The following is a 60948-nucleotide window of genomic DNA, read 5'->3' as shown; positions in this document are numbered from 1 at the left end:
GTTCCTGGGGTCCTCCCATACACACGTACACACTAGACCTGCTGGTATGAGGATGTACACAGCTGCTGCGTTTTTTCACCTGAAGAGTCAGTAAACTGTGTTTGTCCTGTGTTTGATATCTTCCATGTGCACTTCCACAGCATGGGCTTGACACCACCCTGAAGTCTGTCCATCAGTCAGACCCACGAGTAACCCTTCTCCTGCCAATACTTAAAAGCTCCTACATCTTACAAAAATGTCAGTCTTAAAACACTCAAGTCTAAAATTAAAGTTTATTTCAGTTTTAAAAAGAAACAGGGAAATACATACATGAGTATCTCAAGAGTTAGACAAGTGATAATGTGCTGTTTCTTTTCCGTGTGTAGCTCCCACTGCCCGGCACTTTGAAGTAACTTGATATGTCACTTTTTTAGATGTTTTACCATACATACAGAAATACAGCTTCCAGTGGAAACACAGACCTTTTAATCCACTTCAGAAAGTCAATTTTTAAATTTTGGTCAGTATTTGGTATAGAAAGGACACCTCAAACGTGACGTGGGCCAGCAGTGAGCAATGTAACACTGGTGAGCGATACACTCCCAAAGCAGGCAGCTGCTGCTGAACCTCTGACCCAGCACTGCTCCAGAGCAGAGCTGCTGGGCAGCGTCCTCTGCCACTCCCAGGGACAATACAGGACTACAGTATTCTAAGCTTTTTCTTTCACCTAAATGGTTTAACCAGCAATTCTTTGCAGCTACAGCTCCAGTTGCAGCTAGAGGGAACTTTGCCTGGTCAAGGAAAAAAGGGCTGCATTTTGCTTTACACACTACCAAAAAGGATGGACCACAGATTGACAAAGGGTACACACAGATTATACATTATCTGTATTGAATACAGCTTGTCATATATATTAATACAAGTCTTTGTATTAGTATATTTTTTTAAGTAATGGTCATATTGATTTACCTGTGTCAATTTGAAAGATAAAGCTCTTTGTCACTATTCACCATCTTTTGCACCTAAAGGACTTTTATTTCTCACACAAAGGACAGCATTTTAAATACAAATGACTGTGCCTGATGTACAGCCAACACTGGAGTGCTTTGCTGGACCGGGACTATAGCCGTCAGCTCCTTGCAAAACAGAGCACTGGAGACATGAAAAGAAAAGCAACAACAACAAAATCAACTCACCACACCTAACTATGAACTCTGAATTTAAGTTCTCACATTCATCCTTTTCTTCTTAACCAGTTACATGTGGTAGGTAGAGAAACTAGTTCCCCTGCTTGAGCATTACACTCTGATTCCTCTCATCAGGATGTAAAGAGTTCAACTTATGTTCAGCAGGAAAATGTGTTAGATGGAGGAATTATCCTGTACTAGATCTAGCTAACCAGTGTTTGCTCTTAATAAAAATACTGGTTAATTAGGAAAATAAATACCTTCAACAGAAATGGTGGTTAAAATATTTTATTTTTTATATAATAGAACATACTGCTGTTTACTTTAAATCACTTTAAAGGCACACATTGTTAAAAATACTTCAAATTTACATCACATGTACAAATGCATAAAACAGATGTACATGTCACCAAAAAAATACAATATGGCTTCATAAGGTTGAGGCGGGGCTGGGACAATTCAACATATATTTAAATTTTACAGGATGCTGCTAACACTGAAAGGACTGACTAGAACAGAAAAGAATGGACCTAAAACACAGATTATGTTTATAAACAGTACAACACATTGAATACACAACATCAAGAATCTGTGTATGGATTCATAGAATTGTTAGGTCTGCAAATTCATCACTTTCCAGTGCCACTGAATAAACAGTGCATGCATATGATCTGCCAATCTGTAACAGTGGGAAGATAAATTGCAAATTCTCCAAGAGGCTCTCTGAAGAACCTGCTGATATGCTTTGTAAAAAAAAAAAAAAATTGAAATAACAGACTTAAGGTAGTGACTGGAGGGAATAACTGAATAACAAATGGACACCTTAGATGGTAATCACTTTTGACCAAAAAGCATAAAGCATCAAGTCTGCAAGAATGCTCCATGACAATCATTTAGCATTAGTCCCACCCAAGATTAAGGCTCCTATCTACAATTTACCTTAGATTTGTTTTCCTTTGTGTAAAATTACCTGAGCATAGATATCAAAGATCTACAGAGCTTTTAAAATACCTGCAGATACTTTAAAAATCTGTAGATAACTTAAAGCAAAATATCCATATATTTAATTCTACCAGCTAAATATTCTCAAGAAAACAACCAACAGAACAACATTTTGGTATGTCAGTAAAGACAGGAGAAGAGTGAAATTAAGCTTTTGCTTTCATCTTTTAAAAATGTACATAAAATGTAATAGAATTATTCAAATAGGACTGCTTAATTGTAAACAACACATTAAATGTTTTTAAAAAACAGGAATCAAAATTTAGGCAGTCACTCTTCTATAAATTGTTTACAAATGCGGCTTCTCCTCTTGCTAGAGATGGCTGGTGGTTTCTTAATGACTAATAAATAGAAAATAAAAGGACCTGCCCCCACTGTTTTCTGTATTATCATTTACACTTTGTGACCTAGAAGCATTAATTGCTGTCATTCTCATTTGCTAAGGTTTATTCCCTGGACACCTGTAAGGCCCAGCCCAAGAAGAGCACCTAGCATCATCTTAAGACCTCTGCAGAATCAGGTTAGATTCAGTAAGGTTTAAGATAAACATGCAGTTTAATAATTTGCTGCACTGGAACTCATACAATTTTCAAAGAGCAAGGCAGAAAAGCATCAGGTTGCATGGACAGACCAGCTCCCAGCAAAGTCAGTGTCATCAAAGAGAGGAGCATCAGAACCTTAATTTTAAAAGCTCAAAAAAGACTACACTGTACAGAAGATAGATGTACATAGTTTTAGCAAATAAAAGACTGTATGGAACTATTTCCAACACAAGCCTTTGGAAATATACCCTATTAAAAGTGGTTTCAGGATTTTATTGAACCAACTGAAAAACCACAAAGAAACACAAAACACATCATCACCTTTTCCTCCTCCTGCCTCACATACTGGTTCCCATCTTTCATTCCCAAAATAAATACAGATAAAAATCTCACTTTAAGCAATAAGCAACTGTATATGAGCCTGAGGAGCAAATAGGACTTCCCCATTCAAATACATCGGGTTAACTTCGATATGACAGTGTTATCTGTGTTGTTGAACTAGGACTAGCTGATTGCCAAGGGCATTTTACAATCACTGACAATCCTGTAAAAAGGGAAGATACCAAAAAACTCCAATGAAATATGAACCTTGGATTAAAAAAAAAACCCAAACAAACAAAAAAAGAAATAAATAGATTGAAGATGGATGAGTGTTCCAGATAATTAAAAAAAAAAAGTAACAGCAGTCTGTAGTACCCCTAATTCTATGTATAAATATCAGGTAATCCAAATAAAATGCTACATTTGGTTGAAAAACTAAATTAAACACTGCTTTCCTATTAAATAGATTAAAATATTCATCCACCGAGAAATTACATTGATAAATAAAATATTTTCATGTAGCAAAAACAAGGGGCAGGTTAATTCCAGGCTTTTTATGCCAAATATGAAAGGTCTGAAAAACAAAAGTAAATTGTACAGTAGTTCTAGTCTCTTAAATTTACAATACTGGAACCAGCAGAATTTGGCTAATTAGTATAGTTTAAATAAGCTAATCTAAAGGAACAGAGTGTCCTGTAAACATCTGACACAAACCACATTGCATTCTGATGGGGTGGCTATACCTTCTCTATGCAGGAGAAAAACAATTCAACTGATGGTGGTAACAAGGGATGCAATCTAAAGGCAACATTCCTGTTCTTCTGTAAGGCTTGTAAAAAATTTGAGCCATGTACGTATGACAGCCTGTACAATTCTGAAATTTCTGGAAAGCTCTTAAGTTTAAAAAAAGCCTAAATGTTTTAGGTATAAAACATACATTGACAAGATGTCCTTTTAAATTATGTGTAAAAGTGTCTGGCACCAGAAACAAACACTTGGTATTATTATACCTAAGAAAGAAAGCAAAGAATCACTCAAGTGTCCCTGAACTTCAGAGGAGATGTAGTCAATTAGGTTACTTTGTGTTGTTCTTTTCTCTGGAAAAGGAGCCATGAACAAACAGTCTTTAAACTGCCTGTACTACATCATCAATTTTATATATATGTGTATATATATATATTATATATAATGCATATATATAGTATACATGTATATAGTATGCATATATAATATATATATATTTGCATACACATTTCTTTTACCTCAAACTGGAATCATCTGGTTTCATGCAACACACCTGTCAAGAATCAAAACTATTACTTAGATCATAGCTGGTGTAACTTTAGTATCAAATCCTTTATTATAGAGTGATTGAGTGTTGCTCAGCATCGATCAGCTCTGACTAGAATCCTCATTCTTCAGCTCAGTTCATGCGCTGCCTCCATCACCTTTTCCTCTGCCACCTTCTTCACACAGAGCCTCTACTTGTTGTTCACTGCTGAGGCACCTCTGTCAGCCTCTGAAGATAGCTCTGTGTTGCTGGCATTGAGAGAACAAACTGAACTGTCCTGTGACCTATTCGGTAGCAGCCATATCCCAACAGTCCAAAAAATGTTGCTTTTAAAACAAATTTGAAAATCTTACTTGAAGCTGATGGAGGAGGCACACTGAAACAAAACATAGAAAACAATATTAATATTTGTATTGCTGGAAACAGTAGGAATTTTCCAATTAAAAAAAAAAATCAAATCTTTTCTCCCCTTCGTCCCCATAGTGCAGGAAATTTTCAGGTAACAGATGCATCATGAATGAACAATATATTCTTTCATGTTCAAGGGTTACATACAATTAAATAACAAAAATTAATAAACACTAACAAAGCCTTTTCTACTTATGCCACTCTTAACAGCTAGGAACTTTTACTTGTCCATCACCCTGACAAAATAACTAAGTCAATATTCAGACTTTTTTGAAGAATACTAAAATAGAATATTGAGCTTTTCACAGAGCTGCTTGGAAGTCTCTGCACTGGCCACCTGAACCAGGACAGCAGAAGACAACAGGCACACCAGGTCTACTGCCCAACATTCAAGCAGTCTCACTGTGGGCATATCAAGCAAGCAGTAAATATTACCTTCCCAATAAAGCTGACTTTGAGAGCACAGCCACATCCACGTGCAGCCCTACACCCTCACTAACAGGCTCTGCAGCAGCTCAGCTGGCTCTACACCCACAGCACCTCATAATCCTCTCATAAGCAACTCGGAAGTTTCCATACACTGTTTCAAAGGAGCTTCAACTTATCATTTATTTATATCCAGAAAAAGTCTCTAATGTATTCAGAAGTAATCAGTTACAATAGTGCAAAACCACTGGGTGCTCTCAAGCAGGTTAAATGTGCTGAAATTAGGATACAACTAGACTGAGTTTAAATCCATGTGTTCAAACTAGGGAAAAGTTATTACTAGTAAGACTTTGCACATTACAGCCATATACAGGAGAGTTTTAAAAAAGCATATGTATTGATCCAAGAATGGTATAAAGGCATCTCTTTACATGTTCTTACACCTTTCTCCACCTACTCTTACTCAACTCTAATATTTCACCACAATTAAAAAAAAAAAATTAATAACAGTTGATCAGAGCACAGTGCTAATAATGCCCAGGTCATGGGCTCAATCCCTGTATGGGCCATTCACTTAGGAGTTGGACTCGATCCTTCTACATCCTTTCCAACTCAAAATATTCTGTGGCAGACAGTAAGGTCTGCTTGCAGTCAAGTTCAATGCATGAACTTAAAAATTAGAAACATATGTATGTTTTTATCCAGAAAATTTTCAAGTTCACGTTGCAACTTCTAAAATTTAATTAAATACTTGTGAAAGTCTTAAAAACTTGCCACCTTAGAGTGGTGATGAACACTAAACACACAAAAGAAAGCCCTAACTCTGCTCTGCAACTGCAGTGTAACAGCAGGAAGGGCAAAAAATTTTAAAGAAAAATAAGTTGCAAATATAGCACTCTTATGAGTGCCACTTGCTTAATATTATTTCAGAAAATCAAGTCAATGCAATATTAATGTCTTGTGAAAGATACTAGTAACTCTTCTGCTCAGTTATGGCACTGGCATGGGAAAGACAATCAAGTCAAATCAGCCTTCCATGCAGGCTTGAAGACATGCACTTGGTGCTTGGGCTATTCAGTTCTGTGCTGCCAATGATGTGACCAACAGCCACCATACAACTACACAGGTTATCTGCAAGGGTGCAGAGGAAAATGGACATCTAGTTTGTGATGCCAGGTGACGCTTAGCCTTAAAAGATAGTTACAAATGGCTAGGCAGAGCTTCTATACTTTGCATTCTTGAATCCAGACAACAAAAGTCTCTCTAAATCATATTTTTGATGTCTAAATATACCATTTATGTGGACGTTAGTCTTTTCTGGTTTTCATAGCCTCTGAAAAGATGGGTGAGGTGGTTACATAAGCACAATAAACAGATGTGATAGGAAAGTGTGAATATTTGAAAGACTCCATAATCCTAAAGTATCGCAGACCAATACTACTAGACTGTATTATAATCTCTCCTGTATTTCTGAAGTCCTGACCTTTTTGGCTTTATGGGATACACATAGTCTAAATGCTTTGGTTCTTTAGTTCTGTCTTTTACAAAGCATATACATCTATTTCAATAGGTACTTCAAAGCAAGAGTTCACAAGGTAAATGGCTTAAACCAGTTCATAATTTGTCAGATATACACATTTTAAAAAGTCATTACTTAGATATACACTTAAAATAGCATATAAGCAACTGTGACACTAAGCTTGACAGAGCCAGCAGTGTCCTGACAAAACAAAAGCTTTACATCAAATTATTTATATTTACCTAAGTTAGACTAAAAGCCTTGTTCTGTTTTTACCTTCTTCAACAGCCCTCATTTGAGTTTTCATTTTAGAAGACTTAAATGAGGACCAATTAATTTTCTTTCTAGACAAGGGCATATTTTCATCTCTACTTCCCTCCATATTCAACCATTTATTTTTTCCTTTGATTTTTTTCTTTGCAGTCAGCACTATCTGCAAGCACTGCACAGCAAGTCAGCGAGCTGACAGGGCAGGATGACAGCAGAGATGCTTCTTCAAGCTGCGACAATCAACCAAGAAAACTCCAAAGATACTGCTGTTTTTTAGCAAAAGAAGCTGTTACAGCAACATGTAGTAAAGCACAACTGTTACCTCATTATTTCCTGGATCTTTAAGTCAGAATTCCAGTTCTTTTCAATCCCAGGTACGTGACCCATGCCAACAACACCAACTACAACAGATGGGATATATTTTCTAGGTTCATCTAAGAAAAGAGAATGAAGAGAAAGGAACATATCTGTAAAAGAACTAATTTCAAGCTATAAATAATAGCCAATCTGTGAGACTACAAAATTGATTTTTCCAAGATACAGGGGCTTTTACTACCACATACTGAAACCCTGTTGTTGCATACTGATCTCACCTACTGCCTCTTTCATTGAAAGTCAGAAAAAATCAGCATGGTTTCCAGATTTTCAGGAATCATTTATTTAATAAATAGACCTGGCGGTGCTAATACTTCAGCCTCAGGATGACAGGCTCAGCAAGCTAAATTAACTTCTTTTCTGTGTAGGTCATGTTTCTGTGCTGCTTATGAGGAACACTCCTGCTCTTTGCCAGCTCCTGAACAGAGAACTTTCTCCACCACTTTGCACAGTGGCACCTGGCACACAAAGTGTACCAAGATTTGGGCTCACAATCTGAGAACAATGCTTGAGATCACACCTGCTCTCTAAAGCTCACTGTTAGAGACCTGGCCTCAGCAACAGCAAACCCAGGCCAGTTAGCCAGCAACCATCAGACCAATGCAACATGTGCCAGCTCTCACCCTCACCTCCCATCTACCACCCGTATTTCACAACATCCAAAATGTGGTTTCTGGAAGTTTTCCCCACTGAAAAATACAGCACCATGCCATAGTAAAACTAACTCAGAAAAATTTTCTAAGGAATAATAATCAGGCTGCCTTCCTATGTGGAAGATTCTACATGATACATAAATATAAAATACAATTTACACTGTTTTGCTTTAAATATTCACCCTTGATTTTTCCAGAAAAAAAGTAAACATGTGAAGAGCAGCCTACTTCAAAATGGAATAAAATTGTATTGAAAACACTTGAATTATCATACATATTTACCAAACAGTTTTTTTCTAAATTTTCTTTTTCTCAGTCTGTTCTAGAATTACTCTAAAGCAGAACTGCAACTACAACAGATCTGCACTACAGTGATGACAAACACTATCTTCTTAAGATATTAAGTAAGAGGTAACATACTTCAGTATGCTTATCTATAGGAAGGGCATGTTGATTACATATGGCAGCAGAATACTTCAAAGATTAGACAAATACTATTTTTCTATATGCCTATACCTTGCTGAAACAGCAGTCACATATGATTATTACTGCCAGATCAAAGTTCCTAGCAGCCCAATTTGTAATTATAAAAAAAGTCTATGAAGAGTACTGAAATCAGAGAATTAACTTATCAAGAAATGAATCCTTCAGCAGCCAGTGACAACAATGAATTTGGTGGGACAACAGGGCAAGCAAGATAGATGACTGTCCCATACTGTGCTGTCATACCAGATCCCTGCCTTTTGAAATAGCTTTCTGGCTAATTAGTACTTAACAGTTCTGAACAACACAATGAGAAAAGAAACATAATTTAGAGTTTACTGCTCTAGGTTGTTTTAACAGAGGAGTAATATCCCTTCTTAATTTCTTTAAGCATTGTATCTTATGTGACATGTAGCATTCATGAACAGAACATCCCAGATTTCCTGAGAACTGAACTTTGGACCAGTACACAAAGAACATCTTGCTGGTTATAGTCTCTGCTTTAAAACAATTACTTTCTGAAGCTCGAGGTAGTTCTATCTGCTTTGCTGCTTGCTTCAGCATGTAGGTCAAGTAAATATCTCGTTCAGAGACAATCGTTCGATGAAGATCAGGGAATTCTCCAATCATTTCTGCCATCATCTGTTCCAGTAAATCCTTCTGTTTGCATTTCTCCACATCATCTTTACTGAAAGAAAGGTAGGTTTTCTCAGTAACTGTTACACTTTTAAAGGTCAACACAAACAAACTAATGGCTCAAAACAATTGGGCATTACACCTGAACAGTCTACAGTTCTCTTCCCCAGTTTTCCTCTCCAGAAGGAAAATAATCTCCATAAACCTGTTGAACTTGATACCTAACAATGCCTCTGCAGTGAAGGAAAGGGAAAGAAAAGAGGTCACTTGCCTTTAGCCAGTTCAACTAGATTTTCTCCTTTCCCACTGTAAAAGCTGACAACTCAACTCAGCAAAAGCACTAGGGCTTCAAAGGCAGGAGTTACCATGGTGCCCCATTTTCAGTGTGCATTAATAAGCTTAGAAGAGCCTACACATAGCTCTTCTGAGGAAGCAGATCTGAACACACAGAGACTCTGCTTAAGGAACCAAAAAGGCACACTGTAATGCACAGTCTGAGGGCATGGACAAAGACTTGCAGGTTCCTAGTGTCAATCACAGGTCTTTAGCAGGGATGTCAAAGTTATAAACCAATTTGCAGAACAGAAAAATAGAAAATGGGCAGGAAATGCCAAATAAGAACTGCAGAAGTAAGTTTAATGAGCTTTTACTCTTTTCATAGGTGCTATAAACCCTTCTGTTAGCACCCCTAGTTGTGGGTTGTAGCCTGTCACAATGAAATTATCTGTGTGACATCACTGTCTATTAAAGAATGGTGTCAAACAGGCTTCCTTTAGTTTCCAAGATGAAAAGAAGACTACAAACATCAGGGCAAGCTAAAAGAGAAATGCTAGCTTTCAACACAGACACAGAAACATCAACAGACTGACAATTTTGATGTTGAATTTTTACTCCATTCTCCATGGAATCTCATGTTGATGGCTGGATATGGAACTCAAGAATATACAAATTATTGTACTGAGGCCTTTACCCTCTTGTATTTACAATATCCACACACAGTAGTGGGAAAGATATTCTGCACAAAAATAATGAAATAATAATTTAAAGACATTTTTAAAGTATACCAGGAATTCTTCAACACCAAATCTTACACTTCATCTGGAAGGAATGCACTGAAAGACAAAGGAAGGCCTGACACAAGATCAGAAAGACAGCTTTCACTTCAAAAATACGTATTATTGCAGGATAGTTGTATATTCATCCTTCATTCATATTTCATTGTATCAGGCTGGGTACCCTCATACTAAAGTCAAACTGAAGAATTGAATAATCCATCCCAAACATAAAATATGTGGTGTGCTGATTCATACCTGATGGGGTCAGATAAGAAGCAAAGGCCCCAAGCAAGCTTGACTTTTTGCCAGAAGGAAAGTGCAGCAATTGCTCTCTTAAATGTAACAGGGATGGGCCGGTCACCGAGGTGGAATTTACAGAAAGGTACTTTACTGGCCTGAAAAAGAAGATACAAATAACTACTCAACATTTCATACTGCAGCACAGCACATTCTTATTAAGGAACGTTAAGGATTTACTGTGTTATACAAGGTATCTTAAAGAAGAGCAAGTAGTGTCATACTTCAACAAAAAAAATATTTTGGCTTTGCAGTAAATAGAATTTACAATATACTACTGGATTACTTCATAAAGGAATAAATCCACTATAAAATGCAGTAGATATTACAGTAAAACCATTAAATTGCAATGCCACACCCTCGAGGTTACTTGTACAGAAGCACAAAGCTTCTGATTATTACTACGTAAGGTGACAATGGGGCTCAGCGTCTATGTGGGCCTGAATAAAGTCTGAGGTGAACCAACTGCCATCATTTTGCTTTCACCTAGGATTTGACAGGATCATCAACCTTACAGTTGGTCATGGTAAAATATATTAAAGAAAGAGCTTATGAGACAATAACTGATGCCAGATATCATGTGATAATGTCAGACTTGGCTGTAGCTCACACTGACAAATTTTAGCACAGTACAGAATTTCTAGAAAATTCTTTTCTGTGCTTAGTTGTTTAAAAATTTCCAGTAATTGCTTTAGAACAGGACAGAGCTAGTAGTTTTTCTTTCCCACTTAAAATGGGAAACACTTAAAATGTTTCATTCTGGTCAAGAATGCTCAAGAAAATAAACCTTGAAGAAGTTTTCTTTTTATTAAGGATAAATATAGCCAAATTATTCCAGATTGTTTATCAGCAATGTGTCTTGGATTTCTTTACTAGTACATAATTTACATAAAAATAGCAAGATACATTCTGCAAGATGGATGCTTACACAGAAAATAGTGTCCCAGTATTCCCAGACAAAAAAGAGTAGTGCAAAACACAGCCACTATTTAATTCAGTATCACTACTGGCAGTAGTACAAAAGGTGACATTAAAAGACTATATAGGACTAACAGACCAGTCAGATATTTCACTTCCCCAGTCTTTGTAGATGAATGGAAGGTGTCAGATCTCCTTAATCCTTTAGAGCTGGTTTTCACAACCTGAAATCCTGATGCCACCAACAGTGGGACCAAGATCAATATTCAGAATTCAAAAACAATTATTTAAAAGAAGCGAAATTATTAATGAAAACAAATGTCTTCACAAATATCATCAGGAAAAAGCCTTATTTAAAGCCTTTTTTTGAATTGCTTTCCAACCACTTATGTCTACAAATGTTTGTACCTTAAGGTACAGTCTGAAGTCAAACATGATTTTTACTATTCATTGGCTTCAGCAGAGGTATGGCCAGAGTGCTCTTTTCTAGGCAATAACTAAAGGGTTTTATTGAGTTCAACTCTGGAAGCAAAAGGCCAGTAATCTGACCTCAGAAAAGCCATTTCAAGTTCGCACCTCTTTGAAAGCCTCCCTGAATTCTCCTCCTGGGGCCATTCCCAGCTGTTCTGTGATATGAGCAGAAACCTTCAGAAGCAGCATTTGCATCAGTCCAGACATGACTCCGTTCTGGCAGAAGAGGGAGAAAACATGTAAAAAAAACAGGCTGAAAAATGTGCTGTTCACAGAAGTGAAAAAAAAAAACATTAATTATTTTAATGAAGAAGCAACAGCACTGAAACTACATTTTGGAGCCAATTCACTGATCAACACAGCCTATATTTCAGTTTTTATTAGTTTACCTTACTGTGTGGCCAAAGTATTCTGCCCTTCAACAAAAATGTATAGCAGGTTAAGAAAATAAAGGATAGCCAGACTTATTTCAGTCTGTATTTACTCTGTCTGCTTGACAAAAGTGTCTGAATAATTCAATGGTTAAACAGTTCATAGTGTGCATTTAATTTTTCTTGACCTATTTGGATACAAATAAAATAAAGGTACCACAGGAACATATTCCATTAAATGTACAGTGAATGCCACGTCCTAGAAATACTGAAGTGAATAGCCAGTGGTATAATCCCAGACATGTATGCAATAGTGAAAAACACCAGGTTGAGGACTGGTTAGATGCAGAAACACAGAGAAACTAACATTGCACAAGAAATTGCAGTGTATGACTTCAGCACACAAGATCTTAAAAGAGACCTCACAGTCCGGAGTATGAGTCAGGCCCACAAGAAGACTGAAGGCTGTCTACTGCTTTTATGAAGCATGACCACTATGCTCAAAATCAATACTCTTCTCTTGAAAAAGAAAAGAATTCTCCTATATGTACTTAAGCAAAATTTTCCTTATCTGACCTTTTAAAAAAGAACTAAAAGAACATCTCAAATCCGACCCTTCTGTCCAGCTCTGGCTGTCCTCAGCAAGTTATTTTTACAATTAGGACTCAATGAATCAACATTACCTGTCCCAAAGCATAACCTGCACCTTGGTGCAGTATCTCCTTCAATTTGCCATCAGTCCATAATTCTGCCAAAAGGGGCACTGCCCCTTCCCTCAACAAAGTCTAATTTCCTGCTATATCATCCTCTTCATACAACTGAAGATGAGGCTTTGTAAGCCTGACTTAATACTGGAAGTTACCAGGGAAAGGTCCTGGTCTCCATTCCTTGTTCAAATGACCCACCCTGTGCCAGTCCAATGTTTGTGTGACCTCTCCAAAGGCTGTGGGTGGGTTTGTGCCATTAAATGGATTCAACAGTCACTGAGGACCAGAACTGACAAAAGAGAGGGGTTATTTTCAAAGCCAATTCATTATCTGCCTTGTCATACTACAAAGTAGCAAGCAAGGAAGAAAGTCAAGTGCTGGGCTTCTGGGGAGAGCCAAGGAAGAAACATGAGAAAAAGTGTGCATCCTTGAGATCCAGTTAAAGTGACTGAGCAACAAATGTTTCCAGAAGTTCAGAAAACAGAGTCACAACCCCCAGCCAAAAAAACAGGATAATGCAGTCTGAAGTTATTTGCTGGCAGATCTCTCTTTCAGGATTGATGCACCTGAAGTTGTATTTTTACACTGTGACAGGAAGATTCATCCTGTTGGCTAACAGAAGGATGCATCTTTGAAGTCTTTCCAAGTTGTCTGTGCTCTTAACCTGCAAGAAACTTAGTGCCTTGCATATTCTTTTAGCATGAAAGAGATAAAGGGTGACAAGCAGCTGCATGTAGCAGCAATCAGCAACAACTGGCCAGCCAGATACTGTCAGGGGATAAAGAGAAAAATGTACAAAAAATGATGAGAGCAAAACAGTAAAGGAGGTTATTATCTATGCTAGATTATTCAGTGTCGTATAAAGGAAAGCTGACCACAAAAGGACATTAAATCCTGAGTGGATGGCAATAATTGTGTAGGTTAGATGCAACAGCCATAAGTAAACATAGCAATGCACAAGTATAAAGAAATTTAACTGCGCAGGAAGAGGGATGCAAAGCTGTTGGCACATAGGAAAGAGAAAGCAAACCACCAATTTTATCAGCTTAGTGTTCAATAGCAGTCAGAAAGCAAGAAGAATAAGAGAGATTACTGGGAAAGGAACAATAGCAAAACATAAAAGCACTGCTGTACAATCTTTAGCAGACTCCTGCCTTGAAAATAAGATACTTTGACTAGAAAGTGTGCAAAGAAATACCAGACATATGAGAAAAGATTAAACATACTAAATACTCATAAAGCTTGGGACAGGACGACTGAGGGAACATACACTATTGGACACATAGCTAGTACAGAGACAGTGAAAATGGCAGGAAGAGAGCAATATCCAGGCAAAGAACACTTATACTATGTATGGGAACACAGCCTATGCAGGAGGCCTTGGAGCTACTCTTTGACTGTGTAACAAGTCACTGAACCAGCACCAAGTGCAGAAACAAGCCATGTGTAGTTTCAGTCACAATTCTTTTAAAAACCCAAATTCCCATTAAGGAAGGCAGCAGAACCTTGACACCTGGAGCCTGGAACTGGTTTTTCTATGGCTGCAAGATCGCTGGAGGGTAGACTTCAAAACACAAGTGAAGGTAGCAAGTGAACAGCAGCCTTCTCCTATCCATATGGATGTACCTATCATCCATCAATTAATTTTATATCCATTTTATTGAAGACGACTATCCCTGTGGGTTACCTAAACATGGAGGGCTGCATTACACAGTGCAAAAGGTGAGCTTTTTTCACTAGCCAGAACCAACAGTACAACATAATCCTCCACAGGTAACTTTAGACAAAAAGAGGTTAAGGCACGATTCTGCTGTCTCTAGCTCACTTTCTCTTCTGTCCCCACAGCAAGGTTTCTCAACTGCCCATCTGTGCCAAGAGAAGCAATCTAACAACCCTGGGAGATGATGTAGCATAAAACCAAGCCCTACTCAAACTATCACAGGGCCATGGTATGGACACAGAAGAGAGAGTGGAAGCAGGAAGACAGGGAGGAGATAAGAAAAAACCTGTCTTATCAGTTTGGTTTAAGGCAAGTTTTACTGTACATCTCCAGGTTATCCACATTTGAGCCAGATACCAGTCTGCACCATGTTGCTTTGCTTAATGGAAAGCAAACAGGTACTTCTCTGCAACCAGCTGTAAGGGTTTTGAAATTCAAGGAGGAGCTAAAGGAAGTCTGGTTTTAACCTGCAGCAGTTACTTGATAAGCTGTGAGTGCCAGTAAATATGTGTTTCATGTTAACATTCTGCTCAATTTCTAGCTTCAATTAAGAGCAATGAAATAAAATTTTAGTGCTTAGTATTTATGTAAGTGATTATAAAAAGATACCATTTGGGCTTTTTTCTCCTCATTTCCAATCTTAAGGATGAAAGTTGAAAGCAGCTTTGACTTTTAGTGTAGCTTTTGGGCCTGTCTCATTTCAATGAGAGGATGCAACTAAGACATAACTGAGCAACTTACCAACTGGCCTGATTTTTATCAGAGAAAAACAAAGACACTATAATTTGGCATGAGACAGTTGGACTGTTCTTCTTGTTTTTTTCTATATAATCCATACTGCTAGTGATTCAAAGGGAAAGGTTGGGGTATTTTTTGGTTGAGACCATATATAAAGAAATACATTATTTAAAAGGCCCAATGTTCAAATTTTATTATTTGCATTATTCCTGCAAATAAAGTAAAGGAGACTAATACTGAGCTATAAGAATAGAAAGGATCCTTGCAGCATTCTCTGGCTTTGGAGCCAATAGAGTCTGTGTTTTTTACTGTCTGCGCGCAAGATCAATTCAAGCCCTGGTAGGAAGTGGTAACTGCAAAGCTGCCAATGTGACTTTACACCACAGAGAAAAAACGTCTGCTATTTTGCTTTCATTGTCTTTTTCCTCTTAATACAACATAAACTGTTTGATTTAGCTTTGATATAAAGAAAAAAAGTTTCTGTGCCTGTTCACAAGATCAGAAGACCCCCAGCTATGCTGTTCCAGTTGTTGTGAACATTCATTTTGGCTACATGCATCAGAATAATCCACCTTACCTAAGATAAACAGATAGATGCAGCAATTCATGCAATATGCAAGTGTTTTGCAGTGTCTTTTCCTTTGATAGGGCGTAAATAAAGAAAACAGGAAAGATGCATTATTGCCTAAGTCTGTGAGTCAGAAAGCCAGCTCTGAGACCATGTGTGTGAGCATACACACTGCAAAGCCCCGAGCAAGTGCTTCTCATGCATGCAGACTATATTCCTATGGTGGGGGGTACAGTCCTGGAAATTCCCCAATTACATCAATAAAGCAAATCCAATATACAGATAGCACACAATCAAAATAACCATCTACGAACTTCTTCATCCAGCTGGACACTGACTGCCATTGTAATCAAGTGTCCTGTCATTTTTAAGTCAACTTTGTGTCATTGCACTGTGCCTAGCTTAAAATCACCCAAGTGCAAGCTAGCTAGGTGGAACTGAAAAAATACAGGGCTTTTTTTCTGCACACACATCCAGACATGTCCACATCAGAGTAGTTATAATTTGAATATATTTTGTAGCTCAAATTTCTCGAATCCCCCTTCAGGGCCTATTGTCAAGTAGAAACTACTCCACAGATAAGTGGATAGGTAGGAATTAAAGAGCAACACACTAAGATGAAGAAGAAATGCAGTTAAACGGAAAACACCAAAAATAAGTGCTCTTTAAATAGCTGTGATACAGATGCAGATTGCAGGAATAATAATCACATTTAAATATATTAGCAGATCATTACAATTGCAAAGTTAGACTTGTGTCTTGCAAATGGAGCAGCTGTTAAATGCAGGAGGATTCCTGTCAAGGTCAACAATTTGCCCAACCAATCCCACTGTGAAAAGAAAGTCCTCAATGCTCCATCTGAAATTAGAAAAAACACCCAAACCTAGCTTTGCCACTGTAGTAGCACTCTCACCTACATCAACAGTATTAGATTCCCAGCTGGGGGGAACACTAGTTCTGATTGCAACTTGACAAACTGCTCAACATAAACCTTTAATTCTCACTGTAGGAATCATACCTGCTTTATAGCTTGTTGAAGTTTTTCCAGATTTATTTCTTTGGCTTCTTTTAGTAATGTCTTTTCATCCATCTTTAACATAGAAACTCTGTACTGGCACAGTTCAACTACAACTACATCAGGCTGCACCTCTTGTATTGTCTGAAAAAGATTAATTTATTTATACTGTTTTAGAAATGAATAAACAGAAATGCAGCCAATATCAACATTTTAAAGAGAAAAAAAGACCTTAAGATCACATTCCAATAGTAATTTTCAATTAAAAAAACCAGTAGAATAGTAAATAAGAGTTCTCCAGATAACTGTGCATTGGCAAAAATATTAAGGAAAGTGACAGCAAAATGTCTTAGTTACTGGATGCTTTGGGACAGGATAATAGTGAACATATTGTGCTGGGAGGGGATCAGGGAAGAAACACTTCATGTTGAAGTTTTCACATTCACAAAATTAATTTGAGTGTACTCTGTGGTATTTTGCCATCTGAGTTAGAATATGCTTTGTGTCAGAACTGTCAACCTGCAACCCTGGTTCTTACAAGATTCCTCCCCCTCTAGCTCCTGAATAAAGGTGTTCTAAACTGCAGAGTTTGCAGGAGGTATAATATGAAATAGTTCCTACTTGCACTAGGGCTTCAGATCTATTTGCAACTCGAGAATGGAATCCAAGTTTTGTGCAGTATGGTTTTACAGCCCAATACTATTCAGGCAATGTGAGTTTCACTAGTGAGATTTCTACTTTCAACACTGATGCTGTATCTGCCTTTTTTATTGAAGGGCAAATAAAAATACTTGACCTGGGAGAGCAATATATTGCATCAAAAATTATTACTGCAACATGTCAGATTCTTATCATGCAGTTAGCCCTCCAACAGCCAATTAGAAAAAACAGAGCCTGAAGGTTACAGCACAAAACCAAGTCAGAGAGCTGGACTTCATTCTACTTAGTGCCAAGTTGAAATATTACAAAGATACTGCTGAAGGGCTCACACTGAGTATTTACCTTTACTACATCCTTTTTGCTGCTGTCACTGAAGTGGGCTGTTCCAACCACATATACTTTAGAACCATCCTCAGTATCAAGCTCAGTCACAGTGCTTGGTAAAGCAGGCCTTTTCTGCCTCTTCTGCAACTTCATCTCCAGGAGAATTTTAAATGCATCTGCATCAGCTACAAATGTAAAGAAAAACAGAAAAGAAAAGCACACATGATATAAAGTGCAGGTAAGTAAGTCAGAAAATAAAAATGTCGCCACTAAACAGCAGAGCAGAGCTAAAAGGCCATGGATTTACCACTGTAATCTTACATTCATTTCTGAAGCTACATCATTGAGAGTGCCATCACTGGAGAGGCTGCCTCCAAGCATGGGTCTCAGTCCAGGTTTCCTACCCTGTGGACACTGGGACAGGTTGTCCACGCAGTTCAGTAAGGGAAAGAGAGAAGCTGTGTGGCAGGTGAGGTGGACAGAGAAGCAAAGAATACTTAGAAAAGGTATACACTAAATTAGAGAAAAAGAAAAAAAAAAAAGCATTTTTAAAATTCTAAACCCAAAGTGTTCCATTTTGGGGTTTTTTATCTATGTAAATGACAGCAATACATGGACACTGGTGTGACTATGATGGCAGTCACCTCCACATATTGGCACATATAGGATACCTACAGTACCAACCCTAGCCTTTTCTGTGATTAACACACCAGGAATCAGTACACAAAGGAAAATTAAACCTTAAGAGGTATTTAGGTCAGGAATCCAGTCGTTCTTCCCTAGATTCAACAACTATTTAAGATCAAAATGGTACAAAGTGAGTTTAGCTCCTCTATGTCAAGCTTACTGTATGGAAAACAGGAGGATCTATCAGCTCTGTTAGAGATGCTCATTGCCAGATAGCCTCATTGACTGAGACACAGAAGCTTTAACTCTACATCAATGGGAAATTAAAGTCACTTTGAACAAGTAATCTTAAAGCTGTAATGCATCTTAGGGAAAAAAAGTATCAAGCAGGAAAGCAGAGTTTTGTTTCCAACCAACTCTCTTTCTCTGGCAAGCTGCTGCACAAGTTAGCAGAGGTCTCAAGTGGTCTCCAGAAGCCTGGAATAGGATCATAAGCCCAGGGGAACAAAAAAAAAAAAAAAAAAAGATTAGTGAACAGTTTGTAGGCAGGATGTCAAAGATGCAGATAAATTACAGCCTCCTACCAGACATTCATTTTATGAATCTGGTTTTACTGTGTGGCAAAACAACCCCAAACCAAAAACAAATAAACAAAACCCCAACAAATTAGAAGAGAACCAACCAAACAAAAGAGAAAACTCAAACTAAAAGCAACCTTTCAACATCCTTTTTAGCAACCTACTACTTCATGGTCAATACCCAAAAACATGGTGTGCTGCAACCAGCACTGTTTGAGCTATGACAATGTTGCTGCCAAAACAGATGGTGATGCTGAGGAGGAGGTAAGAAAAACATGACTGAAAAAGGAAGTAGAGGTAAGGCTGTTGCATTTGTAGCACTCTCAGTCACATAATTATAAAAGCAGCCATAGAAGATGAACAAAAACCCACCTAAGCAAATATCTCAGCTCTCACTATGGTCAAAAGTGGACACCTAATAGAGAGCATAACACATGGGGAAGCATGTGTAATACCTATCGCAAATACTTTCTTAGCCTAAAGCCATTTATGGTTCAGATTCCCCCAATTAGAAGTGGTTTCTACATATTTGGTAACCCTTAAAGGGTGTAATTTCTATTTATTTTTCAAGCTCTCACCTCACACATATACTCAGTACTGGACTGAATAATGTCTGACATGAAGGAAAAAATGTGATAGTGGTACAGCACCAGATGCTATAATTTAAGGACACAATTAAGGAAAACAGTCTCAGGAGCAGCTCTGGTTTTTATTGAACCAACTTCTAAGTCTGGAGGAAAAAAAAAAAAGCAACATAAAAAATTAATCTGCTTCTTTAGGTCTGCAAACACCTCCCCCCATAGCTTTAGTCAAGGCTCTGTTTGCTCCCATGAAAGATGAGATCCCTAGGAATTATTCAGCAGTGTTACTGTTACACACTAATTTGCCCTGAGGTAGTTCAGAGCCTATTATTTGCCAGAAAGCACAATCTGAATGTTCCTATTGTTATAAATGAGCACTGGATATATTAATATCATAACAGTGTATCAATATAGATAAAGCAAATCCTAAGAAGCCTTTGTTTTTTCCTCTTGAAAAAGAAATGCCTATCATAACCTGATCTTGCCAAGAACAGGTAAGAAAAGATATTCTTCCTGGACTTCACAAGACAGTTTTGGTTGGAATACTTCTATTGCCACATCTTGCAGGCTTGCCAAATCATTATCATGCTAGCATGGGCAAAGCATTCCACTTGGGACAACTCATCACCATCATATCACTAGATGCCAGAATGTCAAAGCAAACATATACTCATGCATCACTGGCTTAGAAAGCAATAGCTAAGCTTAAAACAATAGCTGAGTGTATCTATTAAATCTAAAAATATTTACTTTTGAAAGTATGGGATCAGCAAACTGACAATCAATATGTCATTACTCTTTCTAAATTTGATTTACACAACTGGGCCTTGAGACAAATCAAGATTATATCTCCCTTTTTTGCCAACAGCCCTGTCCTTTTCAGGTAAGGAAAAGGCAAGGATATTTAGTTGAATATCCCTTCCATTATGATACACCCTCCCCAGTCAAACCAGAAACATACAGATATTCTGCGAAATACTTGACGTTTCTTTTGGGCCATCTTCTGGTGCATCAGAGGACGACATTGGATCTGCAGCAGCCTGTATGAAACAAATTCAAAAGGAGGCTGGGAATTATAATGAAATGTTTCAATACATCTTTCCCTTTGTGAGTTTACTCAATTTGAACCTACCAATAATATTCAAGCAAGTAAATAATCTAAGCAGTGTCACAGTTCAAAACATCTGTGATTTTACAACTATTTTTTCCTAGTTGCCTGCGTATGAGAAAGAACATGTTAAAAACTGTCTACTTCATGCCAATTTTAAGAGATAATATTTATACCTTACATGGAGTTTTAAAATAAATGGGATAAAAAGATAAAAAGATAAAAAGATAGATAAAAGATAAAAAGAACAAATTTATCTCTATTACTACTACAGTACTACAGCAACTACAGCACTCTGTGTTGAAAACTAAAATGTGCACTGATTATTTTATACCATTTGACTCAACTACCAGTCAGCATTAGTCTGTCAGGAGTCTGACAAAGTTAATCAGTACCCACACGACTAAACACATCCATTCTAGAAGAGTCAGGCCAAGTATTTGATGGAATAAGGCAATTACACAATATGCACATGAAATCTTAAAAAGTTCATGTGCATGTTGACTTTATACATATCAGAAATCAATTCAAAAAGATACAAGGCATCTGCAGAGTTTTGCTCTCTAAAGGAAAAGAAGGCAATTCAAAAGCTTCATGAAGACTGAGTCTTCAATATTATCCCTAGAAGTATATGATACAGGTCTTTGGCTAACAAAAATCTTTCTTATTTTTAATTAACCAGCAAGTTTTAAAACCTGTGCATAGAATTCAAACAGTTCCAGTCATTCAGCCAGTGTCATTTAAGCCAGAGAGGCAGAGTTAGTGCAGAAAAGACTCAGGAATAAGGGAAAGCTAAATTATAAACTACCTATAGGCAACTACCTTAATTCAAAGTTTAATCAGGATGATTATTGGAAGAATTTGGAATTTCTGAATAACATTAAGTCAAAAAGTTAGAGTCAGGAAATAACCCATCATCATTTAAGTACTTTCCAAAGACAATACTAATGAGTCAGCAAGCAGGCAGCCAAGCTCTCCTGATGGATGTCAGTTTTTTAGCTAAAATGACTGGTTTATGTACTTTGTACTTAACCTGGTAAAGTTTAAAGCAAGGCTGTACCAAATGTCCACACCCAAATGTTAAGAGCTTTCTATAAGAGTAATTATTTTCTTCTTGCATTCCATTATGCCAAACAGGAATTTTGAGAAAATAAATCCTGAGTGTCACACCGTGGCCCTACTGAAGGCAAGGAAAAATTTATGATACATTTCATGGACTAAACTCAAAAAGTACAACAGCTTTACAGTGCAAAGTTTAAAACAGTCACAGCAACACATCATCCTTTCAGTACAAAGCAGAAGTCTGTTAATTGACAACTGCAAACTGCAATTACACTGCAAATTGCAATTACATTCACAAATCTAATTTAACACCAGCTCAGTTTTTGATCACAACATATGGCTTGACTACTGCTTGCATACGTTAAGTCTAGACACAATATTTTGGAAAAATTTATCCATCTGTAACATTTGGAATTAATCCTATCACTTATGCTGGCTTTGTCATCACAACATCACAACACTGCAATGAGCACAGCACTAAGCCACCACATTAGGAATCTGTTGTTCTTTTATTTTTTATTAACAGGACAAAAGAACCGACATTCTTATGCTTCACAGAATAAACATTTCCTGAGCTTCACCTGTTATACCAGAAAAAGGTTTTGAGATACATGGATATGAAAGAAGAAAAGGAACAGAAAGGACAGAAAAAGCATCTCAGTTTAATTTGGCAAGGAACTTCAGCCATGTACAATGAGATTATTTGTATATAATCAATTTCTGTAATTTAATCACAAAACCTTTTTCCTCCTAAAGGTTTAATCTCATAGGTTAGGCAATTTCATGCAATTCCTCACTTGCAAGTAGAATAATAGAAAAGACCCATTTTAAGCTTTTGCAACTGGAGGGAAAGAGAATCTGAAAAGAACATAAATGTATCAAGAACAATAGCACTCAGCTCTCCGTCTCCATTTTAAAAGGGGTCTCACACTGGCATTCTCAGTCATAAGACTTTGAAGAACTTGCCCAAAAATTAGGGGAAGAACCTGGCTGATTCAGTCTTGACCTTCCCTGCAATTGTACTCAGATACAAACTTTATTTCCATGCCCTACCTCAGGCTGTTGCTCCTCTTGCATTCCTGCAGCGTAGACTTATTTTCACCAACCACACAAGAACTGCAAGAAGTAAAAAGAGATGGAAGAGAATTAAAAATTATTGGCATAACCCAGAACACTTTCTCAAGAACTGTCTAGGGAAAAAAAAAAAAGTGCCTCTGCAGTCTCTAATAAAGGCTGAAGTAATAAAAGCAGCAAACTGAAGAGGCACAAATGTCACCTCTTCTCTACTGCCATTAAGAAAACCAGAACAAGCCAACGGCAACTCCCCCAGTGGTACATAAAACCAGCCTGTTTCAATATGGTTCTTGAGGTGGCTCAAGCCAGAGAACAGTTTCTGCAATAGCAAAAACCTTGCTCAATTTAGTCAGTAGTTCTGTCTAGTTCATATCGACTACATCAAGCCAGTTTTTAGGCAGATTTTAGGAATCCTCTATATTTCTAGGACTTTACTGCCGCACAGAATAGGAGAGCAGTCACAATCTTAATATTCAACTATAGCCATTTTATCATGTAACCACATATATTTATAAATATGCCAGGGTTAGAAGATCAGTCAGCCAGTATCTGTGTGACAAACCCATGAAACTTCGTTTTCAATCCCTTGCTGAATGGTTTCTGAGTTTTAGTTTCACAATAGTGATGACGGAATCATAAAAATCCAAAGTTCTCCCTGAAGCTGGCAGAGTGCTGTGATTGGACTTAAGTGGTACTCTGAGGCAATTACACAAGACTCTGCATGTATGACTAGTGCTTGTTCTGCTTATTCTCACTGCCATCCCACTAATATTGAAGTACTCAAAGTGCTGCTTCTTTACTACAGCATTTTGGGCTAACTCCACTTGAGCTATATCCCAGTACATGTGATCAGTGTTTTATTTTATTAAATAGAGAGCAATCCTGAACAACTTATTCATAGAATACATTTGCAGTCCCGCTCTGAGGAGTGGACATACAAGTCTGGCTCCTGCCCTATGGTCAGATGAGGCTGGAGAAAAGCTGGCTGGCATCTGGCTGACAGCATATTTCAGCACACAAATGTGATGGCAATGGCAAGCCTCCCCCTTCCCCAAATAGAAAAGTCTCCTGCAGTCGGATTAGCGCTCTGCATTCCCGTTTCTAGAAAGTCATTTTGCTTTCTATCTTTGCTTAAAATACATTTCTTTAAAAGAGCATTTGCCTGGGCAGTATGAAGCAAGTGAGTGTAATTCTGTCCATTGTCATATCTCCCACCATGCAAAAGGGATTTCAGGAATTTGTGCCTTTTTGCTGTCCACTGCTCATGGTCAGCCAGCAAACCCAAGATCACAGCTGCAGGCTGGGCAAGAAAAAAAGCAGAGTGGCCAAAATCCTGGCTTCTGCACGGCCTCTGGAGCAGAATCCCCATGAAATCCAACAGATTCCCATAGCTTGAGCAGGCAACACCTACAGACACAACTCCTGAGCTGTGAGGCAAATACCTCATTAAAACAAAAAAAATACACACTGCACACAGTCCAAGAGGTTCATTAAAACAAACTATTCAAAAACATGCAAGAAGTCTGCACAGGCAACATAAGCACTCCAGTAGTTGTGCTACAAGGCACAATATAATTTTAAAACTAGGACCCTCCTGCCTTCCAAGGAGTCAAGTCAAGGAAACCTGGATATCAGAGTAAACTGAAATGGCAGGGGAAGCTGAACTGCTCTTTTGTTTCAGTATTTCCACAATTTACGAGTGGTGCGGACAGATCTAAAGCAGTACAGCAGAAGGAAAGCCCTGCCTTGAGACCTGCAACCTGAATGGGACACACCAGCCCACAGACACCCCACTCCAGAAAGTCTGTCCGTTTTGTGGAGTTAAGTAAACTCTGTATCTCTTTTTGTGCTGTCCTGTCTCTGGTAGACTGGCTGAACTACTTGTTGAGTTAGGCAGTAAACCACACTGGAAAGCAGGCTCAGTTTAAAAAAAAAAAAAAAAATCACTTTCCCTGCCCCCCCACTATACCACAGCATTTTTAGTTCAGCGGATCAAACAGCTGCAGGAAGAACTGCAGCACCACAACTTGAGGAACAGCATGAAGCAGAGATGTTGAAACCAACTGTCCTCTGAGAAAATACTTGTTCAACTACAGCATCACTGTGAGTGTACCAATACTCTGATGCTCAGCCAGGGGCCTGGTTCTCAATTGGTTTGTGTGCAATATACCACAGTTTTTCTGTCAGTGAATCAGATGGCCCTAAATACAACCTAAAGCTCTAAGCTTTATTAAGGTCTGCTGGCATTTGAAAATATGTCTCTTATCTACAGAGTACTCTACAAACTAATGAACTGCAAGTTTTGTTTTAAAAACAGATTCATATAAAGAACACTACATGGTATTTTTTTCCACTAAGTGACATTTTAAAAACATCATCGCATTCTCACCACTAACTAAATAATATGTCTGATACTGGTGGGGGTGTGGGAGAGATTTCTGAAGTTTACTCAAGCTAACTAGCACCGGTTTTTAACAGACCTATACCTTTGTTTCCAGCTCACTGTTTCACTGCAGATTCCAGCTCCAGCCTCTGCAGGGAATCCACGGAATAATATTTCCATGGCCAGATGAGAGAATGTGCAGCCACAATGACAGGCAAGTCTGCCCACTTCTAGGACAAGTGGGCCCGTGGGCATCTCATGAGGTTTAATAAGTGCAAGATACTACACCTGAGCTGGGGTAACCCCCCATTGTCCATACAGGCTGGGGATGAAGGGACTGAGAACAGCCCTGCTGAGAACTTGTGTAGCATCCCATGATCTCTCTGCTCTCAGCCAATTCACAAGTCCTCTGCCCTGTCCACGCCAGTGACTACCATGGAATAGTCCTCCTAAGGGGAAAAGACAGACTCCCACGTGGACTTCCTCTGGTTTTTCTTTCCCTGTTCCTTATCCCTGGATACCCCTGCCGGCTGCGCCCTGCCCAGCCCTTAGCTCCGCCCCCCAGCCCTTCCCCTCCTTAAGCTGCCTGCAGTAGGTGGTGCTTCCCTTTCTTGCTGGGTTTCCTTCATGTGACCTCGCTGGAATAAAACCTTGCAAAAAGAGCCTTTCTTGCCTCTCTCGCTGACACAGGTGCAGTGAGCATGGTGTGTGGATCTGATTGTGTTCCCCGAATGTTTACCCAACTTGCTTTTCTACAAGAGAGGCTTTTTGGGAACAGACACAAGGCAGCAGCACCCACCATCCATCTCCCGCATTTTTAAACTTGAGGGCGCTAATGGATGAGACGCTGGACACAACCTGGCCATGTTCACTTACAGCACGGAAAGCCAACTGTGTCCTGGGCTGCATCAAAAGCAGCATGGCCAGCAGGGCAAGGGAAGTGATTCTGTTCCTCTGCTCTGGTGACACCCCACCTGCAGTGCTGCATCCAGCTCTGGGGTCCCCAGCAAGGGAAGGACACTGACCTGTTGGAGCAAGTCCAGAGGAGGCCACCAAGATGGTTAGATGGCTAGAGCACCTCTCCTGCAAGGAAAGGCTAAGACAATTGTGGTTGTTCAGTCCGGAAAAGAGAAGGCTTTGGGGTGACCTAATTACAGCCTTCCAGTACCTGAAGGGAGCCTACAAAAACCACAGAAAGGGACATTTTACAAGACCTGTAGTAATAGAACAAGGGGGAATGGCTTCAAACTGAAAGAGAGTAGATTCAGATATCAGGAAAAAATTCTTTACTGTGAGGGTGTTGAGGCACTGGAAGAGGTTGCCCAAAGAGGCTGTGGACACCCTACCCCTGTGAGAGTTCAAGGCCAGTCTGAATGGAGCTTGGAGCAACCTGGCCTAGTTACAGGTGCTTCTGTCAACTGCAGGAAGGAACTAGATGATCTTGGAGATCCTTTCCAACCCAGGATTTTATACTCTTGTTTTCAGGTGCTTAGATCTGCACCAGTTACTCTGGAGCTGAAATTTTCCAAGCAGAAGACCTGTTTCTAGACTCACCAGAGTACAGCCAAGGCTGGGTACTCAGCTAGCAGCATCCTCCTCAGCAGCACTGGGCAAAGTCCATGTATTTTGGGAATTAGTCAAATACCTTGGACTTCAGGCTGACTTAGCTCATCCATGTGAAAGACACCATCCTAGTACATCTATGTATTCACAGAAGGTATTGAGTGTTATGATATTTGAAATATAATTTGAAGCCCATGAGAGAAGACTGAGCAGACCTTGCTGTTACACAGATAAACAACTGAAGCGCACAAATCTGTATGCACTTCCTTTCACCATGTCCAATAGCAAGAAAAGGGGTCAATTCAGATAAAATTCTGGCATAATTCGAACAACGTACACATCCATGCATTTCAAAATTTCTTGGAGTTTAATTTTCCAACCTGTGTTTTGGTCTTTTTTTTTACCTTCTTATTTTTTTTTTTTAAGTTTACTTACGTAAAGAAATGACACAAGGTAACAAGACATCTTATTTGTTTGTGTTTGTTCAACCATAGGTGAATTTTAAACTATTTTGGCAAGCAGGGAAAAGTCTCAGTCATTTAAAGGTGTAACACACAGCACTACTCCTCCAGGAGAAAAAGATCACTGAAGATTAGATGAGGTGCATGTAAAAAAGTGGTGGTCAGAAGAACTTGCCATAAAGAAAATTCAATCCCAAATTGAAAAGCCACAGGCAAAAAAATGTTCAGATAATCATTTACAGTGTTCCATAATATGTATACTGCAATATCTCATAACCTCAAGTTCTACTTACCATGAGATTTGGCATGAACATGTGAAACCAATCAAATTCCCCTGCTCCAGCTACTTCAAAGGCCTGTAAGAGCCCCTTGTGAGATATATCATACACTGAAAATCTCAGACATGACAGTGCACTTCTTTCAGATGCCCTGGGAGACACAGCTTTTAGGCACTCATAAAGGTCAGAGATTAGGAAGTATTTCTGTTCTCTATCTTCCAGGAGACTGTCTTAATCAGGGATTCATTCTCCTGCTTCAAGTACTACCAAGAAAATTCCTGGAGTTAGAAGAAACAAAGAGAGGCAACTGATGATTGAATATGATTGAATCTCCACCTCAAACACCTTTTTTCCAGGCAAATGGAATTCTTGTGGTTATTGCATCTTTGTTAGTCCAAGAAGACCTACAGTTCATTGGGCCATTTAAAATTGCTGTTTATGTATACATATGTGAAGAAATGAAGAATGAAGCCCTTTTGCCAGCTCTTAAGATACCTAGGCAACCAAACAGGCATTTTTGAGACGACCAAATAAACCACAAACCTAGAATTTAGCCATTACTTGCCTTTATTGATAGGCACCTATTTCCTCCCAAGCTCTTCTTGTTCCTACAGCACACACAGGACAGACATTGCTACTGAGAAAAGTACTGCCAAAGAGGGACTGTATTTTTCCCATGCACATGGGCATTATTCTCTTTCTCCCAAAATAGCAAGTTCAGAAAGGAACACACAGAAAAGTTCAACATCTTCTAGAAATGCTTACTTACTCTGCACAGATGCTGGCAAAGCAGAAGCAGAAAGAACTCCCTGCCATGCTATTTCACATCAGCCCTCCGGTTTTCCTAATATAAATCAGCTTCAGCAGCACTTCTTTGCACAAAATCTTCCCAGGAACTCATTTTTCATACTTGATAGCCCTAGTCAACCAAAGTGTTTCGGTTCCAGCTTCATATTTAGGCATCTGAAACTTTCTTAGCTTGCGGTCTCAGGAACACAAGAGGCTCACATGCACACACACTCACAAATTACAGCTTCTAGCAACACAAGTTAAAAGAACAAAAGGCCCTTTCCTGTTTAATTTCAGCAAGGTAGTTCAGTGAGAAAATTCAAACACCACAGATAATTCATTACAGTATCTTCCTACAGTAGGGTTAAACTTGTTCCTTTACTGTCTTGTCTAAATTTGCTTCCTTCAGACAGTGATTCAACTGAATCGATAAAAAAGCTCTCAAAAAATCTCTCATGCTCCTACCCACAAAACAACATATTCAGCTACTTTTTAACAAGATTTTTATTGGATGTTTTCCTCCTTCTGAGCTATACAGAAATTCAGAAGCAGCACTTCGTTTCCTCAACATGCTGGCACTACAAGACGGAAATAAAAGTTGTCCATAGTCTTATAATTACTCTATAATTTCTATGTGCTGCAGACACATCAGCATAGCTAGTAAAGAAACTAGGAAAGGAGTCACCAAACTACAGCTTGTTCTACCTTTTATTGAAAAGAACAGGCAAAAATTTCTGTGTTTGATCCCCTCAACAAACAAATCTAAATTTATCTATTAGAGTTTTTGATAGGTACAGTACTCGCTAACATTGCAGGAGGTACCCACATCTCTTGTGTTAATCTCAAAGTGTTAATCCTGTAACCTTCCTGCTCACAAATACATAACTGAGGTATATGAACGCTTAAATACAGCTACAAATCTGACCTCTGGTAGCTAAACAAGTTGTTAGAAGGCTCATGGAACTTTCAAAGCATTTCAATTTTGCAATCTGAATTTTCCTTTGCTTTTAATCACTGGTCCTTAGAGGATCCCCATACACCCCACAGGACACTTCTTCCTCCTAGTAAAAAAGCACCACCACTCATCCTTGCTCCTCTAAAGTTGCTGTGGGAAAGACAAGAGATAAGCTAAGGGACTCAATTTGAGTGTAAGGTGTCAAACAATAAAGTGGGAGTCCTCCAGTGAGAATATAGCACACTTCACACAGGTCATGCTACAACTGAGCCAAAACTGGACATAAGCCACAGACACACACAAACATTTGACAATGTCACAAACAGACTCATGTGTGAGCCCTCTAACACCAGTATCCCCAGCCAGAACACAGCTTCCATCAGCTTAGCGTAAGATGCAGCCCTATAAATTTATTGTATCTATGTGCATTGAGTGCTGTGTTCCTTTCATCCTCTAAACCTGCAATGGATATTTGATTTAGCTGGTATAGCCTATAGTTTACATTCATATTATACTCTGCATAAGCTCATCTCATTTGAATACTGCTACCGTTTAACGGGATCACTTATTTTATGTAAACAGAAGAGGCATATCAGTACTTCAGAAGAAACAGACTAAACTTTCCTCCCACTGAGAAACTGTTGCACTCTTTACTCACTGTCTGAAATACCTAACAAAGCACCTTCCATGCTTAACATTTAACCTACTAAGAAGGCAAAACCAAAATAAGATGCCCTTTTAAGTCTCAGCACCATACTCTGCAACATAAAGAGAGTATTTAAGATTGATGAGGCTTTTTCCATACTTATGCACAGAAATCTTACAAATGTTTACAATCAATCATCTACTCCAAAAGGTGTCTACTCTGTTGATAGCCTGTTCATACTCAGAAGGATGCCTCTGTGGTAACCTATCTGCTGATTATTTTAACAGTCACAAATTCAGAAATTAGAATGTATTTCAAAATTATCACCAAGGTGACCTACTCCACATATTGCATGTTATCTCTTTGACACAAACCCACGCCTTTGAAACTCAACTGAGCAAGTGGTTCTGTAATCACAGATGGTTGTAGAGCATGGCTGTGGTTTCTCATGATTCAGAAGTTCACAAATTTCAAAATGCTTATTTTTATCCTCTGAGCATCAATGAGGTGTTCCTGCAAAATGAACTGTGCAGACATACACAGCCTAAACTCAGGTACCTACACACTAGAGTAAATGTCCATTTGCATGCTTTAGAAGTTAAAACATAAAAGTCAAAGACAATTACATTCATTTTGCTTGAAAGGAGGTGTTGAAACATGAGAATATGTGGCCTGGGACACTGAAAACACGTTTATTGGTGAAAGACAAGACGGCATTCTCATATGCTCTGTGGTTTTACAAGTTATTGTCATTACACTGGCTGGGGCTACTTGATGAAAAGAGTAAGTATGAAGTGAATCAGGATGCTAATGCACTGCACTGCAGATTTATGAACAAACATTAGCCTAAATCCTTACTCTTTTAAGAAGTTGCTGAGGTTGTGTAGATACTGCTAAACTTAGAAACATGAGACAGAAAGACCACAGTGATGTGGCTCAAATCTGGGCAGGCACTCAGAAACTGATAGTTTTTTAGAACCGATATATCTATCCAAGTCACTTTCCTATTACATTCTAATGTGAATTATGTGAATTCAGCAAAGATCTAGAACCAAAATAATTTTATTAGACTTTCCTGTATCCAGAAGCTTGGAGAAGACATCAGTACATCTTCCCTCCAGGCCGTGTAAAGCTATGAGCCGAGTGATACTTCTGGTTTTGGAAAATCCTCTGCAAAACACTCCCAAGCAGAATAGAAGGGAAATAGCACAGCTGCTGCATGTGTATGGAGTTCTACAAGAACATGCAAGATATGCATCCTCGCAAAGCAAGACCAGGATCTCCAGATGCAGTACACTGGTGATTGAACACTTTCTTCAATTTCACTAGCAGTCATGGTGTTGTTCAGCTGTGGTGTAGGCTTTTGCTCTCTCTCAGAAGCGTGCATACCCTTCCTGAGATGGACAGACTTCTCAACATAAGACCGTGATGTTGCACTACCAATAGAGACAGTTATTTAGCAGACAGCCTGAGGGGCTTACCCACTGGAAGACAGACTCCTGGAGCTCCAGCATAGTGCTTGATATGCAGGGTCATCAGGACATTCAAATTCTTGCAAGTGGACATGCTAAGATCCTGCATCCCTCAGTGATTTCAATTAAAACTGCAAAGCAGGTCAATTAAAGGTAAGGGAAGGAAGAAGGCAGGAGTAGAAAAGAGCTCTTCTACTTTTTTTTTATTATTATTAGAAAAAGAAGTGTACAGAAAGAGAACTTGTCACTGAGTGCATGCACGTTTTCATACAAATCTATAAACTGTGGTTTAATATTAAAGTTATGTTCCCAAGTCCTTTCTTACAAAGGGAAAAAATACTCACTGCAAAAATTTAAAGTTCAAATACAGAACCACAGTATTAACTAACATGTTCAAACCACGTGAAATCTGAACAGCCTTTTAAAAAAGCATTCAATAACTGAAGGTGTCTGACCTCAGATTCAAATCACATAAGTATTTGCAAATATGTTACAATCTAATAACAATCATCACCAGAAAATATATTGGTCCAATTTTGTACTAAATAATCTACGAAAGACAGCCAGGGTCCTGTCTCCTGACAGGACAAGGAGAGCTACAGAATCCTTCTTTCCTACCGGCACTGGCTGGCAAAGCACATGCTGTGATATCACTTCAGACAGACATAGTTACACACCACTCCCATTAAATCTGGAGCACACTTATCTCTGGCCTGCTCTCATTTCTACATTTTCAAAGACTGCCCCAAATCTCTGTCTGCAATTTTCCTGAATATCAAATAAGGAAAAGAAGATGCTTTCCAAAAAGTATTATTTTAGAAAAGCACTCGTATGACTCCCACAAGTAGACGGCAGCACCACGTGGCTCATTCACAGCTGTAGTGGCAGCAGTGTTTCATCATTTTTACCATATGGAAGAATGATTTTTCAGTATATTCTATCTTAACTCTTCTAGCACCAAGCTACACAATATCCCGGTCTACAGTTAAGATGCCGGAGTGTCAGACACTGTGAGGACTAAAATTTACAATAAGCAAGTTAAAATTGAAATTTACAATACAACGGTCAATTCAAGTTACTGAATCTTGAAAGTCTACTGCCACCGACAGCAGGGCACAAACCAGTGCCATAGCCCCAACCCAGATTTTTTAATTAATAAACTCATTTAGCTTAGGATAATTAAATGGACACGTTTTTCCCCTACTGTGTAAGGTCTATCCCCTACTAAAATACAGAAGAAAAACCCCTGGAATCTGTTTGGGTTTTTAAATTCTTTTTTGCTTTACTCTGTTAACTTTCTAAGGAGGAATACCTCCATTAATGAGGTAAACAGCAGTTGCACAGATACGCAACTCTACAAAATGGAGAAGTGTCATTCCAGACATCCTGGGTATTTCTTTCGACTAGTATTGTCGCCACCACATTTGTGAAATAGCATCTAAGTTGTAAAAGACCATCCCGTTCTCACACTTTTCCAACCCATCAGCTGCAACTTTTTGCAAAGTTTTACCAAAGAAAAATAATCTTTTTTCCTGAAAGCTAGGAAAAATAAACACCTCTGCTGTATAGACATCTGCATCAGTACAAGTATTTTCCTGAAAAGAAAAGCCAAAGCTATGCCTGTGATACGAGTTATGTTCAAGAGCTAGGTTAATTTGAACTATTTTCAGAAGTGGATTCAGAAAAAACCACAACTGTTTAGAGATTAAAAAAAAAAAAAAAGAAGAAAAACTGTCAGTCTCGGCTTTTCCACAGCTCCCCGCCAGAACCAAAGAAATCCCAGGCTCTTATCACCAAACACCTGGATCAGCAGCGTTGTGCCACGTCCGCGAACCCCCAAAGCGGTGAGCAGCCGGAACGAAGGAGCTGAAGACACGCGGGCCCGGGACCTTACAAAGGGCCCCAAAGTCGCATTTTCCCACAAGTTTCCTGCCCAGCTGCAGTTCCCGGCCGCCCGGGCAGGGCAGGGCAGGGCAGGGCAGGGCAGTGCAGACCGCCCCGGGAGGGCAGCGGCCTCCCGGCCTCCTCCTGCCCCGCCAGCGGGGCGCACGCCTCAGCCCGTCCGCTCCGAGGCGGAGCCCGCCCGCCGCCCGGAGAGGCCCCTCGGCCGCAGCGCCCGCGGGGTCATCGGCGGGGCAGCCGGCCCAGCCCCGGCTGCAGCTCTCCCGCCAGGCCGGGGAGCGCTTCAGCAGCGGAGCAGCAGGGCCGCCGCGCCCCGGCCACTTCCCTGCCGAGCGGGCGCTGCCCGGCAGCACCTCCGGGCCGGCACCTGCGGAGGCAGGGCCGGGTGCGCGCCAAGGGCGAGCAGCGAGGGGACACGGCCGCGCCGCTCGCAGCCCCCTCCCCTCCTGCACCGAGAAAACCGCGACACCCCCCATCCGCTCCCCTTGCACACACCCGCCACCACCGGGGTCGGCCCCAGCACGGCCCCGCCGCCCCCCAGGCCGGCGGGACGCGGCCGCACAGCCGACCCCCGTCCCCGCTGACCTGCCGTGCTGGGAGATGGGAGCGGCGGAGCCCCCGCCGGCCGGAGCGCTGCGGGCGGAGCGGGCGCGGGGCGCGTTAGCCGGACAACGTGCTGCACGAGTCAGCGCGGGGCGGGGCCGCCGCGGGGCACCCTGGGCGCTGTAGTCCTCCTCCGCTCCCGGTGCGCGGCAGCGGGCGGCAGCGGACTACAGCTCCCAGCCTGCGAGGGCCGCCGGGCCCGCCCGCCGCCGGCCCCTCGTGCTCCCGCTCCTGCTCCTCCCTCGCTGGCCCCGCGCGGCTCCGCCGCCGCCGGCCGCTCGCTGCGGGCCGGGGCCGCGGGCCCCGTGTGCGCGCTGCCCCCGCGGCTGCTCCCGTCTCCCGGCGCCGGGGGCTATCGGGGTTTCTGCGGGAGCCCCGGAGCGGAGCGTGCGGGGGTGCCGCCAGAGCCTTTCCAGGCGCCTTCAGCTTCCGTGGGGGGCGGGGGCCTCTGGCAGGGAATTGAGCCACGTCTTTGAGGCTGCTTCTCTCCGTGCCGGTGAAGAAACTGCGGCCGCGGGCACCGCTGTCAGCCGAGCCCCGCTTGGTGCAGGAGGTCCGGCCTGGCGCCGACCTTCCAGCCCTGGAGTGGGAGCCGGGAGCGCTGCCCTGGTGTCCGTGCCCGCTGGCACACGCGTGGCCGTCCTTGGAAGGCGTTTGGAAACTGTACAGTGGAAGGAGTGAGAGGGAACCCTCGGGGGTGGGACTGCGTGGGGTGTGCCCGCGAGAACGCGCCGTGGGTCTAATAAAGAGTGAAATCGCAGATATATCACACTCCAGACGGCGTCATCTCTGAATTTATCCATGACTTCCTCGATGTGCAGCCCTGCTTTTCACTGCTCTTCTGGCCCTTCACTTCCTTTCTTGCAGTGGGCCTCTCCTGCAAGAAAAGAGTTAAATGTTTCACCCACAAAACATGAAAAATCTGTGTTGCACCACCTCTCTAAGTACAAAGGGCATTTGGTGATACTCCAAATTTCTAGGCTGACATATACAAATATTTTACTGGTCAAGAAAATTGTTTTCAGAAAGATGTGTAAAGAGTTGATTATAACAACTGTTTGTGTCCTGGAATTCTCTCTTCCCTCTTCCTGCTTCTCTGTTCTGTTTCTGATAAGTCACAGTTCAGTGACAGTATGGCTTAAACACCCGTTTAGTCTGAGCACACATTTGTTGTCTAAATACAGTTTCATTTGAACAGATGTGAAGGCTGGTTTGTTTTCTGATCTCTTCTTACTTCACATCCTGGGTTAGTTTAGGATTAGGCTGAGCTTTGCAAATATGTAGTATGTGGAAATCAAGTCCAGACATGTTGAGACAGTTGGGAGTTTTACTTCCTGTTTCAACTTGCTATAAAAGCACAGAGCAGGCATTTCATGTGTGAATGATCAAAACACAATGAATCAAATAAAGTGCAAGCTATGGAGACCTTCAATTCTGAGGCAGAACCATCCAATGTCTGACATAAAAGGAAGAACATTTCACTTCAGGCATTTTAATCTAGCGCTGTACAGTGATTCCAAAGACTTTTTTTTTTCCCCCACAACTGGTGAGTGAAGGTCCCCAAGAACAATGGGACACTCTACTAGATCAGAGCAAGTTGATTGATGCTTTTGAGGAGTGTGCCCGATGGCTTCATTGGCATCCAAGGACATCGGCCCTTTGAGTAGTGCAATTTCTAGATGCAGCTGCTCCCCCTGACCACAGCTGCTTGCTTCTGAGTCTGCTTCTAATCCCACCTTTTCCAATCATCAGCCTTGCCCAGCCACAAGCTTTCTGTGGTGCCAGATCCACCAAAGGGCTGTCCTGTAGCAGGTGAAGCCCTGTGAATGTTGGCTAAACAGCACATGACAGGCCCTTATGCTCAGCAGCCTGAATATCAAGTTGCAGTAGTGTCCCTTACACAGCTGATCACAGATTTTATCTTCAGATTTGCTCAACTATCAGTGTGTGCCAAGCTTATAGTCAAGCTCCAGCTATTTGCAGTGTCATGTGTTTGGTTCAAGCTGACACTGATACTGAGTGACAGTTCAGTATTTTTTTGACTGCAGCTCCTCCTACTACACCACCAGTGGTGTTTTGTTCAAACTTTGTGAGCCCTTTGACAGACTACGGGTCTGTCCCCAAGCTTCCCACTGCTTCAGCTGGAAAAGCTCAATAATTTTTTTTGTCAGAGCATGGGAGCACTGCCTAGCCTGCAGGAAAGAGCTCACCTCACCTGATTGATAAGCCCTGTGCTTTTGGAAATATTGTAAACCTTGCTGGCCTGATTTTATTTTAGCTTGTGATAACTGCACCCTGATTATGTCAACAGTGTTGGTACTTTTGTGTATACTTACTTCAGGCAGTGTTTCCTTTGCTGGCTCAGCAAAGGTGGCTGAACGTGCCTTTACAAGGACTAAAGTAAGATGCAGGTCTCTACTGACATGAAACCATGTGGCTGGAGATTTTGCCTGTGCTGTTTCAGTTTGGTTTGTGGTGCACAATACTTCTGAAAGTGGAGAGGGAGGGGTGAAATGAGAGGAAGTATATCAAAAGCAAGGACCTATGCCAGCAGGAGGTCCCCTTGTGCCAGGAATCCATCTAACAACTGTGGTGTCTCTGCAAGAGCCTGTGTGACTGTAAATTCTGCTCTGCTCCATTGTAATGAATGAGAGTGTTGTGGTAATTGAATACACCATTAATTAGCAACTGCAAGATGAGTCACTGGTGTCTTCTGAGAAGCCTAATGTGACATGTAAATTATGTTCTTAATATTTAATACACTGAATATCTTCTTTAAATGTTGTTATTGATGTGGGATTGTTTTGAAATCAATGGCAAATGCCAGTAGTGAAGAGAGATGATTCATGGTAGATGATTCCCGGATTTCTTCAGTGTTTCAACGCTACTTAAAATGCACTTTTTTTTTATACTGAAACTGATCCTCATGGAATGGTTACCAGCCACAGCACAGTACATCTGAAGTAGGTTTGTTGTGTAATGAGCCAGAAAGTCTCCTCATAAGCATGCCACTGTTCTTGGGCATAGCAATTTCCAGGGATTTTTGGGATTTCCAGGGCTAGAAATGAGGAGGGGAAGCTAAGTACACTTCTGCCTGCCCTCCCTTCCTCTCTTTCCTTCTTTTCTTCCCTCTTTCCTGCCTTCATCTTCCATCCACTCTGCTCTCTTCTTTCTCTTTCTTAACAAGTTATTTTTACATAAGGTTTCTTAAGAACTGAAAGGAGTAATGGTGACATCAGCCAGAAGAACTCGATTGTCTTCAGTGATCTCTAGTTTGCAGCAAATAGAGACCCAGCGCAACATTAGAATCAGCGCCTGAGCAGATTGCCAGGGAAGGTACCAGGCTGTTTCCGGGATGGCCATGTGCCTGTCCAGGTCACAACGGGTTTTTAAGAACTTGTAATAAAGAACAAATCACCACTACCATCCAAACCAAAAACCCTCGAGCATTAGAAATGTTATTCAAAAATCTAACCTTAACTGGTGTTTGCTTTTGTATCCAAGCCCAGTAGCTCGTGTTCTGTGGGAATAGATGAAAACCTTCCCCTTGTAGCAGCCTTCACCTCTTTAAACGTTGTCATGTCTTCTCTCGCTTTATCTAGATTAGAGAGTTTTAAGATTTTCTTCATCTCAGCCTCATGGATACTTGGCTGGGGTTGGCACTGCACACTGCCTGGAAAACTCACCTGACCCATCACTGCTGAGCACTCCCCACCACCTCCTGCGTTTCCAGCCCGTGAGCAAGGCGGGCGTGGCGTGACCATGGCACGTCGGGATACAGACGGCAGCGTTTCGCGGGCGCGCTGGGGCAGCAGCGGGGAGCAGAGGGCGGAGAACAGGGGCGGAGAGCAGAGGGCGGAGAACAGGGGCGGAGAACAGGGGACGGAGAGCAGGGGACGGGGAACAGGGGACGGAGAACAGGGGACGGAGAACAGGGGACGGGGACACGGCGGGGCCGGGCCGGGCCGGGCCGGTCCCGCGGGAGCGGCGCTGCCGCGGGGCTGCGGCGCCCCCTGCCGGCCGCGCTCCGTCAGCGCCCCCCGGGGACGCTGCGGCCCCGCGCGGCGCCGGGGTCACCCCACAGCCCCCACAGCCCCGCACCCTTCCCTCAGTCTTCTTTTCTGGCGTGATTCTGGGAGACACCATCCATCTCAGACTGCGAAGCAGAAGAAGAAAGACATGCAGAATGACTAGCAGCTTCGCGGAATTTCTTTGACTGTCCTCCCTGGAGGAAACGCATGTTTCTGTCATTTCTATCTCGCTCGCTGCATGTTTGTTATCGCTCAGAAAAGCTCCCGAGGGCCACCTCCAGCGTGCTTCACTCCCTCGGGTCGGAGTATGGGCTGTATTCACGTTGCTCATAAACAGCGTCATCTAAACATGCTAAGAGGGAAGTTAGAGAGCGATTCTGCTGCGCCCGGGAGGGATACGGCTGTTCTGTCACTCGGGAAGCACAGACGTGTCAGCCTGCCATGTCAAGAGTGCCATCCAGACCCAGTGCCCTCCGTGCACTGGGGTACCTGCTCCTGAGGCTGGGAAGGTCTAAGAGATGTTCCTGCTGCACTGCTTCTATGACGGAGCTGCTGTATGTGGCTGGAAGTGGCTCCAGCTAAATTGTTTTGGTAAATCGGAAGAACCAAACCACACACAGGACTACTTCAACTGTCTCTAGACTTTACAATTTTCCCTTAAAATTTGTGTGAGATGTGGGAGCGGTTCATCAAGAGCGGTTGCTGTGAAGGGAAGCTGATGACTGTGAGCAAGGCTTTGATAGCCCGGGTCCAGCCCTAGCTGCTGTGCTGGTGACTGCGGCATGGGTACAGGCAGGTGTGCAGTCCACAGCGTGCATGTGGAGGAGGATGGTGCTGATGGCAGACGGGGTGGAAAGGCTGAAGCTCCTTTGTTCTTCCTCTGCATCATCCCCACCCTCTGCTCTCCCCCTTTCCATTAAATTTGTAGCAGACCTGCAGAGCACAGTGCATTGCAGAGGCATTCCTAGTACTTGTGGGTAACGCAGCTTGGGTACAGAAGCTGCATCAGCACAGGGCTCTTCGTGAGATCATTTGTGTGGGAGGCATGTGGAGAGAGCAACATGGCATTGCTGTGACAGCAAGGTGGATGCGAGACACCTGCTCTGGGCTTTCCTTGTCCAGGAGGCAAATTAGTCTGTGCTTCTCTACAGGAAAGGCTGGAAAAGAAGGCAAAACAGGTTGTACACAGATGTACCTCTGTGAGGAAGCCAAGGATTGCACAAATTAATCTTTCTGTTCACCAGAGGTAAACACAGGTGTCACAACAAAGCCTAACCCCTATAAGCTTTGGAAGACAAGGAGAGGCAACAGAGATATTATATGTGGTCTTGTTCCTACATATGAACAATTAAATTGCACGGTGCTGTCTTCCACTAATAACAGACTGGATTAGAGCTACAGAGCAGAAAATCTGGGCTAATGCCAGTTTGCAATCCATAATGCACACTTGTCTGCCTCAGATTTGAAAGCTGTATGGCATCATGGGAAGCTTTGGTTGTAATCCCTACAAAGAAGTAAACAAATTAGTTGAAGATAAAGACCAGTTAATGAAGCACTGAAAATCAGTGCTCATGTCAATGTGAGATGTGGACACAAGAAATAGAATGAGGGGTCCAGATACTTGGTTTAAAGTTCTACTGAAAACCCTGGTTTGGCAATGGGATTTTTTTCTGTTAAATTTCTCTGTTCTCAAAAGCCTTGGAGCATACATATACAGTATATACACTACATATAAAATATATATGCTGTATATGTATGCAGCATTTTTCCTACAATAAATTGAACTGGAGGTTGAAAGAGCTGGGTGTTTCCTATTCTCCACTGATTCCCCAGGGGTTCATTCAAAGCAAAGAACACTAAGTTAATCTGAGCAGGTGGTGCAAACATTTTCCCACATACTACGTCCATATGTGGAATCAGTGAAAATGCTGTAACTGACTTGCCCACGCATCACTCCCCCATTTGCAAGAGCTGTAAGACTCCTTATGTGTACTTGCATTCATTTGAGGACATAGCTTGAACAACTGAAGTCCCTGGCAAAGTTCTCTCTCACTTCAGTGGCTACAGGACCTGGCTCCAGGAGCTTGCTGTAAGGGGGCTAAAGATGGAGAGCCTCAATACCATTAGTATTGTATTAGTTTAATGATGTAATTCAATTAAAAGAAAAATCAACCCTGTCACATGATTACATTCAGTTTCTTACTAATATCTAGAAATACTCTGATTCACAAATCCCAGCTGCTTTTGTCTTCATAGATTAGACGGAAAAGTGCTTAACACATGAAAGGTCCCTTCATAATGCCTTTCTCCTGAAAAAATAATTAAGTTGCTAATAAAATCATTAAGGCACCCTAATGTTACATTGTGTTCATGTGCATGTTTCAGTAGTAGGAAGTAGTTGCACAGTGCAGAATCAGAACCTAAAGTCCAAAATTATACCTACTACATATATCAAAATATTCAATTGCCTCCCATGGATTTGAGTCCAAATGTTAATCCCCATGCCTGTGTCCTCTAACAGACCTTGGAATGAAGAGGTGAAATTTCCAAGAAATTAAATGTGTTTAAATTTTTTGCAAAAAATCCTGGGGCATACACTTAAAGGTAAGAGTGAAGAGAAAGAAGACATCCTCAAGATTTTTGAGAAGGTGGAGAACTTACTGGTTAAATGCAGACAAGTTTGAAAAGGACTCTATTAGGAAGAAAAAGGAAGAACAAAATTACATGGTTGTAGTAATTGGGAGTGGTAAGTGGGAGTGCAGCTGTGGCAGAGCCTCATCCCTAATGCACTGTGAAAGGCAAGTGAACAGTATTGAAAGCAATGGGACATGGAATGCTGAGGTGCACTGACCAATCACCAAAGGGACACACAGGTGCAATGCAGAAACATAAGGCTGTAAAAAGTTGGGCTAAAGAACAAGAAGAGCAGATACTTGAGGCCTTCTGATGCTGTATGGTGTTAATCTGTATGGGCAAATGCTTAAAGCCTTCTGGAATTGCATGGTAATATTCTGTGTACTGTGGCTGTCTTGACTGTGGCATGTGCTGTGGCCTATGCTGTGACACATGGTCACAATGAACAGCTTCTGCTCACCTGCCCTGTGGTCCTGGTCAAGAGGTTTAAAGAGTTATCACCCTGTAATCAGAATTTAGTGCCCCTAGTGGACCTTGGGGGGGTTTATGCAAATCCATTCTACCTGGCATGACAGTTGCCTAGAAGCACTCTTGTAATCTGTCCCTCCATCTCTGGTGAAAATATAAGAATTAACAGCAATAACTTCCCAAGCTACTTGCTTAAGGGCTACCTGTGCCCTTTTCTCTATCTGAAAACCTGAATAGTCCCTAGACAATTACTGCTTAAATTGGTTTATTTTCTTGAGAAAACTACAACAGTATAAAATTATACTGTTTATATGTTAGGGACACATCCAGCTGTGTGTGCTTGGCATTTTGTCCAGAAAGATACTGTAAAAGACTGTATTGAAAGCTTTGCCAAAATAAAAAGAAGCCCACATCTACTGTTTTCCCTTGGTCAACTAGATGGGTGACTTTGTCATAAAGGAAAAGTAAGTTAGTTAAGCAAGACTTTTCCCTCATGGATCCCTTGAAGATCAGTAACTTTAAAAGTGCATGAAAAATGTCTCACAAAAATACAAGAAAGGTTTCAGCAATCCTTCCTAATCCTTCCTATAAGAGTATAAACTCTAAGAAAACTTGTCATTTTCCTGTTTCTACTGTGCAGATTAGTGCTTTATTGTCTAAAGACAAGCCATAGAATGAATAATGTAACAGGCATTTTTAATACAAAATTGTAGTAAAAATACTTAAGGTTTTATCATCATAAGAGAGTGAAACAAGATTCTTAATATCTGAGTATCAGAGAGGACAGGCAGGCTGACAAATGATTGTCCTGATTAAAGCAATGATGCCAGTGTGAGGTGTTGTTTGCATGCAGGCTGTTTCCTTCAAATAAGCCTTTCTTGACCTTTACAGCAGGCAAGAGCAATGCTTGCTTGAGGACAGTATACTTCATGTGAGCAATTCAAGGAGGCTGTAAAAGAACATGGATTGAGGCCCCAAGGCTTGGAAAAACCTCTGCTGTTGTACTGCCATTGTGTTACAGAAAAGACCATTCACCTCAGCAAGGACATGGGTTTGAGTGACCCCAGGATAAAGAGTGGTGCTCTTTCACCAGCCCATACACAGTGTGTGTGGTCACCTTGTCCTCTCCTGTGATGGCAAGATCTGCCAAAACACAGAGGTACAGCAGAGACAAAGAAGATACATGTGCAGGTGGGAATCAGCTGGTACATGTGGAATACCAACCTTTGCACTGGAGCTGTTTTCTGCTAAATGATTCAGCTGTGCAATTTTCCATGAGATTTCCCAGTCTCTCACCCTGCGACACAGAAAGCATGAACCTTGCTTGTAAACAAATATTCCTTTCCCCCACTAACCTTGTGCCAAGCACCAGTAGGAAGCAGGGGAGTACTGATAGGTATGTTTTGATAAAAACATGTTACAGGCAACATTTAGATCACCTCTATACATCAGGTTGTGTGCATTATCTTTTTTATATAATCAGCAATGACAGATGTTCATTCCATAAAGCTGCATTTACAATGTCACTAAAAAGTCTACTGTCTGTTGATTACATAACAAAATAAAATTACATGGTGCACTTGATCTGTTTTATGCATCCAGAGAGGAGCAGTTTTCTCCCTTGAATCAGCATTTGTGAACTTGGAGCCTCCACTGTTGTGATAAAATTAAGCAGAGAAGTGGTTGTACTATGCAATGTGGCTCCTAATTTACTCTGTTTTGGATTGGATACTCCACAATTAGTACCATGGCATTTGTTTGAGATAAGACAGGAAAAGGGGCTATAAAGAAATAAGGTCATTAGCTTTCAAACCCAGCAAAGGTGATAGAAAATTATACCAACTAAGTGAAAAGTGGAAGAAATTTTTGTTGCTGCAGATCTTGGAAATCTCAAGTATGAAAATCTGTATTGATAAGTGTAGGTAAATGTTATATGATAACTTGCCAAGTACACTGAACTGCTGCCACTACGCACATGACACAGATCCCATATGTGAAATGCTTAATATCCTCAGCTCCTAATACAACAAGTGAAAATTTTAAAATATTTTTAAATCAAGTGTAAAATTTGCCAGTGTTTAATCTTATCTTGTTCTCCCATTGCTCCCTGAAGAGTTTAAAGATCTACTTTTTAAAAAATTCCTTTGACATGGTATTTTGACACATTACCACCAACCTAGCCTGAATGCTATTTGGATATACTAGTGTTGAAATGTATCTGATGTCCAGCATATAATAACTTTCTGTGGGGTAAGTGGAAAGTGCATTGAATTTTTCCTTGAGATACTTGCTCAAGGCATGGATCATATTTTCCTCTAGGAAAGGTACAGCTAAAATTACATTTTGTGCTTTATTTTAAGGTTAAAAAACACATTAGAAGTAAATCATTAATTCAAAGCATCTCTGATCATTGCTATTAATAGCAAAGTAACTGATATATAGCAGAGATTACACACTTGAGTTCCTAAAATAAACTTGCTGTGAAAAAAAAAATAGCACTTGTGCTAGCACAGTTAGTTAAGTACATTAGTACATTCCAAAGATCAGTAGGTTGAGTTCTTCCTTAGAATCAGTTGCTGCAGGTGGAGACATCTGCTCAGCTATGCAAGCTGGTAGGAACCCCACCCAGATGCCTCTAACCAGGCTGCATCTCTGAGTCTGCTGATGAGCAGAAGCAGTTTATCCAATATTTCCTCTTGGACCAAGGGTTTGTGATGAAGTAAATAATGTGTGGAGTTTCATGATCTCTTAATTTTCCCTGAAGGGACCTGCAATTGGAAGTGAGTTCTGTTATGAAATATCAACAAATTTCCTTCCCAGAATGAATGGAAAGATTTAGGGGAAATTCTCTTTCCCCAAGTTCATATTTTCCCATTCAGTCTGAACTTGCACCACATCTGTGCTGCACAGAACTGGGAGTCTATAAAATTATGACTTCTGTTTCATCTGATTCAATTTAAAATAAAGATAACTTTCAGTTTTAGATAAAAATAATTTCAATTGTTATTATCTTACACTGAAACACTGCTTTTCCTAGTAACACTTCTACTGAACTCAATGGACTTGAATTTATGGTGTAAGGAATCACTCAACATGATGAAGCATTGCAGTATCAGACTTTACTATAGGAGACACTTTTGTTTTGTATTTACAGGGATCCTGTCCTGTAGGCATCTTGTCCATGGGAGGAGCTCTTAAGCATGTTGCCAGATAAAAAACTATCAATAATGAATAGTTACAACATCAAAGGTACACTAGTATAACACCAGCAGAACACTATGCTAGCATCGTAGGACTTCTAGTTTTCCCCAAGGTAAATATGCATGTACTTTATCAGCTATACTACCTCTCTGTAAATCATGACATGAAAATCTCATTAAGGTGTCTAAGGAAAATTCACTTGAGAACATTAAACCAATACTTTTTAAAGCTACTCGTGATACCCATATTTTTGTGGTAGAGATCCTAACTACCTGATCTGGCTCTCTGTGCAGTGCTGCCACTTGTTCTAGCTGGAGATACCTTAAATAGTTATGAACTAAGAACCACAAAAAGACTTTGTTTCTTTGAAAAGCCATGAAGAATCCTTACATTGTTCTTCCCCCCTGTTACAGAGTGATGGGAAATAGTCACTTCAGAATTTCAAGTGTAAACTCCAACACAAAAAAAAAAAAAAAAAAAAAAAAAAAAAAAAAATCACAGAAAGTCAAGATAATAATTTTAAATCAAAATCACCATGCATCTGCCAGGAAGATGTAACACTTAAGATATTAAGAGTTACAGACCAAAAGAGTAAGGGAACAGGAAAGTTCATGCTTCAAGCAGATGCCTTTTCCTTGCCAAATAGTATTGCAGCATGCTGCCTAATTAGGTATCTCCCATCACCCACATGGCCTTCAGATGCACAGTCTGGCAGACAGCTTCTTGCTGTCACTAAGCACTAGTTTTGTCTAGGATATATTAGCTTGCATTTTTCAGGGTCAATCTCAGTGTATTTCCTATCCAAGTTTGTAACCACTCTTTGATAATCAATATTGCTGCTCTGACTTAGTGGGTTAGGCACATCTGAATCCTCCCTTCTTATGGTATTTCTACAACACATTGCTTTCCAAAATAATATGGAATGGAACATCTCTTTCATCACATTGTCAGTCCACATATCACATGTAATATAATAAAAAATTATTCACTTGTATTATTTCATGAGATTCTTTAACTGTTTTCTTACTAAGATGTAAATATAATTTATGATTTGGCCAATGTCTAAAAATCAAGCTATTCTAGTAAGTTTATTTTTCAGACACTGAAACTGTTTCATGATTTATGACTTCACATAAACTCAAGGAGTCCAATCCTACCTCCTCTATTTACCAAAACAGTTCCAGGAGCATGGATTATGGGAATGGACAGAATTCAAGGCCTCTAAGAAAGAACAAGTGATTTTTCAGTTATGATTATGCTATATTAATGGTTTGACAACTATGAGTTTCTGGTTGCACATTAAACTGTGCATTAAAATGTGACACAAAAAGCACCACCTTTCCCTCCCTAAATCTGTAACAGAAAGAAATCAAGAAAATGTTACCACTGAAACACCAGTAAACATCAGAATTCAGTCCCAAAAGGGTTTGGTAAAGATGTGAACCACAGGGTACTCTGGCCTGGTTTTTTGGTGCGACTGTTACACATACAAACTAAACCTCTGGAGATGCTAATTCTAATGACTGAGACATTGTCTCATTTACAGTTTCCTAATAATTTTTTTAACCTTACTTGCAGGAGTAGCATATCTTTTGCTCTTTGGCAATGAGACTACATTGATGATGGAATTTATTCTTGCAGCTTACTGGGCCACTAGTTGCATAACAGTACCTTGCCATGGTTTAATGCCTTCTCAGCAGTTCAGTGTTATCATGGGCTAAATCAAATGAATATTTAACAGGGTCAGGCCACACTGAAAATAGTTTCCAGCTGGGAAAATCTAAACTGAGTGACTGACTGAATGTGTAGTTAGTTAATATTCAGGTACAGATTTATGCTTATTTCTACAAAGGGTTCTAATAGTACAGATTGATGCAGTAAAAGAAAACCTTTCGTTATGCTTCCTGTGGGTTTTCTGTGTGTTGTTTTAAGTATTACTCCTAGTGCTTATAAAAATTTAGTCCCTCACCCAGGGTAAACCTGGGCTGCAGCATATCCCATTAAAGTTTAATACCGAGCTTTCCTGTCACAGAATGTTTTCAGATCAGGGTCCGCAGTGCTGTGGGCAGAGGCAGCTGCCAGTCGCACCTGTTCACTACGCCCGGGGAGACGAGAGGGGAGCCCGGGGCCGGCGGCCGGGCAGACCCTCTCTCCGGGCAGACCCTCGCTCCGGCACTCCTCGTTCGGGGCAGCCCCTCGCTCCGGCACTCCTCGTTCGGGGCAGCCCCTCGCTCCGGCACTCCTCGTTCGGGGCAGCCCCTCGCTCCGGCACTCCTCGTTCGGGGCACTCCTCGTTCGGGGCAGCCCCTCGCTCCGGCACTCCTCGTTCGGGGCAGCCCCTCGCTCCGGCACTCCTCGCTCCGGCACTCCTCGTTCGGGGCAGCCCCTCGCTCCGGCACTCCTCATTCGGGGCAGCCCCTCGCTCCGGCACTCCTCGTTCGGGGCAGCTCGCTCCCCCCGCCGGGCCCCGCAGCGCGGCCGGGCGCCGCCGGCCCGCCCCGGGCCGCGCCCTCAAAAGGGGGACGGGGCGGAGGAGCGGCGGCACTCGCTGCGGACGCTGCGCCGGGCGGCACCGACGGCCGCTCGCAGAGCACCTCCAGCACCGCCGAGGCGCCCGTGCTCCGCACCGCCCGGCGGCACCGACGGCCGCGGGAGGCCATCACCGTGACCGCCCTCCCCACGACAGCAGGGCCCGAGGGCACCATGACCCTGCTCAAGCTGTCCCTCTTGGCCTTCAGCTTCGTCTTCTGGGCGGCGGGGCTGACCATGCTCATCATCGGCCTCTGGGCCAAGGTGTCTCTGGGCAGTTACTTGGCGCTGTCGGCCAGCGGCTACCCCAGCGCCCCCGCCATCCTCTTGGCCACCGGCGTCGCTGTCATCATCTGGGGCTTCCTGGGATGCTTCGGCGCCGCTACGGAGCACCGGGGACTCCTGCGCGCCTACAGCGCCTTCCTGGCCGCCGTGCTGGCGGCCGGGCTGGCGGCCGGGCTCTCGGCGCTGCTGTACCGCCAGACCCTGGCGCAGGGCTTCCAGGCGGGGCTGCGCCAGGCGCTGCTGGCGTACGGGGAGGACGACGGGGTGGCGGACGCCCTGGACGCGCTGCAGCGCGCCTTGTCGTGCTGCGGGGTGCAGAGCTACCGCGACTGGCTGGCCTCGCCCTGGGGCCGGCAGCAGAACGGCTCGGTGCCCCTCAGCTGCTGCCGGGCCCGCCGCGGCTGCCGGCGCAGCCCGCCCGACGCGCGCCGGCTGCACCGCGCCGGCTGCTTCGGCGCGGTGTCCGCCTTCGTCGGCAGCAACATGTTCTATGTTGCCACCGCTGCCCTGGGGCTGGCACTGCTGCAGCTCGTCGGGATTGTGCTGGCATGCCTGCTGGCTGCCCGCGTCCCTGCACACCTGCTGGGCACCACCACCCCTCCCTGAGGTTCCCCCAATGCTGCCCCGCGTCCCCTCCAGCTCTCTTCTTTCCCACATAACTGAGTACACCCCACTGGGAATATCCGTCCTTCAGATTCACCATTTCCACTCGAGCGACCTTGTCCAGGATCCATTCCTCTGGAGCCTGTGTTAGGTGTGCTATGAGCATCTCAAGTCCCTCAGAAGGGAAGGTGCCTCCCGGCCTGGCCATGTGTCCTGCAGGGCAGCAGGTCCCCGCTGGAGCGTCTGAAGCACTTCGGCAGGGAGCGGTGGCAGCATGGACGGACATCGCTCTCTGAGGCAGCAGGGACATGTGAGGCAAGGCTGATTGGTTTTCTGGGCGATGTAAACACCGAGGTACCTAAATATGGACCAGGAAAAATTAGAGGGTCTAGGAGAGCAAGAGAGGTGTCTCTTGACATTACACCATGTGAGTATTCTCTTGAGACTGGAAAATTGAGTTACTGGAAAACTGCCGGAGTGCATGAGGGGCAGGCCTGGTCCAGGGGCATCCAGACAGCCACGCCAGCCGCTGACACTGGGCGCTGCTTGAGGGACTGTCCAGCATGGTGCATCCCGTTGATGCAGATACCCTACCTTTGGTGCGAGTGTATTCAAGCTTTCCAGCTGCCACGGGTGCTTTTCCCGCTATTGGTGTTTCCAATGCCAATTTCTGTCTTAAGGTGGAGCTGCAGCTCTAAGTGTTACTCCCTACTTCAGTATATGCCTGTCCTCTTAGCCAGTGTGTGGTTGGTTATATATATTTTTGCAGAGCTGAAAAGACCTAAAACCCTGTCGTACAAGAAGATGGCAAAAGCTGTACAATCAGATGTGATGAAAGATGGAAAGAGGAGGGAAAGGTTCATTGCCCTTCAGAAGTTTGCTTTGGACTTTTACTGTTAACATCAAGATGAATGGAGCAGGCTGACTGTTTTATAGAAGGGTTTCTGAAAAACAGCCCTCAGACTCTGACATTTTTCCTCTCTCAAAGGATCTGTCTCTGAAGTGTGCCCCCACTTGCATTTTTGAAGCCAGATCTGTATACAACCTGAGAGTAAATGGAGAATCCCCAAGACTTGCTGTGTAGCCCTGGGTGTATTCAGGTCAGACAGCAATATAAATCTACAAGGGCCTGTAGATTTATGGTTTTGCTTTTTTTGCAACAGATCTGGGTTTGCATTTGGAGTTTGAAGAAAAGAAAGCCACGCACTTCAGAGAGTCCTGAACTTTCAAAGCTTAACTCCAGCTTCTTTCCACTTCCTTAAAACCCGTGGTCTCTACTTCTACATATTTCTCTACCTCGAAGCACAGAGACATACCCACCTTAACCAGCAAACAGGGGAGGAATTATTTCATAAAAGAATCAAAGAACCACAAAGGAACTCCAGAACGTGGCATCTCTTAGGAATGTGACTTGCAAAGCTGTGGAGAATGGTCAAATGGGTAAACAAGATGACTGGTAGCTTCATGGGAGGAGTAGAGCAACTTTGGGGGAAAGGCTTTCTTCATGTATTAGGTGGCTATTTAGCTATGATAATCATGTTCCAGTTAACAGTGTAGTGTGACCAGTCTTCACAGTCATTTGGGTATTCATCTGCATAGGTGGACCCTGGAAATATGTTAGGAATCTCTCTTTATAGGCAAAACAGTGCTTTTGAGCAATATTTGAGGGCTGATGTTTATTATTCTACAAAATGTATTTTTTTTATTTTTGCTTGTAAATGTCCCTGTATATGTTTTAGTTATGCAATAGTGGAACTCCTGTTATTTTCTGGAAGTCAAGATGATGTTGTACAATTTTAACAATGGGCAAAAAGTATAGTTTGTATGGTAAATGGTACTTGAGAAATAAAGTTCAGCAGCTGCTAAGAGCAAAACAGGTCACTGTATCAACTCAGAGAATTTGCATTGCTGAATGTTGACACAAGGTGCAACTAAATGCAAGTGAAATGAAGTGTACATTGAGATGTAGAGATGGAAGCATGTTGTGGGTTTTAAAAATTATTATTCAAAAGATCCATTATAGATGCAATAAAACAGGCATTGTGAAGAGTGTAAGAGAGGGACATGGGATTGCACTGGGTTTATAAAAATATTTTCTTTATTTAATAGGCTCTGAAAATTTACAAGAATATGACATTGCTCTATTCTTACTCCACTGATGACTGAAATTATTTCTGATTTTACCCTTGTTGCTTTATGTGACACATAGCAGTCGATCAAAATGAAGTACTCTGTTAAAACACATTCAGTCATAGTGTAAATATGCACTTGAGTGAATTTGTTCTGGTTTTAAGTTGCTAAGAATATGGAATAAGAGCAAGTTTAAAACATACCAGTGTATGTTTATATGGTGGTTGGGTCTAAATCTGAGGACATCAGCTGAATGTAATGAATAATTAAAAATGTAAACAATCACTCTACACTCTTGGCCTCACTAAAATAGGATAAACCTTGGCAATGACCATGTAAGTGCTAAATATATTTATATCACCAAAGATTTAATGAACTGGCTGTGAGTGTTAGTTAAATGTTTATTTCCAGTTCCTAGAATTAGCAACATTAACTTTGGTAATTGCAAGAAAGAAATTGCATCATTCTCTAATTAATTTCCAGATTAAGAGATTCCCAGTAGCTGTTTCAGTTTTCTGGAATTCTTTGTGCTCAGTGACCAAATATTACTTCAAGTTTTAAAATTTATCTGGATTCAAGGTTAATTTTGTTCTGGATGGTCAAAATGGCTGTAACTGTAAAATGTTACTCTGGACAGCACCATCTATCCCTTGCTGGAATACGTGTTTGTTTTCTGTCATCTGCTTAAACTTTAAAGTCATTCATCAAAATGGTATATTTTAATGAAAGATCATACAATTTTTTTACAAAAGGCTAATATAAATTTTAACATTACTGGCTATTCAAATCAAGGAGCAAGCTGTATTGGGGTTGTAGAAACAACAGTTCTGTTGTTTGGACAAAGTGAGATTTAGGATTAACAGTGTGCTAAGATTAGACCCTTGTTATGAAACAAGGACTATTTTATATTGCTGATCTAGAGTGCCAAGAATATAAATCTTTCAAACTCCAAAAGTGCTTGGATATTTCATCCAATATGAATTATTTGCTGTTGCTAAACTTTGTGCTACAGAAAACCAGAACTAAAAATGACCTTTATAACAGATGAATTTTTAAATAAGAACAGGTAAATTTAAAAAAAAGAGATGGCTATCCTGGGGTTAGAAAACTTAAACAATTAGCCTTTAAATGTGTGCAGAGTTTACTTTAAAATGCCACTGTTTACTTTGTGCAACTTGAAAAGTTAATGGCAGCCACATTGCCTCCTTGAATTCTAAGCTTTTCAGGATGATACTATGAAAAGACATTCAAAGCAAACTAGAGAGCAAAACAATCTAGTGGTAGGATCTCCTGTGATTCTTCTATTTCCTTCTGTTTCAGTCTTTGTAGGGTAAGTCTTTTGACAGCAGTAGTGAATTGGCAACCATTGTGCTTCAAAATGGTAGAAATCCATATTTCTACTCAACTCTATGTCATTCAAACCCAAAAATTTCACTTTGTTCAAAATGTCATTTTAGTTTGCCGAGAAATTGCTTAAAATATCACAATTATCACAATTTATCCTGCTTTGTTATGCCCCCTGCTGTCCCCATCTACTTTCTGGGCCAGTAAAATGCAAATATAAAAGGATATAGTGTCCCATGTTGTCAAAGAGAACACTATCACACATACACATTTTTCAGAAGCATATTGGTCATATATATGGATTTGCTTGTGGATGACACAGAAAAAAAGAAGCAAACTAGGGAATCTATCTTGTCCTTCACATTACCTTTGATTTGCAATTAACACACAGTACTCTGCTGTAAGGAGGAAATATTTTGTTAATGATTTTAAATCTACAAAATGGGATTTATTAGAGCATCTTATCTGGGCTACAGAATTAAAATTATCAAATTAAACAGTATTTCAAATGGTCTTGTTCTATAAAGATCTCTCTAATCTCTAACTGCTGTGCAGTTTTGCATCTCCTGTACACTCATTCTCCTTATGTCTAGAGTCACTCTAAAGTTGGCTGAGTTTTTAGTTAAGCAGTGTTTGAAACTTCAACCTTAGACTATTCCCATTTTGTAGATGTTATCCCTGGTTTGTCATATTAGGGTACTCAGACTAATTATAATACATATATACATACATACATGTATATATACATATATGTATATATTATATATGTATATATGACTCAGATACATTATGAATATAACATTTGTATTTGTTGATTTTGAACAGTATCTTGAGTCTTAGGCAAGGCTGCAACAAAATAAAGGGAAGTGCAATGTTCATATTGACCAAGAAAGACAATTCCTTGGGACTGATGATTCCTGAAAGACTATCATATTCCATCCTAACACTACAACAAATAGATAAAATACTGGTTGATAATTCATGTTTCTAGTTTTCCCAAAAGAATGATTCTACAGCTTTTCTCTGTCTTTGTGAGATGCATCATCTTAAGGTATCAGCACTTTAGAGCAGTGGTGTGGTCTCAAAACCTAAGGAATCTTTCATGCTTAGTGTTAATAATTTCAGATATCTTCACTTCTTCTGGGTCACAGAGATGGGGTGCTGAGAGTATCTGATTCCTTCTAGGACTGACTGGAGAGTTGGGATTGAGAATATCTTGGTTAAAATGTCAGCATCAGTAACAGTTGTTCTAGTGTTTTACTGCTGTTCTGAGGGCATCTTCCTGGGCTGTTTCTCTGCTTTTGGTTCCTTGACTTGTCACAGAGCACTGTGTAGTGTAGGTGCCAAAAGCCACCTCTAGGACAAGATTCTCTTCTCAGTAATTGTGCTGGAGTATTTTGTTCCTTGCCATAGTGTATTGGTGTCCCAGTAATCCCAGGTACTGCCATTCTTGCCTAGAAACTCTCAGAAGAGGTAGAGGTGGAGGCTTGTCAGATGCAGTAGCACCTTGAGTTTCAATGCAGAGTTCAGGCAAAATAATCATGTAGGTAAGCAAAAATCCAACAGCTAAATATACTTATCTCATAATTTGGAAAAAGTTGTTCACTGAAGCTGGTAAATAAAACACCAGGATTGTGGGAAGGTATAAGCAGAATTGGAAACCCATTAGTATTGCAAGATTTCCCACCAGTGTGGCATGTTCAGACTTTCATATCCATTTTGCCCTTCCACCTACCTCTCTAACTCCACTTCATATTCTGGGAGTATAATTATCTGTAACTGTCTGTAATCTAATTATTAGTTTTCTGCTACCTTATGGGCTCCCTTGAACAAATTCCTTTATTTTCTATCTTCCCACCCCAAGGTCTGGCAGTCCTTTGAAGTCTGAGCTCCTTGTTGGAGAAGTTTTTGAAAGGAAGCCCCTTGATCTGCCTGTTTTAGTAACAACACTTTTCTAGCACTAGTAGTTTATAATTATATTTAAAATTTGGCAGAAAGTAATAATTAAACAATAATTTCAGATAGCTATTTTTTCAATTAGGTGTTTGTTTCTTAGCAAAGCAACACTGCCTTTCCTCTCCTCTTGCATATATCATCTTTGTTGACTTGATGGTATTGTTGTTGCTGTTGTTTTGATAAAATTATAATCTGGAAAATTTAGGCAGAAGATAAACTATTTATTTTACATGGAAATAAGTGGGTTTTGATCAGCTCTAGTGATTACATTAATAATTTGATTAATAAAGTTTAGAAGGTGTCATTGAGCAAACTCATCAGAAAATAAATGTGTTATCAGACACTTAGTTGAGAAAAAAAATGAAGGTCCCAGAAAACAAGTCTCATGGCTTAAAAGAATACAGATAATTTAGTCTCCTGGTAGAGGGCATTGAGACATTTGCATGGTTCATACAGCTGACAAGTAGAAATCAAGATGTGAGTGATGTTACAAAGCCAGCTTTCTAGAATATGTTGTACATGTAATGCTTCTAGTATGTCAGGGATGTCATCTTTTTTTTTTTTTTTTCCATTCTTTATGATGTTCCTTGTGTGCTTATGAGATTCACATTTATTTCTTACTCAGTTTTTGCCTTAAGACACTCATCATGCTCTTTTCCTTTTGCGGGGGGCTTAGTAGTGATGCTGAAGAACCATTCTGTCCCTGCTGGTGGATCCAGTAAGATTGCTCCTATGCTTCCTACATATTTCACCCCTAAAAAAGGACATCACTATTTTTCTCTGAGCTTGCATTGTTCAATGTCTTGTTTGCTTCTGATTTATAATACAAAACACAGATTAATCAGCTTGTCCACAGAGACTATAATAATAATAAAAAAGCTTCCCTTTAAGCCTTTGTTTTTCAGAGTTTACTCAATTGTACCATCTAAGCTTCATTAAAGTAATTCCCCTGCTGCTGCTTTCTCTCCAGCTTTTAACTATGATACTGTAGTACAATGGTCAGGTGCTTAGTTGCTACATTTTTGGGAAATTAATTTCTTTTTGTTCTTCCCTCTTGGCTTTTATCATATGATTTCTATCCTATATTTACATGTTTTCAAGGTATGCTATTCTGCTTCAAATGAGATTTAAAAAGTATTTGAGAACAACTTCTCCCATGCAACTGCAAGAGGATGAGAGTAAATGGCCTCAAGTTGCAGCAGGGGAGTTTTAGATTGGATATTAGGAAAAATTTATACAACAAAAGGGTGGTCGAGCACTGGAACAAGCTTACCAGGGAAGTGGTTGAGTCACCATCCTTGGAGGTGTTTAATAGACATGTAGATGGAAATGCTGGGTTAATGGTTGGACTTGATCTTAAAGAAGACCATCCCATCTGCTGGATAGCAATGGGAGCAGGCAGACCTCACAGTCCATCTCATCACAGCTCCCATATCCCTGCTGATTTATGCAGGGACTGTGGCAGTAGTGTGGTCAGCCTGTGGTGATGTGTTTCTGTAGTCCATGTAGTTTCCTACGGAATGGATCAGTGCAATGTCTGTGCTGTGCTGGCAGTGTGCTGTAGGGGCTGTTTGCTCTGCTGTCTTCTGTCCCTGAAGCAATCCTATTAGTAAGAAGCTAATGTGAAATGGGAATGTTACCTGAGGGTATCAATTAATCAAAGTGTAGATTCTAGACATAAGAAGGAAACATTAAAATGTTCTTCTTGGGATTACTTTTGAAGGCTCTGGAAGTTTATTCCATTCTCAGATTTGCAGAAAAATACCTGGCAGCTGTGGAGACTGATTTAAAAAAGAGTCAGCAGGGTGCTCTTGCAACAAAGGTGGCCAACCACATTCTGGGCTGTATTAACAGAACTATAGCCATCAGGATCAAAGAAAATAATAATTCTTTTTCTCTGGCACTCATGAGGTTGTGTTGGGAGCAATGTGTCCAGTTTTGGACAAGATACAGTTGATAAACTGTGACTTATCTGGCCCAGGGCCACTAAGCCTGTTGGGAAGCTAGGCAACATGGTATATGAGGAGAGGCTGTTGGAGCTGGGTTTGTTCAGCCTGCAGACAAAAAGGCTTTGGGGGGTCATCAAATAGCTGTCTTCGTGTTTCTTGTGGCATGATTGAATATGCCCAAGATGCAGTTCTCTGGGTATCAGAGTTGTCTACATTTGCAGATGCTGCATTCTTGTGTTTAATCACACAGTGGTCAGTTGTAGGAACTGACATGCATGTAAGTCACACTTTAGGTTTGAGTCAAAACTGATGGGAAAAGAACAATCATTATGTGGTAGCTAGTGCATTGTGATATGTCTTTCTTTGCAAGGAAGGCAAATGCTTAATTTCAGTTCCACTATGCCAGAGACAAGAAACAGTGATCTTTTTTCACTATCTTGTCCAGCAATTTCAGGACAAGTCAGTTAATATTTGTGTCCAGAGATTTTGTACATCATTCATCTTCTATTCCTATTCTCAAGCTGCACGGACTGATTTGATGCTGTGCTGAGTGCAGGCACTTGGGTTGAAGTGGTATGAGTTCCTATTGTGCAGCTGTCCTTCTCTCACCCATTCTTGAGGATGTTTTCAGTTTAGAAGGGCTGAAGAACTATGGCATAGCCAGGAGCAGAAACCCAGATAGAGAACAGACATCTTAGTTGGTGAATCCCATATAAATCTGCCCAGCTGGGGCACAGCACATGCTGCCTGCTCTTGGTTGCAGTGATGGCTCCCACAGAGCTGACTGAAGCATCTCTGCATGTCACTTCTGGGGTTTACTCACTGCTGTTACCAGCTTGGAAGAGTGTATCCATTGTGAACACCAGTCAAACTGCTGGCTCATAGAAGAATTGAATGAAAACTCTTGAAAAATATAACCAGATGTTAAACAATAGCGACCGAGTGCTAACAGATGTGACAGGCCAGTCAAGTGTTCTTGAGGCCTTGCCTTGGCATGCAGCAGTTTTTCTAACAGAATATAGCCAAACACAATCCTGCATTTTTATTTTCTGTATAATGGAATGTGCTGTACTCTGAAGGGGCCAGGATAAAAGCTAATTATAAATACATTATAAATTTTAACCTGCTAAGAAAATCTTGATCTTGAAAATGTGCCACAATGCATTTTGGAACATTTCAGCTACATTTTGTTCACAATAAGCTTCTGCAGAATGATTGGATGTTACACTAATGGTCCTGTACTTACTGAACAGTAGGCCTTGAGATTATAGCTGGTACTTTTATTCATGTTTTAGAAAGCAGAAGACCAAAGGTATCATATCAGGAGGTATCCTTAGGTACTCTGTACCCTCAGTACACTGCCTGCTGAGACAATGCTTTTTGGGAAATAGGAGTTTTACAGGCACAGTGGGAAGTTTTCCTTTCAGTGAAATCCTTTGTGCCAGTGTAGGCTGCAAGAAAATTCAGGGAGTAACAGTGTTGAACATGAAGACTTCAACTATTCTGGACTTAGGGGAGGTGCTGAGAATGCAAGAGGGAATGGTTTGGTTGTTCTGGGCCACAGATCTCCTTGGGAGAGATGAAAAGATTACTGGAATTCAGAGTTGTTGTGATACTCATTTTTGTTGATGATATGTTCACCTGATATAGGGTCTGAAAACTGGGGATGATCCAAAATGGAACCAGATGAAAGTACCACCATATTCCTATTTCCTTTACTGTCTTGACCGTGCCCTGCATTCACTGGGCATGAGTAAATATGAATTGTGAAATCCAGGTAGCAGGTTTTTTTTTTTTTTTAGAAAATAAGAAGCAGGAGAAGATAAATGCTTAAGTTAACTATTTAAAATTTGGATCAAATAGAGTAATTCAATAGGATAATGAAACATCTCTCTGAAAACACTGTTACAGAACACCCAAGAAAACATCAATATCAATGTCATGTAACTTATCAATGCCAGAAAACTTTTAATAATGCCCTTATGTAAGGATTTGCTGATTTATTGCCTGCATTTTAAACAAGCACTTGCAATTAAAGCAAGCAATTGCTAGCTTTAAAATCCCCTAATTTTACTTTTTCAATAAGTAGAGCACATAAAGTGCCTTATGTAAAGAACAGACAAGAAGCCAGTTGTTCACCTTGCTGCCAGGCATCTCATTTCCGGACAGATTTTCTTAAGTGTTTTATAAAGTTTTATGTAAGAATATGTTTGCACTTCAACAGGGCAGGTATTAACACCATTTCTGGCAAAAAGAACTGTACTATATAGTTTCATGCTAAGTTTTTCTTTCTCCTGCAAATCTCTGCTTTGTACCCTGAGCTGATACCAAGACTACGGCCCCAAATAGCAAGCAGGATGTGGTAGGCTGGAGAAATCACTGCTTGCAATGCCACTTGTCATTCAGATAAAAATGGTGCAGGGACACATTTTCATAGAGGGCCCTTTACACGTAATAAAAAGTCAGTGCTTGACATAATTGTGTTAGACATTGGAAAGCTGACATTAATTTTTTTTCTTGATGCAAACATCAGTCATCTGCAATTTTTGTGTTCAAAAAGTAATTCTTGTCTCCCTTTTTAGAGACTATCAGGCTGAGAATTTTTTAGTCTCTTAGAAGCTGTTATATTGATTTTCTGAGAATGTATTAGTTCTATTAAAGAGACAGAAATGTGTACACAGCTGGAGACACTCCAGGAAATTTTTAACATTACAATGGGCATATTCAAAAGCTAGTGTCTATCAAGCTAGCAGGGGACAGATCATTCAATTGGATACCATGTCACATTATTTGTGATTTCTGGGAAGCCCTTCCAAAGTTACGTATAACAGAGGCAGATTGAAACTCACTCATGCGGACCCTCACTCACCGTATCACCAAATTTAGATGGTTTCAGGTATGGGTGGCAGCAGACTTGTGTGTCACCAAGACCTCATAGTAAACAGTCTCAGAATACATACTGAGTGGGAGGATCAGAGGATAAACTCTGTGACCACAGCTGTGGAAAGAGAGAATTCCTCACAGGCTGTTTCCCCCTTACAGTGTCTCAGAGGACTCAAACTGCCAAAGCCTGGCAACAGACAGATCCTTGCAGATATCACAGTGCTGTTTTTTGATGTGCCCTTTAAGCTGCACTAATCACTATGTTATAGTTTTAGTTCCTCAAAGATTTTAAGATATAGCACATCTCTAGGATTATTTTTGTTTCCTTGTTTTGTATCTTGTACTCTGATGTAAAAAAAACTCCAAATGATGCTGGCTGAAACCACCACCACTTTTCCATTTCACTGGACTCAAGCTACACTTGTAATTTTAAAATATTTTTAGTTCAGGTGTTTTTTCCACCTACCAACAATTTCTTCATTCTAGCTAGGATTTTCCAAGAGGATCTACCTTTGGGAAACTTGGGCTGTCCTGAGCGAATAGCAAAACACGTCCTTTAATTTCATGGGTCAGTAATGCCCGTATTCAGGCGTGACACAATCCAGTACCCATCTTTGCAGAGACTGACCTTGCCCATCAGAAAATGTACGAATAACATGTGTTTAATCCTTGTTGCAGACAGAAAGACAAAGCCCTGAGGGAAAGACTGGCTCCAGCAGCAGCGTGGCTGCTGCACACTGCAGCTCCATTCTGCACATGGGCTGGGCTGCCAGCTGCACTCCATTATCCTACCTGGAGCCATGGAATGCCAGCTGTGAAACTGCCCTCCCAGCACAAGGGTATAAATTCTGCTTATGCAAAAACAAGTATTTTCCAAAAAGGAGTTTAACTTTAGTTTCCACAAAGCCTGCCTAGAAAGAGCTGTTTAATTTCCCTGGGGACTTTTGAGGCTCCTGGATATTTTTGTTCAGATAATTTAGAGCATGAGGATGTGACAGATTGTGTACAGAGATGTGGAAACTCCTGAATAAGTGCTTCCTTGAGCTGATGTGGGCAAATAGGGACCCGTGGGGCTTCACAGAGATGGGCTTGGGCCTCCAAACAGCCCAACCCAAAACTGCAATATCGTTCCTCACTGAGTGGTTACCCTGCTGGAGGTAGCTCCCCCAGAGCCAGCCCCACTCTCTGTGTGGTGACTGCCCAAATCCTTTACATAATCTCTGTCTCTTCAACAGATTGTCTCTTATCTCTGTTCTGCTTCATCTGCTCCTATCCTGTGATGAGAATACTTTGCTGCCTTCTGTCCCTGAAGCAATCCCACGAGACTTAAAAAAGAAATGTTCTATTAGCCTTCAGTCCTGGGTAATTTTCACCAGGTGTAATTACAGCCTGACTTCTCTCCATTCCCCCTGAAATTTTGCTTTGAAATTGTCTGACACTGCTTCCTATTAGAAAAGCCATTCACTTGGGGTGAATGCACTTTCTAAATGCAGCCTGAAAATGCTTTCAGCTAAGGTTCTTTATTTTTTTTTTTCCAGAAAGAATTCAGTAAATTTGTCAGTCAACAAAAGAGATGGAAATTTAGGCTTTATATGTGCACATCAGAGAGGAGTCTGGCTCATGAAGGGAAAGGTGAAATGATTCCTTCTTCTTTGAAAGCTGACCTTTCTTCTGGCAAGGTACATAAAATTACAGTAACTGCACTGATTTCATTGCAGTACCACTGGGAGCACTCTAATCCCATAAAATAAATTAGCATAAACACAAAGCATACATGACAGGTATATGAGAAAATGTTTCAAGTTCTTTCTCTGCAATATTAATATGTTATTAATCAAAGCTGTGAGTGAAGGCTCACAAGTGAGGGATTAATGATTTTGGTTACATATGACTTATGATAGTGAAAGAACAAACATTACTGCTTACTGTTAGGAGGGCATTCTTTCCAGACAATTTAGTAAAAAAGAATTTCTACTCCCTGTCCATCACTGAGATTAATTCAGATCATATTACATAAGCTTTTGGGAAACATATCTTTTCTGTTTCTGTCACCTACACTTGCGATAGTTTAAGATTTCATGTTGCAATATAAAAATTATAGTTTCTGGAAGAAACTGATTATAAAACTCTTGATAGAAAAGACTGTACAACACATGCAAAGATGTGTAGTTACCTTGTTTGATAACAAATGGTGATAAAAAAGTATGAAAAAAATCAGATTAATGCCTGTGTTAGCAAGTTACATGCTGTGTTAGCAAGACCAATGCTATGATTATTTATCAAGAAGAAATTACATAAAAGGTGATTTTAACTTTAAACTGTTAAAATGGATTTGCTGATTCTTAAGCCTAACTTCAGGCAAGGCTTGAACTTTCATTTTTGCCACTGGGTGAATGCATAATTAATGTAATATGCAGGACTAATTTCTCTTATAGGTCATTTAGGAAGCCTGTTATTAAACCTAGTTACCAGGATAAGGGTTGAGATTGTTACAAATACTTATCTTACTAAATCATACCAAATGATAAAATGACACATAATGGCAACAAATTAAAGCATTTTATCTCTTTGAATGATGTTAATAATGGATATGTGTGAATATTAGCCATTAAAACTGGACATTCAATGAGTGTCTTCAGAACTGGTTTAACGACATAAAAAATGTCACCTTTTGGATTAATTTATCAGAAAGAATAGAAACTGGTTCATTTTTGAACCTTCCATTTCCGCATGAGCTCATGATAGTGAGCAATGCCTATGTTGAAGTTAATGGAAACATTTCCATGTGTGTACCAAAGGCAGCTCCTGTCAACAAACACTATTAAGGTCTGTCCCCTGGTGAGAGGGGGAGAGGAGCAGGAGCAGCTGGCATGAGCTGTTTAGAAATGCTAGTTGTGTGCTGTGTGTAGAAATGTTT

General features: G+C 41.0%; 1 protein-coding gene and 1 pseudogene across 3 annotated transcripts; one reads left to right on the top strand and one right to left on the bottom strand.

Annotated features, from left to right (window-relative positions):
- Positions 1–253: 253 nt before the first annotated feature.
- Positions 254–34116, bottom strand: TRABD (TraB domain containing). Of its 3 annotated transcripts, XM_021555204.3 has the most exons (10): positions 34001–34116; positions 22946–23008; positions 20684–20762; positions 17955–18121; positions 16956–17096; positions 11939–12049; positions 10403–10542; positions 8972–9144; positions 7268–7379; positions 254–4698 (listed from the first exon to the last, which is right to left on the bottom strand). In XM_021555204.3, the coding sequence occupies exons 2-10, from the start codon at positions 22967–22969 to the stop codon at positions 4524–4526; spliced, it is 1122 nt and encodes a 373-aa protein (XP_021410879.2). In that variant the 5' UTR covers positions 22970–23008; positions 34001–34116; the 3' UTR covers positions 254–4523. The 3 variants fall into 3 exon arrangements, with proteins under 3 accessions (XP_021410879.2, XP_021410883.2, XP_021410882.2); XM_021555208.3 differs by lacking the exons at positions 22946–23008; positions 34001–34116 and adding an exon at positions 18258–18394; XM_021555207.3 differs by lacking the exons at positions 22946–23008; positions 34001–34116 and adding an exon at positions 18258–19040 and having other exon boundaries at positions 20684–20753.
- A 12939-nt stretch (positions 34117–47055) lies between these two features.
- On the top strand, positions 47056–47772 carry LOC116183156 (tetraspanin-7 pseudogene; annotated as a pseudogene).
- Positions 47773–60948: the final 13176 nt, after the last annotated feature.

The sequence above is a fragment of the Lonchura striata genome, chromosome 5 (genome assembly GCF_046129695.1).
Source record: "Lonchura striata isolate bLonStr1 chromosome 5, bLonStr1.mat, whole genome shotgun sequence".
NCBI classification, from domain to species: domain Eukaryota; kingdom Metazoa; phylum Chordata; class Aves; order Passeriformes; family Estrildidae; genus Lonchura; species Lonchura striata.
The sequence above is the reverse complement of the archived record's forward strand: the minus strand, read 5'-3'. Positions and strand labels throughout refer to the sequence as shown.

What these genes read in the sequence shown, in the direction of transcription:
- TRABD (XM_021555204.3), bottom strand. Translation starts at nt 22,969, where the DNA reads ATGCAAGAGGAGCAACAGCCTGAG. An exon ending in AAGTATTTCGCAGAATATCT is followed by an intron (nt 18,122 to 20,683) that starts GTATGTTTCTGG and finishes TTACATTTGTAG; the next exon opens with CTGATGCAGATGCATTTAAA. An exon ending in AAGATCCAGGAAATAATGAG is followed by an intron (nt 4,699 to 7,267) that starts GTAACAGTTGTG and finishes GTTTTGTTTCAG; the next exon opens with TGTGCCTCCTCCATCAGCTT.